Here is a 72,089-nt window from a genome sequence, read left to right as displayed (position 1 = left end):
AGGACTCAACATTTGTCTTAAAATGATTCACTGCTTTCCTTAGAAGAAGTCAAAACAATCAGGCTCTTTGGAACTGCTGTTCATATGGATTCCATTATCACTTCCTGGGCCATGCTGTGGGCTGAGCAAAGGAGCTATACAGCTGTGGTTTTCACCCACTTGTTGGTTGAATGTTTTCAGTGATTTTAGTACTGTGATGAACAAGTTCCCAAATAAATTTAAGTGTTGTTCTAGCTCTCCTAGGAATGTTCTTCTGCACAAAACTATTGCAGTATGTTGTACGGAAGCTTTGTCCTTTCTTATGCCATCTGGGGAATTCCCAAATGCTGACTAAACTGGCAGCTGCTTACGTACAGCAGATGTAAAATCTTTCAATAACAGTCCAAGAGGAAAATGGAATTTACTGGGACCAAGAATATCATGGCTTTTTTTGTTTATTCTTACAAATATTGGACCATCCTACTGGATGGTTCATCCCAGGTCATGGTTTCAGAAAACAAAACAAAATTCCTAGGTTATATTCCGGCCATGTTTCTACTTCAGCTATTTTGATTCGGTGTTTTTCTATTCCTTGGGTCAGATTATCTGACCAGTTTCAGAGAAAACAGCCAATTTGAGCTGGCCCTGTTGGTATGAAGATTAGCCCAAAGAAGTTGTTTGTTTTCTTTCCTTTGGCTGGGCACAACTGTCTATTATTCTATTTATACCTGATCAAAATGAGAAGCAGAAAGAAGTTCTAATTCACTATGTTTGAGTCTTAAGAAATTGTTCTAAATTAGAGCAGTCCTGAGGCAGTCCTAGGTTATGTTTTAAGCAGCAAACTAAAATACCTGCAGTATATAAAGTTCACTTTCAGTGACAGTAAATGTCTTCTGCACCTACTGAATGTAGGTTGAGGAGAGGATCTGGCTCAGTGTACTGTAAATTACTGGAGACAACCATGGAATGAATTCTGCTTGGCAGCCACAGCACTTCAAGCCCTTTACCTTTTCTGTCTTTAATGCCTGACTTTCATATTGAATTCCTGCAAAGTCAGTGGGTTGAATTTCCTCACTTTGATAGATCTGATTTTACATCCAAATGTTTTGGCTTCATTTAGTTACTTTGAAAAATGAAAAACTCAATTGCCTTCCATTTGTGGTCAGTAATTAACTTCCAGATATCCCACTACACTATATTCATCTGCAGAGGAATTGATAGAATCAGCATATGAAAACACTGGCAGTAACCATGCTGACATGTTCCTAACCAGTTTGTTCCTCTGATCGTTCCCTAGCTTTTAATACACTTGATAAACTTTAAATGCCATTTTTACCATCTTTTATCTCACTCTTTTTTTCCTCTCCACACCTCTTTTTTATGTTTTATAGCTGGAACATCTGTTTTCATGTGTCCTGTATTTTTAGATTGTCTTTTGTAGTTTGAGTGTAATGGCAAACAGGTTACTTGGAAAGAGGAAGACTCTCAAATCCTGAATTTTTCATGGCTATACACTGCATTTAGGAAAGAGAGACACTTACAGTTTAGGCTAACTGAAGCTTTATAAATGTTATATGAATCTTTTACAACAGTAGCCTTAAATTTCCAATTTGAAATATTCATTGCAATGGATTACTCTGCTCCATGTAAAATTCTCTAGAGTAACCATTCATGTTTTCAAGTTGTACTTGAATTATTCTACTTTGAAATTAATAATACTTTTATTTCCCCATGGTAACAGTTTCTAGATATTCAATAACTTTAAGATGAAATTATTATAGGAAAATTACATAAACTTATACCCTTAATGACTTAAAATCATTGGGATTATTAGAATGAGAAGGAAGGCCATATTAGTAAACTGGAAAGAATAGCTGATACAGATAAGGGTTTTTTTATATAATTTAATCTTATCCAGAGATTTCTTTAACAGCTGATATATTTAAAAGACTAAGCCATTCATCATCAGATTTTTCTTTTCTTTTTCTTCTAGTGATATACATTATGTATAATATATTAAATTAATATATATAATTTATAAAAAAGGTAATAAGGCCAGTAAAACCAGACTGCTAAAATATTTGTCTGTATAGTTCCTGCCTTGCCTGTCTCATGACCTTCTGAGCCAGAAATGAGCTTGATCTTCCTGCCATGTGCAAAAGTTAGCAATCATTGAACACCAGCTAAAACTTCTGAAAACAGAAAATCCGGCTTCTTAAATGTGAATAATCTGAGGGACTTTAAGAAATTTTTCAACTGTTTCATTTTTCAATGTTTACATTTGTGTCACTTCTTTGCAAATGTTATGATAAATGAATCCAGTTTCAGAAAAATTTACCAGAACAGTGACTTCTAAGAGAGAATCACAAAATATTTTTAAAAAGAAAGTTTATGCTTTGTGACTGTAAATATTCATGCCTTACTAAGATTAATGTACTCATCTAGGAATAGGGCAGAATCACACTAGGTGATCTATGTGCTGAATTATCTCAGATTCAACTCTTTTGTGATGAATATTTGTATAATTCTATAAAATACTAACTTGAGTCTGTTTAAACTAATGAATTAATCATTCCTAATGCAGTTTGAGAAGCCCATACTTGAGTTTGTCAGTTTTATTACTAAGGTTTGCTTTCTGAATGGCAGAACTTTCCTCAGGAGAAAAAATCCTAAAAATAAACCACACAACAGGACAGATTAGTATTGATAAGCAAGAATCTGCAGTAGGAAATATTTCCTTACTCATATTCTCATGAATGCATATTGAAAGCTATCCTAAAATCACAGGGCAATACAAGTCAGGAAGAGACTTCAGGAAGCCTCTTAACCAAACTCCTGCTCAGAGCTGGACCAGCTCAGAGATCAGACCATGTTGTTTCAGGTCTCTGTCCAGTCTGATACTGAAAACTTCCGGGGGTATAGACAGAACAAATTTTCTAGGCACTCTGTTCCACTGCTCAACTGTTTTCATGATCAGTCTTTTTTTTTTGTCTGTGGCTTATCCTGTCTGAAGAGCTTTCTGAAGCTTCTCATCTTGTGCACTTTGCCTCCCAGATTCCCACCATTCTTCCACAGCTGTACATACAGCTGTTAAGAGCCTGACTTCTCAATAATTTCCCCCCAGGTCCAACCTGGGGGCTTACAGGAACTAACTTTTCTCCAATATGGACAAGGCCAGTTCTGTCGGCCTTTCCTCACAAGGTGAAATCCTTCAGCCTGCAAATATCTTGGTGGCCCTCCACTGACCTCATTCCAATTTATCAGAATCTTTCTTGTTGTGAGGATCCCAACACTTAATGCAGTATCTGCATCTAATGATTTGTGGTCTAAGGAATGCTAAGTAAAGAGGAATATTTACTTCCCTCCATCCACTGATTCTGCTGCTGTTTATACACTCTCAGATATTGCTGACCTTCTTTGTTGCCAAGGGAGCACTCCTGTCTCATGTTCACAGACTACCAATACCCCCAAAATTACTCTGCAGCCTGGAAGTCCCCAGACACTGCTCTTCCTTCATCCACAAATCCAGCCATATCTACTCTTAGCTGTACATTTTACTTCAGTTCTATGATATTCCCTAATAATGACCAGAGCAGAAGTAAGCTTATACACTTAAATTGGAAACAAATAGCTTAAAATGTTGTTGGGAATCATGATAAAGAAAAACACAACTCTCTATGTGATGTAAATTGATACTTATGGCAGCTAAGCATGGGTTCAAAACATTTAGCATTCCATTGTTAGCTATAGACATTAATGGGATATTGGTTGCATCTTCATCTCTTTCTCCACGAATCTGTTTTAATTAGATACATGCAGGTTTAACATAACTGCACACTTAGTTCTTAAGCTCTCAGTGAGTTAGACCTTGTGTTATATTAATTTCTGCTGTAATTAAATTCCGGTAAATATCACAAAATGGTGTGACTTCATAGACAATAATGCAGTCATATTAACTTTGAACTTGATGTTTTCCCCCACTTCATTTTACTGTTAGATATAATTCTTTGTCAATATTTTTATGCGTGCTACATAGAAAATACTTACTATGCACAAACATATGTATGTGCACATATATAGGAGGAACACCTGTCAAGAGTCAAGCTATATTCTACAACTCCATCTGGAGTTCTGTATTGTCTCAGATGAAGCTATTTCATATACAAGATTGAATAAAAATACGCCATGGTTTTGCATTGTGACCTTTGGAGGGATGATACCAGAAATGCTTTTTGAAGTGAGCTCTGCTATTTTTCAGGATTGATGCTTTTAGATATGATTTTATTAGATATTATTTTGTTCAAATACTTACTCTCCTGTCCAGACTTTTGCATTCCTCTATAAATGATGCTACCTGGAATTCTGCTAGAGACTACAACCTCCTTCTTTTCTCCCACCTGCTTAAAATTAGAAGCCCTCTATTTTATTTTTCTCCCCTAAAATGTAAAATTCCATCATTTCTAGCTTTGTTGACAGATTTACTGAGCTGAAGGATGACCTTGGTGATTGAAGTAATGCTGCAAGTTTTTCATTTTAACAATTATTTTGTAGTTTAAGAAAGTATAGCACAGCTCGTACAGTACACCCAGTATCCTTCTCCCAGGGTTCTATCAATTCTTTTGTGGTACAAAATGAAATAAAAATGAAGAGGGATGTTGATTGCTCTAGGCTAAAGAATTTTTTTTTTATTCTTCTTTGATGGAGAGAATTCTTTAGGATTTTTTCTTATTTTATATATTCTTCCTTATCTTTGGGAGATTGTTTGATTAACAAATATTTTTTTCCCCACTTTTTGAACTTGATTAGGACTTCTCAAGACAGGAACTTTAAAAACTGATGCTGGTGCATTGCATAAAAGGGTCAGCATGGCCTTGTACACATCATGTGCAGAATCTGCCTACCCAGGACACATTTTATTCTCTCTTCATGAGACCCAAAATATGTTGGCTTAATCGTTCAAAATCTATCCTTTTGAAATTCTGTTGTGATGGTTAAAATTGTCCAGCTGCATTGGTTTTTCAGGATATGAAGAAAGAAATTTCAGATATTTTCTTAAGGATTGGATTTTAGCAGAAATCTAAACCTAATGTTTAAGAGCTGCTGTGACAATTAGAGCTATTTCTTCTGAAGAGTCAGTGATTAATTTGCAGTGTTACTTGGGTCCGTAATAGTTGCCTGTAAGTTTTGATCATAATTTATTATGACCTTGCTGAGATTTGTGGCAGATCTCACAGCTGATTCTCATCGTGTTTTGCTTAAGCTTCACCGCTGCTTTACATAGTCACTCAGAAAATGAAAAATAAGCTGATGAGCCACAAAGGAAGGAGGAGATAGTAGGAAAGTTATAACAAATATGTCTATTTCTGCAGCATTGAAGAGAGTTACCTGCTTCAGAACAAGCAAAGGCTTACAAAAAACATTTTGTTAGCTTGCTGCGAGCCGTCAGAGAGAACTGATTGTTTCTCAGGCCAGCCTACAATTATTGATCCCTCTGGATTTTCTCCAGTACTATTTAGATACACTTCTTCAGTCAAGAAGACTTCCCAATGTAATTTACAGTCCAGTCTGGCTATCTAGACAGATCTTTGATCTCCTGAGTAATGCAGAGAAAAACCTCTCTCCCTTATTCAGGCTAACTTCTTTTTTGCAGAGGCAACTTTTCTTGGGAGTACTGTAAGATTCTGTCTAAAAATTTTTATGTCTTCTCCAGCTGGATTACCAAAACACTCACCATTGATCAAACAGTCCTCCCACCAAGGCCAGCAGAACCATAGTGAGCCTACAAAAGAAGAGGTCCTGAAAAATCACATATCCTATTAGCCATCTGAGTGCTCTTAGCTATAACAGCAGGTACTGTAAGCAGCTATCAATGTTTATGATTTTCACTCTAAAAGCATCCAAAACACATCCTACTGTGTGTTGACACTCCCATAAAGTCAGGCCTGAAGGACTTCTTTCCCATTTTGGCATTGTTTAGCACCATCAGTTGTTTCTACTGAGTCCTTGACTCAAAGCATTTACTTAAGTTATAAAAGCAAAATATTTGTCTGTGTTCAGTAGATATAAATAACTTCTCTTGAGTTGATGTATTGTATTTAGAATTCCACTTGATTAATTTTTTTTGATAACTATTTTATTTTCTGAAATCATTGTCAAAGATCTATTGCTTGTGCATTGGAATGCATGAAGAACTGGAAGGCTGGCACTAAGACTTCATCAACATTTTAATGTGGAGAAACCATTTACCCAAATAACCACATTGGATTAATACTGTGAATGTTTTCCTTCTTGCATTTAAGTAAACAGAAGAAAGTCTACAAAATTATGTGGCCAGGCAAATAAAATTATTTATTTTGTTTGTTCATGCTGATTTCATTAATTTTTAATGTGCATTTTGTAGAAAATACTCCATTAACTCTACCAAACTAGAAACCTACTGTCCAAGAACACAAATAAAAGTGATTAGTTAAGTGGACATGTATTTAAATTAAAAATTGATCATGAACAAATACAGTTTCTTTCTGTTCTTTCAGTTCTGTCACCTAGTGGAAAAATGAACTGCACCATTGATGGTTCACTAACCTAGGCAAAAAAGCAGGCAATGGGAGCTTGTTGTTTAGCAATTTCACCAAAATTGAGCACATAGTCAAATGATTTGCAAGGCCAAGCAAATATCCAGAGAATAACAGAGGGTGAGCTTTACTGAAGAGCAGAGAATGAAATGTTTGTATTTCAGCACAGTATCAAGCAATCATTCTATTATTTGGCCAGATCAAGACTGAGAGCGTTGCACCCTATCTGAATCAGCAACGAATATCCCACAACCTCTTCCTGTGCACATGTTGGATGCTTTGAGGTGAACCCCTTGCCTGAAGACACTAAGAAAAACTACTGGAGTACTCAGTGTGCTTAAAACTTTTTTTAACCTGATAGCTTCTAATTTGCCTGGATTTATTTAAGGCTTTCTAGAAATAACATTGCAAAATCCCAGTGTAGGATGTTTCATTAGACACATAGCAAACATCATTTTCATTACCACTATCATCATCATCAGGTGCCTGAAGCCCATGAGACAGATTTAATTATGGAAAGGAATAGCTACTTATTAACAGAAATTTAAAAAACAAACAAAAAAAACCAAAACCACGAAAACAATTAAACTCTTCCAATACTTCTCCCTTTTTACAAAGGTAAGGCAAAGCCCTTACTGTCTCCAAACCTTTTTCTTTTTGTCATGTTCTTTGTAACTTTACCACTCTTTTCAGAAGATATTTTTATAGTAGACGCTTCTTCCCTCTTTCTTTAGATTTCTAACTTCCCAGTTCAACTGTATGGGATCTTGGTGATACAGAATGTTCTCTGAAATGTAGGACCTTTTTTTAAAAAAATATTTCTTTGTATTTCAATGTAACTGCACAGCAATGTCCCCAGCTGGACAACCACTGATGGAAGATTACTATTCCAGAGCTCAGTCTTAAAAAACAAACTTAAAAACATTTAAAATTGAGTATTCTTAAACAAATTGTGCAGCTCATGACTTTCACAAAGTTGCCATTATTATTTTCAGAGCACCTCTCCTTAAATAATAAAGATGCTATGAGAAGATGATCCTCAGAATAAACAAAGTGCAATTACAGAGTGAAATAACTAAAAGGCAAGGATAAACAGAGGCGGAGGGCACATCAGAGAGAAAGGAAAAAACTTTTCTAATTATATGTGGAAAGGAAAAAAGAGAGAAGTAGACAAAGTTGTCCTGGATCATTGAGCAGACTTGCTGCAGTATTTTTTTATACTGATTTTTTTCTGTGCACAAAAGGTAAAAGACTACTATACTGCAAAATCCTGGGCATGTGCAATGTTGAAATAAAAAAATGAGCAAGATCTCACAGCTTGTCATTGGAGGAATTCAACTGTTATTGCTGTATAGAGAAGAGAAAGGGCTGGCCAAATTCTGGCATGGATTGAAACATTAATATCTTACTCTGATGTTGGCAGTTGTTTTCTTGCATGCTTGTATGTCAACTTCTTCCAAAAATTAATATCTGTACACTTAGAAGAAAACAACCCCCCTAGGCAACTTTGAATTTAAATGAAAATTATATAAATGTAACTGAAAACAGAAGAAACATTTGAAAATTGTTATTAGGGAAATAATGCTTATCTTTCTGTCAGTAAGTCTCATCCATATAGATGTATCTTTAAGTGGTTACATTTTCTCTCAGAGTTTAAGGAACCCAAATACATATTCATACCTTGCATGATGCCTGTCATTAAGTTCACCCATACATCTGGTACTATGTAGAACTAACAAACTATCTACTCTTTCCCTGGTTCCATCATGAATTACTGTCAAATCTACTTTCTTGCACTTTGAAAGGAGTTGAAATATACAAGAAATGCAAAAAATTGCCTGGAAAAAAAAATAATCCTTAGGAAAAAAAGAGCATTACATGGTGGGTTGGCCTTGAGTAGCAGCCAAGCACACAGAGCCACTCACTCACTCACTCACTCACTCACTCACTCACTCACTCACTCCCCCCCCACCTTCCAGCAAAACTGGGGAGAAAACAGGAACAACAAAAGAAAGATTGTGATTAAAGAAAAAAACACTCAGCAGTTAAAATCATAAACAAAGCAGACTTGGCTCGGGGAATTTAACTTAATTTACAATATATAATTACCTTTCACATACTGGGAAACAAAAATTATAAACATTTAAATACCAAGGGCTGCCATGGGCACATCTGCTCTGGTCCAGGCTTGTCCATGGGCTTCAGTTGCCTTGGGCGTGTTCCTGCTCCCGCACAAAGCACCTCCCGCTCCTCTGGCCTTTCTGTAATTTCTGAAATATGATTTCACTGCGTCACTGCAAACTTCTCTGATTAGTTCAGAGGCAACATCAACTCCACTGTTGGACTGAGTTGTCTTTTGCCATGGGTCCATTTAGGTGGCTGGAACTGGCTGTGTCTGGACCAGGGCAGTCCCTGACTTCCTCCCCCAGAGGTCAGTACTTAGGATCCCCATCCAAACACGTCATTTAGCAATATAATTGCAGAGCATCAAGTTCTGTGAAGCCATGCTTTTGGAAACCAATTCATGCTTGTAAAAAGGGCATGGCATCTCTTACGAGACCAATGTTCTTCTCAAGAATAAAGTTGAACCACAGGGTACAGACTGCCAGAACATGAGTCTCAGCTCATTTGGTCTTAAACAAAGCCTCATGTAGGCGACTGCTCTTCAGCAGTGGTCCTGTAGTCCATGAGGACCTGAACACAAGCAGGAGTTGAGTGTTAATGGAACTGGAGACACAACGTACTCTGCAGAGATCAAGAGCTGGCCTGACTGCCAGACAGCCCTGATTAGCCTGGCTGGCACCAGCGGTGAGGTGGCCTTTGTTCCCCTTTTTTCCCCTCTAGTATTAAAACAACCTACAGCTATGCTCAATCTGCAATTGATCTGAAGGTTATGAAGTTCAATGCAAAGCTGTTGGTGGAGATTGAAGCCTGTTACTGACAGGAAAAACTGGTATAGCCAGTGTCATTAGGGTGAGTAGATGCATAGTTATACAAATGTTGTATCAGTTACGCTATCAGATTGCTCTATGCCAATCTATGAGCAGGTATCCACTAATGCTCTGCAGACACAAAGCACATTCCATTAGCCAAAATGAGTTGCAGCACAAAAGTAGATGCCGGACCCATTTTTCCAAGAAGCTGAGAGATCAAAAATTATTAGCAGCTGCAATAATTAACAGTGTTAGCTCTTTAGGACCACAATCAAACATTCACTCAAGCCTTGAGGATCGACTAAGTTGGTGCAGTTAGGGCAGAACAGACTGCAGTGAGTGCTGCCTGGGGAATTGGATCAGCCTTCTGTTTCTTACTCCTGGGCTCCAAAGGATCAGGAGGAGCAATGGTGCTCAGTCTTTTGGTATGGGTTCAGATCAGTATGTGCCGCTGACAGACATGTTTGTTGTTCTGTTCTACAGGTTAGTGGGGAAAAACCTAAGAGGAAACTCCTTAGAAAATCAGCTTCAGAGTAGCTAACTTTAGAGTAATTGGTTTCACAAAAATTATGAGAGGCAAACTTCTTTATTAAAGATTCTTCCTTACAAAGGCTTATTAAAACCAAGAATTTAAAAACTGAATTCCATAAGAATACATACTTTAAGTAGTTGATACTGAAACTATGTCATTAGGAACTTTATTAATTTTCCATGAAGCTTTAGCTCAAGTTATTCTCCACCTAAAACTTTGTCCTCAAAATAAATAAAATTTCTCCTGTATTTTGCAGAATTATATAAAATATTTTTTAAAAGGAAATGGCATGTTGATAAATGCATGTGATTCCAATTCTTTACATACTTAACTGAAGTTTTTCTTCATAAGCACTTTTCCATAGAATGAAAATATTTAGACAAAGATGGAATAAAAATTAACAGCATTGGTCTAAATAATTTATTATAGGGAGGGAAAACCTAGCTTAAGATTTAGAGGATTGAATCTGCCTTTACTGTGCCAATGAAAAGAATAAACACAAAATAAGAATATCAGTACTATGGCTCAGAAAGCAGAACTTGGTCCACAGCTCCACTGCCTGTTAGCTTTTTTTGTCCGTGACACATATTCTTGAGATGAGATGACTCTATTCCAATTTTGGGACATTTTAGAATCACTTCTTACTTTCTACAAGCATGAACTTCGCAGGTGCAAAACAGAAAAGAATGAACTCAAAGACCTATTCTCTGCTACCAGGCATGAGACTTTAGAAGAGACACCAGACTTAGGAATGAGATGCCTGTCTAAATAATTGACAACTACAATGAAGTGAGGGCAAAAGTCATTCCCAACCAGACTATATTTAAAACTGCTAACCTGAGAAGGATTCATAGTCTAGGGAATGTGTCTGAGATTCATCTTAAAAACCCTGCTGTGTGTTTCCAAGTTCAGTCATTGGCTGTGGAACAACTTTAAATGAGAGATGTACTGAGCCAGTTACTGCAGAGAACTGGCTATATGGAAAGTTACATTGTACTAATGAAAACACAGCATCCTATGTCACATTATGGCAAAGCTGATTTAGGGACCATCTCTAGTCACACAAAACTTCTAGTTGGAGTTGCGCATTGAAAGGAATTGGTGTCATTTTGATTTGAGGTTGTGATTTGCTCAGAAATCAATCAAGAGTGAAATTAGCTGACAATGTAATGTTAAATTATAGTCAATACATACTCAGATGGAAGACCACAAGATCCAAAGGATCTGGAGGTTGTGTGCCAAACCACTAAACCACCAAGTTCAGGGGTTAAATTCTTCCCATTGTGAGTATGCCCTGCTCCTGCCAAAGTTGGTGGGAGCAGGATGTCTACACTGCAAGTGAGAGTGTTTGACAGAGATAGATTTCTGCATAGAAATCTTTCTTGCGTTATTTACAAATATTGTTTGGTACTGTGGTTTTTGTTTTATTTTGGGTTTTTTTATTGCTGTTGTTGTTTGTTTGTTTCTGTGGTTTTTTTTTAATAAGCCTGAAAAACTGCGGAATGATGAGAAAATAGATATTGAATGAAATCCTGGTTTCACTAAAGTCATTGGGAAAATTCCTATTGACTTTCCCAGGGTCAGCTTCACTCTACAGTACAGTCCCTTGTATATTCTTTATTGGGGACACCCAAATATAATGTGCTTTGCTTACAAATCAAAACATTTTTTTATAAGCTGCTAGCTCTTTGAGCTCAGCATGGTAGATGAAATACAAGCTGCACTCTTCTCTGCATCTCCTATTATTACCTGTCATAAAAAATCCACAATTAGGGTTTAGCTGGCAATTTTGCTGCTGATACACAGGCAGATAAAAATCCAGATTGTTCTTCCAAATCTGTTTTAGCTCTGTATTACTGATACAATATCTTGCGGTGGTGAAACAGTAAGCAAATATTTACCTTCATCTACACTGCCAGGTAAGATGCCCAATGAAAGAGGTGGGATGGATTCCCACACAGTAGAAAATTAATATACTCCACAATGTTGCTGTCATTGAATTTTTAAAATCTTCCATTAGGGTTTACCTCAGCAGCTATTCCAGTGTACCAGATCTTGGCAGACATTTTTGAATTACTCAAGGGACAGCAGGATCAAATCTTTGAGAGCTGACACTAGTTCCTGCAGACACACACAGGAAGAAACCAATAAATGAAAGTATTTTTTTAAACAAATGTGACTTTAAAGAACATAAATGAAAGAGCAGTAGACAATATCACAACATTGGTATTTCTAAAATACCACAGTAATCTGTTGAAAAACTTTTACCAGATATGGAGATAGAAATGGAAGATGAGAGAGAATGAGTAGGGAACAAGATGTCATGTTCTGACTATTTTCTCTTTTGCAGATTGACCAGTGGAGCAGGAAATGTCTTGTACCTGACTTGGGATTTTAAGTAAGGCAATTTCTTTTTATGTGGAAAACTAGTTTTGAAATTGTATGAAGAATAGACAAACTAGTTGGCCAAAACCTTAATCTCTCTAGCTGTGGAATAAAACCAGTATGATAACTTGTAGAGGGTGTAAGAAACCCCTTCTTTTTTGAAAGATGGTTTTTTTCTGGGAAGAAATGCTTCTAAATTGATTTCTGTCCTGTTGGAACAAAGTCAAGTTAAAATATTTTCTTTTGTCACAGCAACATCAAGTTAATAGTTATCCTTATATAGAGAGTAATTTCACATTGATCAACAAAAAATTGGAAAACAAAATGACTAGTAGAAAATAAAGCAAATATGTAAATTATTTTAATTTTAAAAGTTGCCAAAATAAAGTACTTCCTATGCTGTTTATATTTTCTCAAAGGAATGGTTCTCTTAAAATTATTTGACCCTATTTATAGACATTGTTTGTTCTCCTCTTGTTTCTTTTTGCATTACTGTTCAAATAATTTCAAATTGTGATTTATGCTTGTATGGCAACACAAAGGGTTGAAGCCAGTGACATCTATTAAAATAGCTTGTGTCATAGATCATGCTATATTTTCTTCATCTGGAGGCATTTTCCTGTGATCTCTTTGAATTAGTTTAATTTGAAAAATGTTGTTCTGGAGTTAAAGTACAATGAATAATAGTCATTTGTTTTGGAAACTGAAAAACAAGAAATAACCAGTGCTTTTTTAAATGTACTAATTGTTTTGTTTATTTAAATTAAGAAAACTGTATGCCTATGGACATGTTACAAATTCTCAGGACTATGCAACATTTTCTCTGCCCAGCAGCAAAGATTAATAAAATATAATCTGTAATTAGTTTGTTTTCACACACTTTTGTAAATGGAGAGCAAAGAAATTTAAACCAAAAGGCACTAATTTATTTCCAAATAAGGAAAACCTAATTTATTGTTTCTCCAGTTAGCTGAAGACCTTTATCATCTTGAAACGAGAGGAAAGTCAGGGACATGGTCTGTTCTCAAGAGCCCAGGTGGGTATTGTGAAGCATCTCACAAGGAAACCTTAAAGCTTAAAGAGTTGGGGACCTTCCTTTTAATGAGGATACTCTCCTGCTGACAGGCTCTGGGCTGAAGCATCACCATGTCTGTCCAGAACCACACAATACTGTGCCTTAGGCTGGCATGACAGCCAAACCCTACTGATTCAGACCTGGAGTGACAACACTGACTGCTTTCTTCCCTGACAACACACAGCACTAGAGTGAGGCACAGTGCTGATACACAACAAGAACCAACCTCTGAGAAAGGGCATGTTCTAAATCAAATCAGACAAAAAGAAAAGCACAAGGATTTTTTCTGTCTTACAAATGGGAAATGTGATTTTCAGAGAATGGCAGATTCTTATTTAATAGACTCAAAACTTAATGGGAAGCAAATATTCTGACTCTAATATATACTTAAATCTCCTTATGCTGCTCTGGAAACAGGTGTCATACATGAACATGTGGTGTAGAAATTACTTACCTTGTCACAGAAACACTTCCTCTCATTTTTACATCTGCTGATGGCCCACTAGTTTCAGCTGCATATTCCTGATTTATATAAGGGAATAGGAAGTATATCTGGATGAGGCTTTTGTCTTATATAACTTTAAATATGACTATGAATTTTGCTTGGTATATCACTAACCTTGCAGATTTTAATCTGGTGAATGATTTCTGGTTTGGGGGGTTTCTTTCCAAGTTGTGATGCTCTGGGGTTTTGTTATTTGCGTTTTTTTAAAAATGAATATTAAATAGATTGGGCCACATAGAAATAATTTACCTGTGTTTGCATGCTAAGGAAGATTTCAGTAAAGTGTTTGTTTACCTTGTTAACAAGTAACATCATGTGGTTTATATATTTACATTATTTGAGTGCTTTGAGGGCAATCATATTCTTCACCGTGAAAATTTTCCTTCTAAATCAGTAACCAGAAAGGAACATTAAATAATTTGAAGCAATCATAAAACAAGTATAATATAAAAAGAACGTTGCCTGTAAAAAAAATGATTTTTTTTCCTATATCCTCCAAATTCCCTATCTTGATTTGTAATCTGTATCTACAGTGTGTGGGACTATAAATAAATTATGAATGACAGGAAAATCTTCCAGGGGTGACAATTTTCCCCAAGGCCTTATAGCTCTGAGAAATAGCTGACAAATAAGAAGTTGTACCTGGTGTGGCAGGAATTGGTAAATTTAGAAACCTTAATTACTCTGGTGTTAAATATGGGTGAGGATGTTTTTATTAATGTATATTTCTGCAGGGTAGATTTTTGGGTAATAATTCACTGGTTCAGCTCCACCAGATTTAAAATAGAATAATACACTCCATGATTAATTTGAAGCCTATTTAAGCCTGTAAATGACAGAAATTTATCTTTTTAATGTATGTTGAGTTGCATTTGACCACAATAGCTAGGAACCAAATAAAACATGCTTATTTCAACAATATTTTATCTTTTAATTCCAATTCCCAAGCATAATGTAGCAAGCAGAAATCTATGCTGTTATTTCTAGAGTGCTATTGGAGGGAGATGAGGTAGCATGGCAAGAGGAAACACATGTGTTCTGTTTATTATATTGAAGGGGCCTCTCTTTCTTTCTTCAAATATTTTTTTCATAAAAGCATCTATTTCTGAACTGTCACCATTTTTATGTAGGCATCTTACAGATGTGATAAAATTTACATTATTTTTTAACTTTAATATCAAAAATAACTTCTAGATATTTTTATTAGTTGTACATACATTTAACATTTTGTTTTCAGAAAAGATTAAGAGGAATTTCATTTAGATTGAGACAATTTTTAAGAAAAATATACAGTTCAAACATGTAAAAAAATATTGATATGCTTGGGAGAAAAGTCTCATATTGAATGTACTAAAAGCGAAACATCTTCAAATAGTTGGTAGATGATAAAAATAGTTTCCACTTATTTTTTTATGGTAGTTAAAACAGTCAAAATAATCTAAAGCATGATCAGTGATGTCTATGAATATTTAAACTGAGAAAGTTCAGAACAAAGCTGAGGGAAATCATGCTTTCACAAGAGGCAGTCCATTCAGTCCCAATGGAACAAGAAATACAAAAATCAAATGGGAATGGTCTTCTAGAGATGGCTGAGATGACCTAAGCTCTTCTGAAGGTCTGGTGGACCTTCTTTCAGTAGCACAGTCCAGGTCTGAAAGGAAATGTCAATCCCATGACAATAACCTGCTTCCTTCCTGCAGAGATATGAGACAATTGGTGAAGGTTTAGTAAATACTCATTTCTTAGGTTAACATTGTCTTATTTTAAAGTGTTTTGATTTTCTCCACACACAAATAAACCAACCCTTGAAAATTATTATGCAGTAATCAGCAATTTTTAAAGTAGATTAGTGTAATTATCATATATAATAGACAATACCAAAAAATGTATTAGGAACACATATTGGAGAATGAGCTTTGAATCAGAAACCAAAACAGCTCTTTGCTCACTTTTACAAGCTAGAAAGTGCCAAGCATAAGTGAAAATACTACTGTAATACGACCGTTAGAAATTATTACAAAATCAGTCTTTACTATTAGCTAGAACTCACTGTTCTGCTGGTAGGGAAGGTATGAGATCTTTTTGATTGCTCAACTACAGTAATTGTTGCCAGATGGATGCAATTTTAAGATCATTATTGGTAATCCTTCCTGTGCCCTCAGTACTTTATCTTGAAACAATTGCAATTAATATGTTCCTCAGCAGTTTTTTGCTGAGATAAATTCTTTTCTTGCTTACCCAGGATAAAACACTACTAAATTAATCATTGAACAATTTAGCTAAGGAACACAGCTTTGTTGATGTGCTGTTGTTTTTAACATTTAATTAGAAGGAATCTGAGAGCTGATTAGCTGATACTGTACTCAGTATGATAGTACAGATCATTAAGAGTCAGATGCAAACCAAAGCACAGTATCTTGTCTCACCATGTGCAGAGTACTTACCTGACTAAGCAGAGCTCTCCTGGCATGAAGTATGTCAGTACTTAGGTGAAAGGAGATTTTGTCTATGAGACCTGGTATTGTCAGGTATGTGTGTGATTTGACCAAAACATGAGGGAACCAAATGCACCAAGGGGAACCAACAGCCCAGAAACATGTCTCTAAGGCTGTTTGCTTCAGATATGCTTGCTTTTCAGAGCTGTAAGGCCAGAATTCTAATTTATAGTATTATATTTGTAGCATATATTCTTATAGAGCCCAAATGTGACTTTACCAAGCGAAAGAGCAAGCCAGGGTAACTATGGCTTCTTCCTGCTGTTAGCATTGGTCATTTCTGCACAAGCCCCTAATTCCCTTATACTGATGTGACTGGACTTCCCCAGCCAGACTGGGTGTGCGGCTGCTAAACTATCAGCAACCTACAGATATTACTGGTGAAAAATAACCTGAGCTTTATGGATGAAGGCAAGAGGACTTTAGTCTAGCAATATACCATGTGTTTTTTCAGCTGTAAAAATTGCTTGTAAACGTTGACCAGCGAATAGCCATAACACACTGATACCCAATTCAACTTACATTTCAATCAGTTGTAAGTTTTTTATTAACTAGACAAAGAATTGGGTCAGACTACAGATCTTCCATCATGTGTTACAGTAACTAACAATTTGCTGGGTATAGTCCAAGAAAAACCATAATTCCAGGCATGTTGACAAATCACTCTTTCAACTCTGTGCCCTCTGAGCTTACTATTTTGGACTCTTTCTTCACTTTCTACATGAAGTGTGGTTTTAATAAAAATTATTATTACAGTTTGGCAGAGAAAAGGGGATGATGGAGGCATGTATAGTTCAAGGAAATTCTTTTTTGTTAACCATTAATTCCTACTTATGCCTAACTTTGAAAGAATGTGAATAACTAAACTTTAGTCCCTAAATACTTTGTTTTTGATTTTAGACTGCTAATGATTTTTTTTTTCTCTACTCTATCTACCTTGGACACAAAAATTTTAACAATTGTTTTTCAAAGAACAATGCCACAAAAGAAAACCTTGTTTCAAATCTTCTCAAGTAACAACTCAGATGCCCCATAGTCAAGGACTTTTTTCAACACAATGTATCTCATCACTAGAAAAAAATTACTCAGTGGGAGATAAATTGTGATCTAATTAAAGGAGTTGGTGAAGGAAAGAAATAACCACACTCCTTATTCAAAAGAAAAACTATCTTCTGAGGCTTCAGATTAGGATTCTTAACAGGGTTCCCGCCAGCTGTTATCTCTTTCATGACTCATCCAAAAAGTATGAGCAGGCAACAGCTGGAGCTTGGACTCTACCTTTTTCTACGGTGTATTGGATGCCAAAAATGGGAGCAGATACTGGTCTTGAGTGGACTGGTCCTGAGGTTCTTGAGTGCTACTTTCTGATTTGGCATTATTTCTAGTCACTGTAGCAGCACAAATTCCTTTCATTCATGAGTTGTGTCGTCTGTCAGGGCACATAACATGTGCAGGTCTGTTCTAGCCCTCATTCAGGCTGTGCTCCCATTTAGGCAAATGTGAGCTTTGGGAATCTACATGATGGAAGCTGTAATGCCTCTGATTCAGCAAAGCATATCCAGTGCACATTTAGCCGTACATGTGCTAGATTCACCCTCATTCAGAAAAGTGTTATTTAATAAGACAAATTCTGAACTCATTTGACTGCTGTACTGTACGAAGGCTGATATTCCTAAGACACCTTCTAAGCTTACTACTTGAAAGTACTGCAGGATTCTAAAATTCAGTGGCAAATCTACAGCATACTGAGGTGTTAGACATCATTTCACAGCCTTTTAGGTTTAAGAATGCTTTATTACAGTCTTCATTGTCAGAAAATATTTTGACTCCATTTAGCTCAGAAGAGTTTAAATAAATCTTGATTTAATGGGCTTCTCTGGAATACAAAACTTACCGCAAAAAAGGAAGGCCAGAGACTGAAAGCTGGCAGAATGTCAGACAGGTTATGTAAGTCATGGAATTCAAAGCACATATTAATTTACTGTCCTGATGGGACTGTTTTACACATTCTGTTTATATAGCAAGACAATAATGATATTATCTCACTTTTGCTTTGTTTTGAACATCCAAGGTTAATCACAAAATTGCAGAATAGTCTGAGTTGGAAGGGACCCACAAGTCCAACTCTTAAGTGAATGGCCCACACAGGAATCTAACCTGCAGCCTTGGTGTTATTAGCACCATGCTCTAACCAACCGAGACAATAAAATAAAAAGAAGGTAATCAAGTCAGGATTTTACCTAGTTGTTGCATTGAATAAATTATTTGGATTAAAGATTTATGTTTCTTTTCTATTTCGGATCAGTATTCCCAAACTGCAGAGTAAATTGGAGGAGACTCTTGCCAGCAGTGTCAACAAGAATGTCACTTGAAAACACTCAGCTTGTTGCAGAGGACAAGATGAAAATGAGATGTGTTCAGAAGATGTCAGTGAGATACTCATGACATAGCTAGAAACAGTATCTGGAACTTTTGTATGCTCACACCTAGTATGGTAGTGCATTACTGAAAAATGCCATTTCTTCATGGTTGTAGGCAGGTTTCAGAATGGTCTGAACAAAATGCTCACTGTCTAGATTTAATAATCATTGAGTACAGTACAAGAAGACAGTCCATGGCAATGGTTTTTCTCTTTGCTGAGCTGCTATATGATGATCCTCTCCAGCTGATCATGCTGATCCTCTCTAACACCTCTCCATGGATCCATAACTTCAGGAGTGGAGCTATGAGATGTACTATAGAGCTGTGGAATAACTTTCTGTAACTATACAAAGAGTGAGAATGAAACTATGTACCAAGTACTTTTAGATTATGTAATAAGATTCTTTTGTGTGTGTTACAAAGCAATGCCTTAATGCTTGATCAAAGAAAAACAGTTGTGACCTAAGAAGCTTAACAGTCACTTCAGTGACACAGACCCTAGCTTTACTGGGCCTGAACTACTCATTCAGCAGAAAGTTTGCCCGTGTATTGAACTTCGAACAGACAAAATCCCTTATCTACAAGTTTTACATGGGGTTTTCTTCCCATTTTAGAACACTAACACATACTAATTTAGAGTATGAACAAACTAAGGAGTAAAATTTACTAAGAGTTGATTCTGCACAAAAAAAAAAAAAAATCAAAAAAAAAAAAAAAACCCAAAAAAACCCAAAAAAACAAAGAATGCTCTAAAGGCTGTTTTGCACACATTTCTATAGATAGGATGCAATTGATACAGCTGGTTTTAGAATGAAATCAATTGGCAAGTCTTTGTAGAACCCAAGGCAGTGTCACACCAAACACTTAAAAGATGCTTGTCAGAGTACTGGTTTTCCTTGGTTTTGCTTCAGTCAAACTGAATTGAAGGGATCCAGGTGACAAAGAAGTGTAAAGAAATAGAATCTGCAAAGTAAGTTCAAAGCATAAGGTACTTGTGAAGAGAAGAGGATTTGCAAGCTGCCCTTGAAGCTGAATTTTTCGATTTCCCATAGAACATCATGGCAAAAGTCATTCAGTCTATGTCAAATATTCCAAGACGGCACAACTGATAAGGCTTGGTACTGACTAGAAAATAAATCCATGAGGTAAAAAAGTAATCCAGCTTCCAAGATCACTCAAAGCTATGTTTATTTGTCCAAAACTGCTACCTTATACCTGCATATAAGTAACACCACTATTTAGTGGTATTTCCCCTCTTGGACTGCACCAGCTTGTTTCTCATTCTCTAAGCAGCCACAGGATGGTGTACAGTTTCAATTTTATTCTCAATTTCCTAGGCTGAATTGGATTCAATGGCCTGAGTTCTGATTTAATGCTATAGGACCAGTTCTTATTCATAATAAAAATCTTTACAGTATTGTTTTAGAGACTCATGGAATTAGGAAATCAATAAACTGAACCACTTGAACAGAGTGTACTCAGCTATGAATACATGCTCAGGAGTGTTACATAAAGCTGGTAATTTCCAATGGAGAGGCTATAACCTTGTTAGGGTCTCTTGGTCATCAGAGACATGTAAAAGAGATTAAGTATAAATGAATCTTTTTGCTCTGATTTCCACTTCTTCATTGCCAGTACTATGTCATCCAATTACCCTTCATCCTGCTGTATGACTAGAATTTTTTTTGTCATGAACCATTTTTAAAGTCTCCAATGACAAAAAAAAAAAAAAAAAAAAAAAAAGAGAGGAAAAAACTTTTCCTTCAAAGTCAAGAAGAATAAGATTGATGTATTTTGTTCATGAATCCAACAGTTTAAATTAAAAGATCCAAAGCCCTCATGACTCCAATTAATTTTACTTTGGAGATGGGATTTTAGTATTTGACTTTCTACAGTTATAATGAAAACTTGCCTGCATATTGAATGATTTTTCCCCCCTTTTTTTTTCCTTTCATCATAGTATTTTTGTTATTGGAATCACAAATACAGGAAACATTTCAAAACCAGCCAGTTGAGATGGCAAGCAGTTAAATAACTTAATGCTGCAAAGATATAAGCATGTGCTGAAATGTAGGTGTGAATAGTCCCATGTGTAAAGTTAATTGCCTAGATTAGCACATCATGATGATGCAGCACCATAGTACAAATAAACACAAGTTACATGGACAAAGACTGGATCTTTTAATTTTAAAAAGGTAGTGATTAGAACTTTATGTTTCCTTCCTGTATTTATTTGAAAGGGTGCTCCTCCTGAGCAGTCATTAACTCTGGCTGTGGTCTTGCTCAGCTCTTCACCTCTCCGTAGCCTGCTGATTAGAAAGAAGGCACCCAGGGCACTTCCTCTCCTGCTGTTGGACCCTAGTTTTATATCTCTGTTTTATTAACTGTTGCATGAAGTGATCTCCATCTAGGGCACACTTTTCACAAGGTCTCTTTCCCTCCATCTTTCTGACAGCTTATTATGACTGAAGTGGAAATGTTACATAAAACAAGCTGTTTATGGAAATCTTATTTCTGTCACATGAGCTCTATTCTGATGTGACAGGCTCTCTATCTGGCTGCAAGCGTTAAATATATTAATTATGTCTGTCATTATGCAATTTCTCTCTTTTCACCACTGGATTTTAAAGACCTAGTAAAATATACTCTGAGCAGTAAAATCATAGCACCTTAGCACACTTCAGCGTTTATAACAATCTGACATAATAAGGATACTGTCATTGCAGAAACACCTTCCTACACCCATGTGGGTACTTGAAAATCTGTGCTTTCTCCATACTCCTACATAAATATAGTAGCTTAGGAACTTTTATGCTGTGCCTTGATTTTTAATGATAAGAGATGTCAGGTACCATTTAAAACATAAGAGATGAAAAGGGGCAATTCAGCTTTAACTATAACAGAGCTTTCCTTTAGATGTAGTCAATTGTTCTGCTTCTGTGAAGTGGGAAATGTGTAAGAAAATAGGAAACCAATTAAGTATTAAACTAGAAAGCGTTAAGATCCTGTCTCAGGACCTCTTACTCTTGCTCTTTGATACCTAAAAAGCATAAACACCATAAGATGACAGACTTTGATGCCAGTCTATCTCCACTCACCGCAATTAAGTATTGAAGATTTCTACAAATGAGACCTAAACTCTGACCTGCAATGGTGGATCCAATCTTCCTAAGTGTATGCAATACCTGTTCTCAAAACACAATATAGGTTGTGAAGTCCAAAGAAAAATATTCAGTCAGGACTTTGCTAATCTTATGCTCTTGCTACCAAAATGCACCATGAAATACTGGACAAGTCTAGACTGCCATTCTGGATTCTGACATCTGAGTGTAGGATTAATATACAGATTAAGAATTGCAGATTTTTTGATAAAAGGAAAGATTCCACATAAGTTTCTTTTAGAATAAAAAACATAGCATGTATATAGAGGTAATAATTAAATCCTGCAGGATGCCAATATTTTTTGAATCCTGGTATAGACTTGGGAGATATAATTGTCTATATCGTTCTTTTGCCCTCTTGTTAAGGTAAATATCCAAGTGTTGGTGATCCATATCTAGGAAAGCCAAGGTGCTAGACTGAGTGTCTCTGTGTTACCACGTTGTGCAGCACATCTGGATTGTAAAACTGTAGGCAGGGTGGCAAAACATCCTCCGTATCTAAGCGCAGTAATAAAGATTTGCACCAAGCAATCCAGCAAGGCTCAAGTTAGCAGCCCTGAATCTCTTGTTGTATTTTGCATTATTGCTCATTTGCCTTGGGACTGACACAGTTCTGGGCATTGTGAGTGACAGGAATGGCTACAGAAATCGCCTATTTTGGCAGTAGGGTTTTGCAGAAGACCAGAGTTTTGCAGTGGTGAGACACAGCATACTCCAGCCCTTTAACTGATACAAGAGGAAGACAAGCTTCCTCCTGAATTTTGACAGCAGCACCTGGGAGGAGGGAGGCCTGCGGACCCCCCACTCCTAGAAGGGCCACCTCTCAAGCGTCCGCCTGCGGCTGGCATCGGCTCCCGCGTCCCGCCGCCAGCCCGGCCGCCGCGGGACGGCGGAGGTGTGCGAGCGACGTGCCGGGGGAGGACCGGGGAAGGTGCCGAGCCTTGTGGCCCTGGGGCGGGGCTGCCGTGCGCCTTGCCTGTGCATTGGGTCTGGATTCATACATAAGTATAGCCGGGCTGGGCTCGCCACACTCCTCTACCCCCCGCCCTCCAGCCCTGGAAGAGAAGGGGGAGAGAAACAAGAAGGGGGGCGAAAAATCCCGGTGAGGTCATTCCAATGAGAGCGCAGGAGGAGAGCGGACAAGGTCGACTTTCCCGGAGGAGGCGCAGCCCTTAGGAGCGCGGAGCCGCGCACCCACCGCCGGCCCGGAACCTTGGAGAGCTCCGCCGCGCCGGGGCCGCGCTCGGGGCCGCGCTCGGGGCCGCGCTCGGGGCCGGCGCGGCGCTGCCTGCGCGGGGCCCGGCGGCGCCGGGGCCGCCCCGCCGACCCTCGGTAGCGCCCGCCGGCCGCGGATGAGCCGCTCCGCCCCGGCTGCCTGCGAAGGAAGAAAAGTTTGGGGGCGACTTAGGGCCGCGGGAGCGCCCGAGGAGGAGGAGGAGGATGCGCGGTTTCCCCGGCTGATCGGGAAGGAAGGATGACCGAGGGAGGATGTGCACCAGCAGCCAGATCATCGGGAGCCTCCTGGTGCTCTCCGTGCTGGAGATAGGGTTAGGGGTGTCCAGCGTGGCCGTGGGGGCGGTCAGTTTCAGCCTGGTCCTCACAGAGCATAAACCTCAGCTGGGAGACTCTTCTCCGGTATGGAGCGGGGTGTGTGTACGTTAGCCATTTCACTCTCTCTTTAACTCTTTATGGTGATGATCAGACCGTGCGAAGGCATCCCCTTTTCCCTTCCCTTCCCTTCCCTTCCCTTCCCTTCCCTTCCCTTCCCTTCCCTTCCCTTCCCTTCCCTTCCCTTCCCTTCCTTTCCCTCCCGCGAGTGAATGCTGCGCCGACCTCGCCGGGTCCATTTCCGATGTGCTTGGAGTACGGGCTGCAGAGTCGTGGGGCGAGGGGGAGGCATGGCGGGGACAGATGTACGTGTCATGGGCGGGGGGGGGAGACCTCTTCTTTCTCGCTCCTTTCCATTTTTCAGTCTCGCTGTGAGCATTTGAACTTTCTCTGAACCCCTTCTCACACCTGGGAAAGCTCGATGCTTCGCGTGAAACACGGGTCATAGCTTACGGTCTTTAAATTGATTGTGAGTTCTGCTTTTTTAAAAGAACAGGTCTGTCCATGATGAGGAGACTGTCAAAAGGTGCTTTGAATTAATGTCAAGGGTATGCCAGTTGAGTCCTGAGTTTTTGGAGGAAAAATAGAAAGAGGCATTGGGAAAGAAAAGGAGAAAGGTGTTCTTATGTACTGGGTGCCCTGAGCTTCTTGTAAAATGAACAACAACAACAACCAAAAAAAAAAAAAAAAAAAAAAAACCAACCAAACAAAAAAAACAACACAGTAATGGGTTAATAGAAGCAGCATGTTCATATCACAGAGCATTTTTTATTTCTCAAAAATGTTTCTTATTTTTTTATTTTTCCAGTTTGAGATATGCATGTTTCCAGGAAGAATTTTCCTCCAAATGGTTATTTATATTTATGAAACAAAGAATAGGAATTGCTGAATATTCAGTCTAAACATGAGTGGGCATTTTTGAAGTCCAAAGCTGGTTGTGGCCAGCTTGTATTGTACAGCAGTATTTCTAAAAAGATTGTTTGCTTAGCTTCAGATAACATGATAAATGTAAAACATTCTTGATTATTCACCAGCATAACCTCCTCTAATTTATAGATTAATTCAGACAAAGTGCTTCATGTAATATTCTCACTGTCAATAATTATTAATTATTGACAACAGTGATATATATTTTTGGCAGTTTATAAGCACTCATAATTCTGCACTGCAGAACAGGTAGGTGAGAAATGAAAATGAAGACTAGATCAGACAGGTAATGATATTACCAGGCCAACAGGTAATGATATTATCAAAATCACTTCAAAAAGGGAGGTTTCTGATCATTGTTAATGAAGAAAAAATTAGTTAAAACCACGTGTCTGTCTGAAGATTTAATGGCAAAGGTCAATTTCCTGGGTTTTACTGAGGTCAAAGAGCTTTGATCAATCAGTGAGATCAGTATTTTATGCAGAGGTATTTTATGCATTTTGTGACAATGCTATAACAGCTGATATCATTTCATGACGATGCACATTTCCTGCATAACTGCCTCATTCATTTTTATGCTATTAACCCAGAGTTTGTACTAGGCATAGATTAAGATTCTGTTATATTAGATGTTGGCTTCCAAGGACTTTATAATCGTAGAAAGAGACAGATACAGCGCAAAAGGGTGTAAACGAATATGAAGAAAAAACAAACCAAAACTGAGTGGTATAACAGGTGGTTGCATTAACACACCAGCAGTCTGGCTGATTTAGAACTGTTCATACATAGAGTTTTAGAGAGCAATAAGACAGAGGATAGTGAAGAGGTTTTGCAGATATTTATAGGAAATTATTCTCACATGTGAATGCAGAGGCATGGAAGGTAACCCAAAGGGAATTGTTTGCAAAGGATGCCCACAACCAGAGCCAGAAGAGGCTGGGAACTCTGCAGCAAAATCTGCAGGTTGAATAGGCAGAGAGGGGCCTCAAAGAAAATGCAAAGTGGAAGAAGGAACCTTACACTTCATGTAGCAGAGGAAATTAGAAAGTCAAAGTGATGTGCAGAGTGGGGTGACATGTTTCTAAAGGCTGACTTACTTTTCATTGAACTGAAGATCTGTGGTCTAAATTGTCACCATTATACTACTCTCTTTGTACTGCTCCAAGACTTCAAATGATTAGGTTGCATTCTTCTGACTAGGGGACTAGCAGGTCAGGCAGGCAGGCCAAGAAAGGGGCCAGAGATTTACTGTTCTTCAAGGATACTTAGGGTCATAGGTAACTACTTTCAAATTTAAACAACTGGACAAAGGTTTGTTTGGACAATCCTCAGGACTATCCTGCTGCAGAAGTGGCATAAGCCTCCTTTCTGCTCACTGTAGCTTACACTGAGCTCATGTTGCCGTATTAAAGGTTATGTCTTGCATAAAATATATTATTTTTTTCCAAATCACACCTTTGAATCAGGGTCTTCCTTTGAGAAGTGAACAGAAGGAAAAGAAGGGAACATTAAAGAAAAACTAATTCTTTGGCATGTTAGATACAAAACACTTAAGTTGAACAGTGTCATTCCTCCTGTTGCAATTTACTTGGAAATGCACAGAAAACCTTTGACCCTGTTCTATCCTTTTATGTGGGTGGAACTCAGCAGAGACCCAAGTTCATGTAGAAGTAGATGAAGATAGCATCACCATGGAAACCTTAACCTGAATTCCTAAAATTTGGGCATCTTAAAAATCATGCACATTCTATCTTCTATATTTGCCTCCTTATGATGCTTTGCACTTGACAAACATCAGCTTTTCTGTTAAAAGAGTTGTTATTGTTCACTGCCTCCATTCATACAGATGATTTACTAACATACTAATTTTAACCATGGGAATTCCATCCATAGCATTATGGGTACAAGTGAAGCTAAGCATGGGCTGAAGTACCTTGATCATTGCATGCCCTGCATTATGTATAATGCAAGCCAGGGAAATTAGAGTACACCAGAATGAAGAAATTGAAAACCTAGGCAATATCTGTATCAAAAAATACATTAAAATGGGGAAAAAAATGAACTTTCAAATCTGTTGTTCTCATTGGAGTTGAATTGTATTAAGATAGTACAAGTTGTTTAAAAAGTAGCCATAAGAAAACAACTGAAGGTGTGACTGTCTTCTCAAATTATCTGGAGCATGTGGAGACAACTATCCAGTTTACATCATCACCAATCTGTTCTTTTTAAAATAGGCCATGGCTGTTAAATTGCAAAAAAAAGGCTAAAACCAAAACCAAACCCACAATAAAAATAGTCCCAAACACCCTAAAGTGCACACATTGTTGATTTCTAAATTTTCTTTCTGTTTGTTGTTTGTATTGGGATAAACTATTCTACAGGCTGTAATCAGTGCCTCCCAGATTTTTTGTTTCCCAGAAACTGAGGGATATTTCTGAAATCCACCATTCCATTTCAGTTATATGACGTACTATAGAATAATTCAACCAATGAGAACACTGAACTACTAACAATAACATAGTAAGAATGACAGCATCCATAGCAAAGGCTTTTGCACAAACAACAGTCAGAAGATAATCAAGCAAAAGGTATTCACAGATTTTTTTTTAATGGTCACATACTTCCCCATCTATATTTAGAACACAGTGGTTTCATCACTCTCACTATGAGTAGTGAATAGATATTCACACACACACATACATTTGTGTAATTTATCCTCATTTATTCTGCAGTGGTGAATAAATGCTTGCTGTAAATGAGTCTCCCTCACAGAGAGAGAGAGAATGAGAGACAAAAGCCACATCTTTAGACAAATATGCCATCTATCTTCATATGTGAGAGAGATACTCGATGATTCACTTATGGCTATGCCCCTCAAGAGTAATAATTTCTCCCCTTATAAAGGCAAATATCTGAATGTATTTGAGAGATATGCACTTTCTGTATGTTGGTCTATTTGCTGTCTGTAGATAGAGGCAGAATTACTGTTTCCATGATTTGTGATTTTATCACAGTGGAAGTCTGTCTGCCCATTAAAAATCTGCATTTGGCTACAGAAATTTGTTCCAAGTTGGCACTTGAAATATTTGATTTAAATGACTTTATTTTTTTTTATCCAAGATTTGAAGGAAAAGAATAATTGTCAGTCTGTATGGACTTTCCCAGAGCAAGAAAAACTTTTTAGACTGTTAAATCAATGTTGGTGGCCTGAAATTTTAAACCACTAGATTTTACATCTAGATTTTACTGTTGCCAAGTTTCCTTTGGAAAGAATAGTCAAATTATATATTTTTTTTCAAAAGCAGCACTAAAAAAATCACATTATTGTTTAGCATGCAGACAAAATGCAGATCCTACTTTATTTTAACATATGCATTGCATTTTCATCAAACTGACCATATTTCTGTCTGGCTCCCGCTCGTGATGAAATTAATCACAGGACTTTCAGTGAGCTCAGTAGAAGCTGGAAAGAGTTCTGTACTTAGAGATAGGGAAGGACATACCAAGGTTGGAAGCTTCTTGCGTTGCATGGAGCCCGGACAATTCACTGGATTCAGCTGAGGTCTTTCAGTAGTTTTTTTTTTGTCATTTGGAGACTCCAGAGGCACAAACAAACCTGGAAGAAGTTCCATCTAGCTCTTGGGTTGTATTTAGAGGATCTGTTGAATATAGACTGACTTAAGCATATGCTTAAATGTTTTACTACTATAAGACTGTAGTTCACCACCAGAGAATAATCTTTCATTTATTACTTTTTTGAGATGTAAGCAGTCACACTCTAAACCAAATGCTTGATACAAAACAAACAAAAAGCATTATTTTTATTTGTTTTTCTGATAGGCTCCAAATGAACAAAAAGTAAACATTATTATTTTATGCTGAGATTTTAAGTGTTTTTAGAGCTGGATGGAGGTTTTTTGAACCACTGATGTCAGATTCAGAAACACACTTCTTAATTTCCTTGATTGTTTCTAAAAACCATTCCCCATTTTTAAAGCATCTCTGTAGGTCTATAACCAGATGAGTGGAAACACTAATCACAGGGCCTGGGATAGAATTTAAACTGCTTGCATATGGCTTGAATCAGTGGGAAGTGTAGCGGCACCTGATCTGATAAGACCCAATAGCACACTGCCAGACAAGGTATTGACTCAGATTAGACATTATTTAACACTGTGCCTCACTTATAACAGAGCCTCCTCTCTCATCATGACAGATTTGGTGTGACACAAAGTTGGGTTTTGGCAATGCTGTTGCTTCTGGTTCTGTGTCTGGATGCCTTGGAGCCACCTAGACCTTCCTGTCCCTACAATCACTTGCATGGAACAACATCATTTGAAGTTTCCATCCTCTTTTTGCAAAAGATTATTGTGTTTCTCTGTGGAAGTAATAGGCAAACCTGGTACCTAGGCTTGATCTTCTTGCCTGTTGTAATTTTTATTTATTTTGATGTCTTTGTTTTCATGAGTGGATTCTGTGCCCTTTATGCCTGTGCTAAGAACATTTAATCCTTGTTCTGAAATACTGCTTTGAATAAGAGTTACAATTAGAGATATCTCTTCTGCTTAGTTCATCCATTAGCGATTTCAGCTTTTTCATCATTTGGATGGAGTTGAAACAACATTATTAAATAGAATCTTTCTTTCTTTACATTACTAATTTCAAATTCCTGCTTATTGTTCTGGAAGTCACATGCTTATGCAGCTTTAGTGTAAAACACAGAATTGTCTCATTTACTACCTGACAAGAGTATATAAAAGTGAAGACTTAATTCTGTCTTGATGGTTTAGTCTTCCAAGTAGAGTGTCATTTGAGTAGGTATGATACACCAGCATTTTCACTGTGTTTCATTCCATTTTGGAATGATTTCCCTTCCCCAGTTTCATCAGATACATATGGATGACCCACAGAGGACTTCCCATGCAGTATATTCAGTTTAGCTGTCTTTTTTTGTCATGAACCATGACTAGGGATCAAGCTGTCCTTATATTCAACAGGTTTTCTCTACTACTTTGTTCAGCCTGTGTCCAGGAAATTTTTCTATGAGCAGTTTTCATTTTTTCAAGGGAATTACACTCACCATTGCTTTTGTCTTTTCAAATATAAGACAGAAATGTTTCTTAGCTTCAAGATATAAAATAAAAATAGTTCCTTTTCTTCTGCATGGTGGAAAGAAACAAATATTTGGCTTCCTGTGGATTAACTAAAACTGAATTTTTTTCAGACTACCAGGGACAAAGTACCCATTTTCCAGAAGGAAATGAAAGAAGCCAAGTCTTTTGTTCCAGAAAATATGAAATAGGGATGGATCCAAACCACAGAACTTGAATATAAATTAAGATTTTAGCCTTCTTACCAAAATTTATGGGGTTTTGGATCTGAGGTTTTGTTTCCAGGCAATATTCAATATAAAGTAAATTAAAGCAGTCTCAAAAGAAACATTCTCCTTTTCTGGGAGGTCTTTGGGGTTCTTTTCCAAAGTTCAACAGACAAAAAGAGACATTTTCCAATATGCATATGGAACATTAGCAGGTACAGGTGCAGTGTGAATGACAAAAACACCACAAACAGACATAACTGCATCACGTTGCAATCACACTGGTGCCATCAGAGCGACTCTGACTTTGGTGGGTCCATGGTAAATCATCACTGAAAGTGGGATTGAGGCACTCAGTCTCTAAGTAGCTTTTGTGCTTTGTAGTATCTTTCTTTGGATTTTTTACCATTCACCCAAGAGGGGTTATGCCCCTGTATAACCCCTTGATGATATATTCTCATAAACTCAGAGAATCATAAAATCATACAATAAGGATTGGAAGAGACCTTAAAGATCATCTAGTCCCAACTGATCCTGCCATGGGCAGGAACACCTCCTACCAAACCAGGTTGCTTAAGGCCTTGTATAACCCGGCCTGCAACATTGCCAGGGTTTGGTCACCCACAGCCTCTCTGGGCAACCTGTTCCAGTCCCTCATCACCCTCACAGTAATTAATCTCTTCCTAACATCTAGCCTAAATTTCCTCTCTTCCAGTTACCTCTTTACTCCTTGTCCTGTAACTACAGTTCCTGATGAAGAATCCCTCTCCAGCTTCCCAGATATTGGAAGATTGCTATGAGGTCTCCATGCAAGCTCAATGGTACTTGTGGGTCCCTTCCAACTTGGAATATTCTGTCAATCTGTGAATCTCTGAGCCTTCTCTTCTTCCAGGTTGAACAGCCCAAACTTTCCCCACCTAACTTCTTAAGGGAGGTGCTCCTGCCCTCTTACCAACTTCCTGTCCCTTCTCTGGACTTGCACCAACAGTTTCAATGCAAGATTTCTCTGCTAGTCTTGATGCAAAACATCATGTATGTATAGGAGGTATGAATAAGTCTGCAACCAAAAGCAACCCTATAATCAATAGGTTCTGGGTGTAATTGGTGATCTGTGTAGGTTTTTAAGTGAGCCTTTCAGTCTTTTAGCATTTATGACTTTTTAAATTATGAATAATAATTAAAATGTAAGTCAAGCAATGAGACATCTGTTTAAAAAAGTTCCAGCTGAAGTTCCCTCTCTGGCTTCCAGGGCATTTTATAGGGCTTATTATCTTAGCTTATCCTCAATAAAATGTTTTAGCCTTATTCTCTGCATGAGTTCTGAACACTTGAACAACTGAGCATTCTTTACCAGAAGCTTATCTTCAGTGATATATTTCTTTTCCACTCCTGATTTACTGTATTTTCAGTATACGTCCATTTGCCTAACTTACCTCTAGGTAAGTGAGGTTACATGGTTAGAGAATAAGTAATTAGAAAATATACCTACATTTAAAGAGTCCATGAGATGGGCTGGTAAAAATTTATTAAGGATAGTCAATGATCAAGTAGAAAGGAGCAAGTCCTCACCATGACAGTATTAGTTAGTCAAGGGTAAACTGTAGAGTAGCTCCATAGTTATACTGTTTACTCCAAGTTTTACTGTTATAACATATTGACATGAAGTCTTTCAGAATAGCCAAGAACAGAGAGAGTGTGAAGATAACAGAGCCCCTGATGGCTGCATTCCAGTTGGCAGTATTATAAAATAGAAGATTCTAAGTAAAATACACTTTCAATCTGATTTTTACTTCATCCTTCTTCTGGTACAAAGAGCCAGTGTAGTTTCTTCCATCCACTTTTCACTGCTGCTGATCACAACACTGAGACATCAAAAATTTTATAGGAAATTCCTATAGCATCACAACAACAACAACAACCAACCCCTCACCGCCCCCCAAAAAAAAAAAAAAAAAAAAAGACCAAACCAAATAAAAGCCCCCCCAAAAAAGTGTTTAGTCTCTATGCTACCAAAAAGCAGAGGATAGTGTCAATCACATCATACCTCAGTGAAATCCTAACCATTCTAGATGTCTCCACATTGAAAAACTTGGCTAAAGAAACTATATGAGCAGTGTTCCTGAGCCATGAGTATCACTAATACTCTCTTGATAGAGCAGGCTTCCACTTTTTCCAGTGAATCAGCCTTAGAAGAGAGTTGTAAACTTGGCTCAGAAGTTTCAAAGCTTTGCATGAGGTAAAAGTAAAATTGCCTGACCCTGTGGCACAAAGTCATCCGTTGGTTTTAATTGCAAAATGCATGCTGACATAAATAAATATCCATACTGGGTTTTGGGCAATCCTTTTCTCTATGAATGCAAAACACTGTCATCTTAAAAAAAAAAAACAAAAAACCAAAAAACAACCTAAATAACATTAATCCTTTGCTACTGCCCGAATGCTTTTCTTCCAAGGTTTTTTAACATATTCAGGCACTTGAGTGCATTCGGTTTCACAACTTGTTTATCTCATAGCCATACGGATTATAAAACTTCAGCATGACCTCAAGATTAAACAGAAGAATGTGGAGAAAACATGAATATCCAATTCCTCTAAGTAAGAATACAAAGAACTCTTTTAGCTCTTTAACTATGGAACATGTTATTCCTTGTCTATATGTACAAATACTGTAGATGTGGAGAGAGAAAATACATACAGAGTATGCATGACATGATACAATATTATCATAAAATCATATAATTTCTCAACTTGTAAAAGACTCATAAAGATCACCAAGTCCAACTCCATGCTCCTTGCAGGACTACCTAACACCAAATCACATGACTAATAGCAGCATCCAGAGTGCTCCTTGTCCTCTGACAGACTTGGTGCCATGATTCCTTTCCTGACGAGCCCGTTCCAGTGACTGACCACCCTCGCAGTGAAGAACCTTCTTCTGATGAAACTTCACTCCATTGCCTTGTACCCTATCACTGATCATCAAAGAGAGATCAGCACCTCTCCCTCTGCTGCCTGCCTTGAGAAAGGTGTAGACTGTGTAGAGGTCATCCCTCAGCCTTCTCTTCTTCAATCTGATCAAACCAAGAGGCCTTTCACCATCTTGGTCATCCTCCTCTGGACACACTCGAACAGTTTGATGCTTTTCTGATACTGAGGAATCCATCTCAGCACCCAATGCTCAAGAAGGAGCTGCACCAGAGCAGAATAGAGCAGGACAATCATTTCCCTCCACCAGCTGGTGATGCTGTTCTTGATGTACTCCAGGGCATGGTTGGCCTTTTTTGCTGCCAGGGCACTGCTGACTCACATTCAATTTGTCATCAAGCCAGACACCCAGATCTCTTTCCCTGTGGCTGCTTTCCAATCTCTTGACCCCCAGTATTTATGTATAGCCAGGATTACATTGTCCTAGGTGCAGAATCCGGCACTTACTCTTGTTAAATTTCACATGGTTGGTAATTACCCAGCTCTCAGGTCTATTCACATCTCTCTGTAAGGCCTCTCTACACTTGTACATGTACACTTGTACACTTGTCCATTGTATCTCCTAGTCTAGTATCATTAGCAAACTTAATCTACATTTAACTACAGCGTCCAGATCTTTACTCCAGGTAGTCAGATGCTTTTAATGGAATAATCACCCCTTGTTTTGAGAAACTGATACCTTAGGGCTTGTAGATTAGCTTCATTGACTCAAACTGGAGCAGAATTAAAGCATTCCTGAAAAAATGGGTGACCTTCCCTTTCATACTCTCAGCTTTGAAGGTAAATTATCAAACCCACAGTTTTTTAAACTAGTTAACAAGTTAAAACTACCTATGATGATCTCTTCCAACAATAATTAATTTTTCTATATACAAAAATATCCTTTCAATCCTATTCAATCACTACAGAGAGGAAATATATTATTAATCCACTTTATCAATCTGACTAAATAGAACTTAATTACAAAGATGTTTTCAACAAATTTCATTTGAGATTTCTGCATTTTTAGAAATACAAAACATGATGTGTGAAAATCTGAAGCATGCCTTCAGTTGAAGGCTATCTGCAAATGGCAGGACTGGGAGTAAAACCTCAAAACTTCACAGAAAGCCTGAGTGACCACTTACAAAGCAGATGTGATGAGCTGAAATCTTCTTTGCCTGTGGGAAAGTGTTTTATTTTATTGTTATTCCAGTCAGTGGGTTCTAGCAGCAATCACCAATTGTGCCTTCTGGTATGTCCTGAGCCATTCAGCACCATGGTCCATGTGACCCAGGCCTCTCCATAATCTGATTGGTATTGAATTCACATCCCATGCTTAGTATAAAGGTAAATAACATACACAATTTATCCACATTCATTATGGGGAACTGTTTTCATGGGTCTAAGTCAGAGTAAAAAGTCTCAAGGCTTATACTTAGCGATACACATGAGCTACTTTAGTTAGAGGGGGATAAACTATGAGTTAAAGCAACTCCTCAACCGAAATAGTGAATTTGCAAAGTTTTAGAGTGTAAATAAGAAGTATTTGCAATATATTACACAGACCCTGCATGCTTTATAGAACCTCTTAGGTTTTTGGTTTGTTGGGGTTTTTATTAATTTCTTATGTAACAGCCAGGTCTCTTCTGTGATTTAATTCTAAATCAGGGTCAAGCAGAGCCTTTTACTAGAAATACCATCTCAATGCAGAAATAGTATGGAAAAATTCAGTTTTAAAACTACAAAATTACTTCCCAATGAGGGAGTAGTGTTATCTTTATTGAAAATAAGTAGCATAGATTTCTTTATAAAGGACTTTATGAAGCATCAAGGAAATTTTTTGACAGTATTGCTAACATTTGGAAAAGGCCTTATTTCTTTCATACAACTACTGTAGTTCCTACCCTCACTGTCCCCCTGGGGACTATTCATTGTTTTCCTCATTAAATTTTTCTTTAAAAGGAAAAAGACATCAGAGGACATCACTGGCCTTTGACAGAGGTCACTATTAGGCATTATCATATATTTTTATCAACTTTTTTTTTTCTGGTTTTGGTAATTAATTCTTGCCTAATGCTTGATGCTACAATTACAAAATCAGTTTGTGTGAGGAAATGACATTAAAAAAAGTACAGATACCTTCATGCTCTCTCTTGCATATTGAGCTATCAAGAGTCTGAAACAGATCTTTCTGCATGCCCAGAGTAGTTACACCAACAGATGCACTGATATTTACACCTGCACCCACAGACATGACTGAATTATATTCTTGCCCAGAGTTCCACTGTCTTGAAGATAACGATCCATATGTGATCCTTCAGATGGTTCAGATGGTAGCATGAGGGCATTAAGTCCCAATGCTATGCTTAGAAGTAGATGATTTGGATCACTGACTAGTACCTTGCTAAATTCTTCTGAGAGAGAAAGAAAACAGTAAAAAGGCATTTTTATGCTTACAACAGTGGGGATTTTTTTCCAACTTGTTTACCTAAGCAGCTTAAAATTCAGATTTTCTTTCTTTTCTTTCTTGAGTTATTATGGTCACTTGAACTTCTCATTCCAGTTTCTTATCCAATAAGAGTGTTTATGGTTGAGTTACAACCTCCTGAAACATAAGGTTTGTGACAAAAATGCTGACAACTGTAACTATTGCCTAAACTGTGGCCACCACCACTGCAACACAGTGGAATTTGAACGAGGTAACTTAAATGATGAAATAATTTTTTGGTTTCTTGTTCTTTGCAGTTCCTGCTTTGCGGTGTATGCGGAATATTGTGCGCCAAAAAAAAATCTGGACTTGTTGTAAGTTTTTCCACTGAATCCATAACACTTAAGTATTTGAAAGGCTTACTTATCTAATTTTAACTCTTTACTGGGGGTTTTCTGTATCCAAGGGTTTTTGATAAACAATTAGAAAAATTACAAGTTGATAATCTAAAAAAAGCAATCAGCACTTTGGAATAGTCACAAAAAACAAGGCAGTTCTGAAATGGCCTATGTAGGTCATGCTATTTAAGCCATACATCCCTACTTATCTGTATATGGATAAACTTTGATCAGAAATCACTTGACATAGATTTATGTCAAGTGAATAAATGCTTCTCAATAATGTCACTGGACTGTATGTTCTCTCCTTCAAAAACCAGCATTGGGTTGCCATCTCAATAAGGCTGCTGACCAAGTTTGTTTCTAGATATCATAGCTGTTAAGTGTTTAGCAAGTTTGTTTAGCAATCTGAAACACATGAATGTAAGTTTTAAAGTGATGGAAGATATCTCTTCACGTACAGTCATTTTCTGACTGCAGCAAAATGGTATTATTACTCAACAAGACACAGCAGAACTCTGTGTTAAAGACATAATCTTATTGTAAGTGATAATGCCAGTCCTAATATTCTGTCAGCTTGATTATTCTGCCACATACAGATGGAAGTCACATAAAATAAGCAGAAGTGTGACGGGAATCAAAAGTTCTCTCTAATTATTTTTTAATATCAATGGGTTATCCTAAAGTCTGTTAAAATGACAGTCCCATTTCTTTAAACATGTGTACCATAACCAGTTTCTTAAACCCATCTGTTCCAGAGGTCTCATGGAGTAGTCACTTGCTAGTGGATTGCAATATATATCCTCAATGCCACATTCCTGAGGAAATTTTCATCCTATTGTAGTACTTTCCTACAGAAGTAGTCTGTAAGGCTCCATAAATTTCTGCTGCCACAGTAGATAAGTACATATAAAAAGCTATATCAAGAAACATTAAAGGCCCATCTAGATCATAATCTGACAAGTCAGCAGTATAAAGGGAAGTGAATAAGACAATCATTTAACACTGTCTCCATAAGGTCTTCTCCTCCATTTGAGGTTAACACACATCCTGAACCAGAGTAACATCTTTGTGACTAAAAGCAATAAGAGGTGTTTAAAAATGTCTCATTGATTGCAGCCTGTTTCACAGATTTCTAAAATTCCCAGGAACATTTTAGTTGAGTTAAAATCAACCAAACCAACCAACCAACCAACCATATAGTCATCAAACTGACCTTCTGTAAAGCAGCTCCACAAATTTCTTTGTTGTTTCTTTTGCTTCTTTGACCAGCACATTCACCTTGAACACTTTCAAAGACCCCACAAAAGCCGCAGAAAGCCTCCAATCTACCATCTGACTGAATAAATTATAACTGAGCAGGAGGCACAGTCAGAATGCACACAAAGCAAGAGAGATTTACTACAAATACATGAGGCATTCACTCCTGAGGCAAGGTGATAAACTGCACAATAGAAAATTACGACACCTTCTGTCATGTTACTGTTTTGCATGAACAGCTGGAAATCAGTTTTGTGTCCTAGCAGTCCTTCCATTGAATCAGTTTTAACTTTACCTACTCATTTTACACAACTTTTTTTTACATGCAACATCAACCTTAACTCTTGTATACCAGAAGGTAATGTATTCCCTTGGAGCAATGTGAGAGCTAAGAGAGTAAAAAACAAGGGTCTGTGCAGCGTTTTGCAGTCAATTATGCTATCAAAGAATTAAACTATGGTTATCTCATATTTTATATGTTAATCTATCTCTGAAAAATATTACTGTGACATAACCTCTTTTGTCTCTCCTGACAGATGATACTTTTTTCTGCCTGTTGCATCTGTGGACTAATAGGAGGAATCTTAAATTTTCAATTTCTTCGTGCTCTGACAAAGAAGTCATCTGCTCTCTATTCTTTGCATCTTGCCTCCATGTCTCTTGCATGCATTGGAATTGGTGGTTGCACCCTTTCTTCATGGCTCACTTGTCGGCTAGCCAGCTATGAACAAAGGCGAATGTTCTCAGAAAGGGAACATTCATTGCATCACTCCCATGAAATGGCAGAAAAAGTGAGTTGTGTGTCCTCCCTTATTTGTTCTGCTTCTCCCAGAATGTTACTGTATGCGTTAACATTTACAATTGGCAAGGGATGTATTCAGTTTTCAGTTTTATATGAGAAAGAACTTCTGGAAAATGAAATGCTGCCATTCTGTGTAAGCTTTATTATGTTGCATTATATGGAGCTATTTTTAGGTACTGTATATTTGCAGTACATCCATTTCAATGAAGTACATCCATTTTCAACATAATTCCATCGTATAGCTATTCAGGGGCTTAGCTGCTAAATATAGCACTTCCTAAATAATTGGAAGCCTTATTAATATGAATTATCATGTCTTGTACTGTAAAAAAAGAACAGAAAGCTTTCTGTAACCACATCATTGCATGCTTCCAGGATTTAATCAATTTCTTCCTCTCCCAAGTACTCAGCTTATAAATTTGGTTATTTAAACAGAAAAGCCACAGTTCACAAATGTAGGTGACTTAACCTAAGCATTAAGGACATATTTAGACACCTAAATAAAACTGGTCTCATTTGCAACACTGAGCATTTACTTCCTTTTTGTATTAACAGGAAGTATAGGAATATAATTAGGTGCTGAAACTGAAGCTCCCAAAGCTGAGCACATAGGATCAAAACAAGTAATGGAATGGAATGGAATGGAATGGAATTCTTGAAATCATCTCCTTGTCTTAACAGATCTGAATAATATTTGAAGAGTTAAGTGTCTGCTGTAAACCTGTGCTTTGCATTTGGACTTAGTATCTATCCAATGCCTTTCATTTTAGAAATGTGCAGAAAAAAAAACTAAAGTCAAGTGGACTGCCCAACTAAACATCCAAGTTTGCAAGTCTGCATTACTATTAAGTTCAAGAGTCTGTTGTCTACTGAAACCTCTGAAGAGCAGAGAAAGGATTAGTTTGCTCAGACTGTAGAATTGTTTTCAGATTCCCTGAAAAAATGTGATATAGCAGTTAAAAACGACTTGTCACTATTCTTTAGTTTCTTAACTGAGATGAGACTCCAAGTAGAATTATAAACTGAAATAATCTTAGATGATGTTTGAAATGTGTCTTAAAAACACATTGTTTGAAACATTTTTAAAATGTTTCAAGCATTTTAAAAAGATGATGTTTTAAACACATTTTAAAAAGTTAACTAGTAGAGGTTACAACAGTAACATAAAACAGGGTGATAAAATCAACAGACAAGATACATTTCTCCATCTCATTTTAAAATGAAGAAGAATTCTGATGAGCTATTAGGCAAATATGATGGTCTTGCTGATGGAAAGCTAGATATTGACTTTCAGAGAGCCTCTTGCCTCAACAAGGACAAAGATGGGAGAAGAGAGGGAAAGGAAGAAGAAACATCTTGGAAAGAAAAAAAACCTTTCAAAATACAGTAATTCACTGCCTACCTTCCTAACATGTTGACCAACTGAGCTTTTTGACACTTAGCAGCAAGGACTGCCAGGTGTCCACTTATGTGAAGGGCCACAATGTATGTGCAGAGCAACCCTACTGAACACACTCAGCAGATCTGGGATGCGCCCCACTGATGGCAAACTTCCTGCATGTCTGCTGTAGAGCCAAGTATGCATGTACACATGGCCTTACTTGGGACTTCTTAGACCCACAGACTGCCTGTTGCTGGCAGGGTTAAGTACACTAGGTCATGGCACAAAAACTTACATTGAATTAGACCCTAATTTAGAAAATAGCTTAGAAGTGTTTTATATATATGACTATATTGTATATTTATACTGATATACAGTAATGTAGACATGTACTGCATGTGCATTTGTTTGTGCTATATTTATTGTATAATTGTTATATTTATATTAGAGATTGAGGGGTATTGAAATAACCGACCTGCCCAGCTGCCCGGTGATTCCCCCGACACCAGAGTTACCTCCAAGGTACGCTGAACACTAGGGAGCGACCATGTTGTTATGTCACTTCAGGAAGGGCCACCTCTACGAGGAAGTCATAGCTTCAGCTAATCAAAGTTGGCTGATGCTGTGATGTTACTCTGAGGCAGGAATGGTGCTTCCAGGTAGTGACATAACTCTACGTGGTGAACGCTGCAATCTGGAAGTAAGTTGAGTATTTAAAATATTCACCCTAGTTACAGGCATCCAAATACTCTTATTTGGATGTAGCCACCATTGATTCACTCTGCTTCTAATCTGTGTGCTCCTTCATTCCCCAAATTCAGCACCTTTTCTTTTTTAATTAATTTTTTTAAAAACAGAAATATTGGGGAAAATAAATGGGTTTTGATATTTTCCAAAACTATGGTGATATTCTAATAGCTGATGTCTGCAGACGATTCAAGTGATGAAGCTTACAAAAGGAAACTCATGAGTAGCCTTCTGACAGACCATTACATATCAAAATATGGCTAACTGATAGTTAGTAATTGGTATTCTTGGTCTTTTTTGGCTTTGGTATTCTTGATCTCTTTCCCAGCTGACAGATAACTTCAGTGTAGATCCAACAAAAGGCTTTAGGAACCCACAAATTAGCAAATTATAGTGCCAGACAACCCCCAAACTGGGATCCACAGTCCAGTGTTAGGCATGCATGTTCCTCTTCAATATATGAGGAGAATAAGGCGCAATACCAAAACATCCAACACCATCATCTGCAATTGGAGACCTGGGTAGTAGAAAATACTCAAAATTAGTTTCCCACCTGATTTTCTCTTTTTATGCTTGATTCAGGAGTATTAATTGGCAAAACTTCTTGGTTTGGTGACATTGTAAAGAAGACTAGAGCATCCCTTCTTTCAAAAACTGTGAAGGGAACAATTAAGTCCTGTGATTTGCTTTAAAATGTAGCTGGTAACACCTGAGAAAGGAGGCATCAGTGCTTTTTAACTTTATGTTACTATGAGTTCTGGTCTCTGCTTGACAAATATTGTGGATTAAAAGAAGAGAGAGATGGAGTAAGACTAGTAATAAAGACGAGGTAGTATAATTTTCTTCTCTTTACCATGAATCTCAGCTACTATGCTATAGAGTTGGGTTCTTTCTTTCTGTCTTTTTTTCTCTCTCTCTGTCTAGCCCAATGAATGTTGCTTCACTTTTTTACAGAAGCTTCCACAGGAAGGGGGACAAACAAATCCCTTTTATTCCATGTTTTCTCCAAGTGTACCTAGGAGGAAGAAGAGGTGAATTTAATCTTTCCATGCAGAGAAAAGCCTCTGGTCATCATGCAGCTATTTTAGAACTAGAACACTGGCTCCTGCACCTCATCTACTTGAATTTTAGAAGTATTCCAAGCTGCATTTTTATATGTACTCATTCCTCTTGCCATAGCTGAATGTTCTCTGTCATTGGACATAAGCAGCAAATCACTTATTTCTGCATCCAGATTCAATCTGGTATGAAATAGGCCTGGGATTGCTCAGAATAAGGTAGTTCCAACCATAAACTCAATGTGGCTTTGCAGCCTTGGAGATCAGGGAACTGCTTAATTAATGTAGCCATCTCTGTGCTTAGACAGCTGCTAAGGGGGTATTGTTTGCATTTCAATTTGAGAATTAGAAAATCTATCTCTGAGCAAATCTTGGTTTAGGTGCTTTAGGATTCTGACTCATGAGCCGGTCAGCTTACTCTGGGATGACTCACCTGCCACTGGAGAAGCAATCCCTGAACGGCTAAAAATTGTAGACTAGCATAATAAGGGAAAACTAAAATCAGGGAAAACCAGCAGTTAAAACCCTTAGATCCTGTTTGTATCTAGATCTACTTCCCAAATATCTACTTCAGCAAGCATTGAACGGCATCTGTTTATAGCATGTCAGCACAGATAGAGGTTTGAATGGAAACAGAGAGTTAACTACCATTTCATAATTTTGTAGATCAGCACACAAGCTTGAGTTGATGCAATTTCAAAGGACATCACAAACTAGTACAGATGCTGTCAATGCTCTATATGTGGTCTGAGTGTAATGTCCAACTCAATCACTATCAATGAATCTATCAGCTTTCAAACGTACCTAATTTATGAAGGAAAAAGTCTGATTTTTTTTTATAATAAGGTTAAGCTAAATAAAAATGTAAAGTGTTTCTGAATGTTCAAAATTCTGCGTTTGTTCAAATTTCATCACAACCTTAGATAACTGAATTTTGAACAATACTTACAATACTTCTAATTTTAATTAATGTTTTTTATTTTTGTTCTAGGAAATGACAGACAACCTAAGCAATGGTGGCCCACATCTGATTTATAATGGAAGTGTATATTAAGAAATTTTTAAAAGTTCCATGGAAGGAAGTGGTTTTAGAATTTTCTTCAGGAAAAAAAAAATAGACTCCAAGAAATTAAGAAAATGAAATTATCTTAGCTTTTATGGCTCAAATGTCACAACTGCAGACCAGCACAGTTGCAATTCCCTTTCAGAACCATGTTCAAAATTTGTCTCCTAAACATTTTACAGATATACAATATTTATTCACTTCCTGGTTACTCTCTTTCAGTTTTTTGTCTGAATAATCTTTCTGAATTGTGATAGTATTTGAAATAGACTTCACAACTCTTATTCTCATGAAGACTCAAAAATCAGAAAAAAAAAAACAAAAAAACAAACGGAACTGCATTTAGCCCACTCAAAGAAGAAGGCAGAGGAAGAATGGCTCAGGGGAATCTTTTTCTCCTCTCCACTTAGCAGCATCTGGTTTAATATGATGGCTTCTGATCATGGCATGGTACAGCAACACATCTGCACAGTCCCTCTCCTCATGTTTTGAATGCATCCTGCCTCAGTTTTCCCAGTAGATCATATCAAAAGAGAGTGCAAACTCCTCTTCCAAAAAGCTCCCATTTCACATCCAGAGTATAAATGAACAGCGTGCTGAAAACAACACCGATGTCTTTGTTTTGAAAGACAGAATGCTCTAAGAATGCCATAAATCAAAACCTCAAAAAATGCCTTGTTGTAAAGAAATTGTAAATATTTCCAATTTGTGAATGAAGTATATTTCGTAATTTGTTCATAAAAGATGACAAATAAAATGAAATCTAAACCAGAGGTGTTAGAGATATCTTTTGGGTTTTTTTCTTGTTAGAAAGATCTTGCAAAGCTGAACTGTCATGCTTTCAGTTTAGCACAATATATTGAAAAGTTTCTAAAAGAGTGAAGCAAGATCAGAAAGGAAAATAATGAAGGCTGAACAGAGTCATGGTCAAGGTCAGAAGTTACTGGCAATTCTCCACACCAACAATAACATTTGGGGATATGCTAAAGCAGCAGGTATGCATGTTTAACTGACCCCAAACTTTATTGCAGAACCTAGTGGTTTGTACAACCATGAAAAATGGAAGATATCATCTGTAACAGAATATTTACAGCATAATATTAATATTAAACCACTCCTATGTTACATAGTGAGTCTGTGACTTTGCAGTATTGCCCAGCACAGCAGTATGAATTTCAGATGTGAGCATCACTGATGACTGGCAACATTTGGTGATTCATAGCCATGTTCCCAGATGGGTATTAATAGAACCCTATTAATGTTCAAACCATGCCATAAAAATCTCTATAAATTACATCAAATTGTTTTGTGACTCTATATGGCATAAAATAATCTTTAAATTGACTGTCTTAGAATTGTTGAAGTCCATAAGGAATTTCCCCATCTAATTACAATATGGGGAACATCTTCACTGCAATTTAAGTCTCTCACTTAAACTCCAAGCTAATTAGTTGGATGGCTAAGCTTATGAGTCAAAAAATGGTCCACCTTACAAGGCTTCTCTTCACTTACTGTCCTAAAGAGCTTTTGAATTTTCTCAGAGGCCCTGATATACTAGTATTCATTACATACCTTAGAAATTGCTAACAAGATTGTTCAGGTTCATGAAGAATACAGATATTGTCATAGCAAAATAACTGTGTTAAGGTATCTCTGCTCAAGGAGGTGCTCCCCTCTCCAGGTACTACCAGTCTCCTTCACTACATAACAGATTGTTTGTGGTCTTTATAGGTGCCATTGTCCCTTCAGTTTGATACTTTTTTTCCTTTGCAGCAGGAAGCATGAGATAAATCTGTCCCCATTATAGGCCCTTTATGGGAGCATTTTTGCTGCAACTCTGGACACAACATGCCTGCCAAGGCAGGACCATGGTATAAATGGGTGCAGAGATTCACATATGTTGAAAAATGCACATTGAACATACAACCTGGGGAGGCGGTTCTGTAACTTTCCTTCCCTCATCGTCTCAGAAAAAAAAAAAAACAAGGGCCATATAAAATCAAGAGTAAATTAAAATATTATTCAAAAATCCACCTTGGAACTACCTGGCTGAGGTTTATCACAACTATAATATCACAGTTCACCAGAGTCTCTTGTAACATCTCAGGACAAGGAATGGTGGCTTCAGATCCCGGAGCAGTTTGGAGTTGCAATTCAGAATCTGCTCAGGAATGACAGACCATAGGAATGACTATTGACCATAACACGACCCAGTTATTTATCACATACACCTAATTTCCTGGCACATTAGTGAAAGTATGGGATAGTGCAGGGAAATAGGTGATTCTTCTATATCCAACACACTAGTGCAGTACAACAGCCACTTTCTCCTACTTTGAAAAGGAAAGGAAGATACATTCTCTAAGCTCATAATGTTTGAAGCCCTGCTGTAAATTATGAAATACCGCCACATCATGTCTGCTCACAGAGGTGTTGGAAGAAGAAGAGATCTGGGCCCCAGATTCAATTGTTAGGGTTTTTTTCCTTCTTTTGGTGCCAAGCTTGTAGAATGTAGAAAAACCTGCTGGTCCCTACATAAATAAAAGCCTTGAAAATGCAAATCTGGAATTAAAAAGACTTGAGAACAAATGTGACAAAGAGCGCTCCTACTTGAGACATAAAAAGAGGATCAGAATTCAGAGTAAATTACCACAATATGTGTATGTGGTAGGAGAATTCTGGGAAAAGTTTCACTTTGTTTAATGGTTTTGTTCCATAATTGCATACAGAATTCAACTGTAATGGAAACATTCTCTGTATGTTTTTGTTACTGGTACAGATGAAAGGACATTCATTCCACTTATCCAACTGCATGAAAACCAAAATTTTCACTTTTCAGAATGTGACCAGCCAGTGCAACTACACCAAGAGCTTGAAGGCTGGGCACCCACGTCCTTTTCAGTCTAAAAAGGATGAAACATGTATTGCTGTTGACACAGTTGTCTGATTCATGCTGCTGTAAAATCAGATGCTGGCTTAGATTTTCTCTGAGATATTCAGCTGTTATTTACTAGGTCAAGCAACACTCTTCCTGAAGGAACTTACTGAACTTTGTGCAGAGGACTTAGTTGGTAAGTCCTTGATGCATGCTATAATGCTTTAGGCTGTATTTTATGCTGTACTTTGCATTTCATTGAACCACAGCTGATGAGAAACACACATGTTTTGAATTTACAACAATCAGCAGTGCTTATTGCAAACTGTGCAGAACAGTGGGTATAATATGTTTTAAATCTCTGTCTTGCACAATCTTCAATATATATTTGTTGTATTAGGACATATGAATTTCCCTTCAGATGGTCTGGAGAGGTATGAAAAACAGTGAAAGAAACCACATTCAATAGGAAATTGATATACATTAAGCCATAATCACAAATAGTCATGCTTATATCAAAAAATTTCCCTGACAGTGTGATTTTAAAGATGCAGTGAAATGAGAGTCTCATGGTTTAAGCCATTTTTAATCCTTTCAGATCCCATTCCCAGGAAGGTTAAGGAGTTAAAAGGAACCTTTTATAATTAAATGCTTAGAAATATCTAAAAGCAGACTGGTATTAGACTACCATATCATTGTAGATACTATTGCATAATTTTCTTGCCTAAAATGATTCTATCTAGCTTTCCTTTTCTTTATCGAAGTGATGTCTTTAGCTTCACCATAAACCTCCAACACAAACAACCAATATGTACAACCAAAGCTGTTGTACATGCATCTGGAGACAGACTTTGAGGAATATTTTTAGAACTTGTACAAGGGCTAACCAGACAGACTTGGAGTTGCCAGGGGGCAGAAAAAAAAAAAAGAAAAAAAAGAGAAAAGCAGAATATTTTTGGTAAAACATAATTTGATTGGAGTAAAGATGCTAAACCCATTGCAGTTTAGTATCATCAGCCTAAGGAGCTCTAACTGACCCTGGGAATCTTGCTCAGAAAAGCCTTTTTACTGCTAATTATAAAATTATGAGAATGCCACTTGGTGTTTTGAAGGAAAGAAAAGGGCCTGAGATTAATCAGTAGCTGGGATTTCAGCAGAAGGTGTGTGCCTGGAGAGACTTGCTTGGCTATGAAATTGTTGTTCTGCTACAGAAAGAAGCAACTTTGACTTGGAGCAAAAACTCCAGAGGACTGCACCAGGATGTCTCTTGCCACCTCTCATCAAAACAGTCCAAAACCCACTGAAGACACAGCATAGACACACCTACTTCTGCCAGAGAACCAACAATAAGCTGTGCAGGGCACCCTCACTATTGCTATGTGGTCCCCTCAAATGAGCTCCCGGCATACATAGAAGTGAAAATGCAATGCTTTTTCCCCTTATATTGCTTTTGATTTGCTGCAAGGTATCCTTTATGTTCTTTAACCACAAGTCATAGCAGGCTGCTATAGCGATTTCCACATCATTCCACTTTTGCTTCATAACCAGTAGAACATTTGTTTTTTGTTTTGTTTTGTTTTCCCAGAGGTCTCTCTGAAATGCATTTAAATTCCTGCCATAAACTCCAAAATGTGTCTTTCTAAAAATATGGCAGTTATGGCATTTTGAACAGGTTGACCACATACATTATTTAAAAATAACTTAATCTGCATATTGAAAATAGCTGTTTACGTGAACTGGCATAATGTGCAATGGCAACATGCACATTATGCATGGGAGGGATGAAGGGGCACCACAAACACAACTGAAAAGCTGCATATAATTCTGCTGATATAAACCAGGTATAGGAGTCTCTTAGGAAATCATACATACATTTAAAAATATCTAAAAATCGTTAGGATTTCCTACCTTCTTTCCTGAGTCCCATGGGTAGTAGCTAGTGTGAGACAAATCAAATTACGTTACCAGGACCACAAACTTGTTCAGCTCCTCTCCCACACCATTATGTGAACCCTATTTTCTCTCCCTCCCACTTCATGCTGGTTCAAGCTAAAAGACTGTGTCTTATATCTACCCTTATCTCTTCTCTTCTGTTAAAATGCTGCTGTATCCTTTGAAGTGTTTAACATTGAATCAGTTCTTACCTTTCTTGCCCAGAGAAAGGAAACAATGATCATTGCCTTCATTTTACAATGAGATTGGAAACAAGGCAAATCTAAATCTAAACCATGAAGTCCAAATATGCAGACTGACAAATTCCTCTGGTTTGCTACATTACTGATATCATTGCTGTCTTCCACCCTAAATCCAGGAATAAACTTCAGGAATGTTGACAGCTAGTATTTTTGAGGAATATTTATTAACTGTGTAGCACCCTGGAAAAGTGTGCGCCAGAGCTGCTTTTTTAACTATTACACGTGAAGAACAGTAGGTTAATATTAATACTCACACTATGGTGGGAGCAGCAGAGATCTTGAAATGATCCAAAGGTTCTGGATCTAAAAGGCACGGGATTCTGCATGATCATATTTATGCAATGGATTGTTTTGCTTCTATTTTATGCTTGCAAAAATAATGTATAAAATTATAAAGGAAACTGTTGAGTTTGTAAATTTAGATATACCTGGATTTTATTATTAACTTTTCCTTCTGTGTAGCACAAGACAGGATACTTAATCTGACAATCCTTTTATAAAACATATAACATCTTTCAAAGAAACATACACTTTTCCATTAAGACATGTAATCTATCACCTCCCTTATTCCAGTGAGTACAAACTTTCCCACTTTAATTTGTTTCTCTGCAGATTTCCCAGGCACTGGCTCTCACTAGGCTATTGTATGCTAAATTAAAGAGCCCAGGACAAACTAGAATCAAGTAATTTCTTAACCTTCTCTTGGGTTAGCTTCTTAAAATCTGTCACTGCGGGACAGATTTCAAGACCATATACATATACATGTACATATACATACATAACTTCTCCTCTAAATCCTTTGAAATTTTCCCATATAAACTTAATCTTTCTGTCCTGAGCAATAGAGTTATGTCAGTATTCAGTATCTTTAACTTCTTATCCCATTCATCCCTGCCTTGTTACATTGGACCAACAGCCAGCAGGCTGAGTCCTCATCTCTCCTTGATTGCTTTGAACTAATCTTGTTCCTACAAGGATATTAAAATTGAATAAAATTCCATACTGTCTTAGCTTTCTCTCCCCAGTTTCTTGTCAGATAAACAGCCTATTTTACCCATAGGAGTAATGAAGAAAATAAGGAATTACTTTCTATTTCAGAATCTGTTTCCTTCCCTGATTTCCATCAATGGATAGATAGATCTCTTGCGTGAATTTGTTGCAGGCTGGCAAGTTTAACACTGATGCATATATACTTAGGATCTTAAAATGTTTACACTGTGCCATAAGGAATTCTGAAGAACCCAGATGCAGAACGAGTCATGGTGCAGTTGAATTACTGAGGCACCCCTGACCTGAGCTTCTCAGCCATATGCTGGGAGGTGGGGCTGACAAACATGAACACAGAGGCACGCACACACACGAATGCAGCGCTCCTGCACGCTGCGGTCATGTAAAGGAACACTCTGTGTGGCACAGGCACACCTCCACTGCTTCAAAGCCATGCCTAGCTCAGCACAGACAGACCTCTGCTCTTGCTAGCTTTCAAAGCCAGCTGTCAAACAAAGCTGAAGGACTACGCAGGGATTGCACTACCATCTGTCAAAGGGAAGATGCTTTCCTTATGCTAAATTGTTTGCTCAAGAGGGAATGACCTTTCTTCCCCATCTTAGGATACATGTTAGCTTTTTCAGAGTCTGTGCTATGTACTTGAATCACAATAGTCTCTTGGCAAGTAATGAACCCAGAATGAGCATCCAACAAAACGGCTTCAAGGATACATAAATATTAATTTGTCACAATTTGTCTTTCAAGAAAATGTTGCAACAGTCTTAACTCTGTGGTAATTCTATGGCTGCAATTATGAGATTGTGTACATACAAAGGATCCAGTTGCATCTCTGTTGCAAGACTGGAAAATTTGGGAAAAAAATCTCTGAGAAAAAGGGCTTAAGGGTTTAATGATGTAGTGACACATCATGCCTTCAATGGCAGAGAAAAAAACCCAAAACACAACACCCGAAATAAAAAACCCCAAAACAAATCCAAAATCATACCAAAACAAAAAAATACCACTAATGTAGTCTTGTTCAATATATTTTTAAGTTCTTCACTTTCATTGTAACAATTTTTTTGTGTGTTCAATTTATTTTTTTATGTCACACACTTGTGACTCCCCAGTGCTCTACAGTATTATATTCAATATTTGATTTGAAAATCGCACAAACAGAAAAAAAATTGAAGACCGCTTGAAAGTAAATGCTCATGCTTTATGAACAAAAGGCAGTATGTTCATGTACCTGGGGGTTCAGCTTCTCAAATGCTAAATTAATGTCTCTTTTGAGGACTATATTTAAAGGTATGCTTAAGAAACTTCTTCCACTGAGAGTAACTGGACTAAGATTTATGTTTAAAGTTAAACCCGAACAACTGTCTCAAATAAGGATTCTTTTGTAATGGCAGGCTAACACTCAGACAAGTCCAATGATTAGCACCTATTTTTGCAGTGGTGTCAGTATGAGAATCAGGGCCTTAACCTGCATTGCCCTGAACACTGCAAAAAATAATAAGTGGATGTGCAGGCACAGAATGATCAATAAGAATAAATGAATTTTGTAAGTACAGATCTACTGAAGGATAAGAAAAGGAAAGGGACAAATATAGGGATTTTTGCCGTTTTCTTCCCACCTTTCCATTAGCACCCAATAGTGAAAAATGCCCATTTCCATCATCAGTCAGTGCAATCACTGCTGCCTTGCCTGCACACTCCTACAAGATAGACTGCACCATCCTTCCCCTTCACGACACCTACATTTATAGTCTCCAAAACCTGTAAGCCTTTAAGATGAGTCCTTTTAATGGTTTCCTCAAATACACTGCTCTTAACCCCAAAAAAGGTTCCTGTTTGAACACTGCAGGTTTTTTTGGAAGCATTTACTTTTGATTTCAAGTAAATGCACATTCTGGGGACTTCCATGATATATATTGGTTATATCAAGGAATAGAAACATTACAGATGCCCCCCAGTTTACTGGCAAAGAGAGGACATTCTATGAAAACAACACATTTTTTTGGGAACTAAGAATTTAATTTAAAATCTCCTTCTTTGATGGCACTCATATCTTTGGCATTTACATTTCCAATGTTTATACTAATGTCTTAAGAACACTTAAGTAGAACATTTATTTGCAAATAAAATTTCATAACTTGGCAGACTCGGGTTCTCTTTATAAATCTAAGAACTATAAATCCTTTTCCACATAAACATATGTATTATTTCCTACTGAAAGTGTGTGACAACCACAAAGTTTATTCTCAGTCTGTAAACCTGCATGAGACAGCTCATCCAACATAATGAGTTTGCACAAGGCAAATTCAAAATATACACGTCCAGTAAAGGTAAATAAATAAATAAAAAGTATGAAATAGCAGTGACTTGCCAGGAAAATGATACTGAATGTTAGAATAACCCATAGGTTCATTGGAATGCAATTGTGGTGGAAAAATAGAGGAAACTTTTTTCTTCATTCTGCTAAGTTGAAAACTAGCAAAAAGTGAAGAAGACAAAGTCACTCCAAATTGTCCTTTTTGCTGGGATGCACACAGCTCAGCAGTGAGGGGGCTGCCAGGGAGATCTGTTCACTTTCTGCTGTCCACAAGTATCTGTAGAGATGGTCCAAAGATTTGCAACACTAATGTGGCATCTTGCCTTCTGCTCTGAGACACAGAATGAAAACAGAACAAAAACAAGATCAAAAAAAAAAACCCAAAACAACCCAGTGTATTTTTCCAAATGAAATCTCAAGTGCCACAGTGACTGCCCCACTGATTGCACTAGGGGTCACCGCAGAAGCGACACTACTTACCGAGAAAGAGCTCAGTAGTGGTTTAGCTGGATTACTTAACTTTTTGGACAGCTCATCAGCAAGAAATTAGGAACAGGCCTCATCATGGATTTAAGTGTGCTGGACCCTATGGCCTGCACAGTTCGTAGCTGCCTCCAGCTGGCCAGCCTGGCTGCCACCACCATGCTGCCCTGGAGGGACACCACACCTGACTCACCAGGCCAAGGAGAAGCTGGGAGCACTCAAAGGTCCTCAAACCACTTCTCTGGAGTTCCACTTGAGCCTGGCTGTGCTAGTGAACTCCAGTTTGACAACAGGTCTGCATTTCAGTCCTCCAATGGAGATGGTGAACATAAACTCAAACTGAGAGTAAGCACAATTTAGGACTGTGTAATGTTAAATCCTACTGGTGAGACCAGCATTAAAAGGCATTAGATTCCGATATTTATCAGCTTTGGGGAGCTGCAAACAAGGCCTTGCAAGCCTGATATCTTATGTGCCTTGCTCTCAGAGTGGAATCCAAAGTTTATTTAAATATTTGGCTAGTTGTGGAGAAAGGGGTGAGCTTTGGCTCTCCAGTAGAAACATTTCTCCTAATCCAGAGCTCAGCATTTTTACTATAAATCAGTAAGATGTTAAAGAACTGAGCACTTAAAAACTCAGGCTGCCTCAAGAGGACTTCAACATCCTACTATCTGAACCACACCTGGACAGCAAAAGCCTATTTTGCTCATCCTGAAAGCATCCAAGTGCCCATTCTGATTTCTCAGCAGCATCCACTGTCTCACTTAAGGTGACACTGGGAGGCCCTCTTCTGTAAGAATGAAGCAAGAATGATTTACTGCACAGAGGAGCATGAAAAGAAGCACTGCTCTGGGAACTACTGACTAGGACAGCCAGCTGCAGGCCTTGAATTTTGCTGTCGGCTTGTTGCAGTTCCTCTCAGTTTTGGGTGTTGGGGCTTCCTTCCTCCATCACTGCCTAAGCAGAGAAATTTCTCATGCTCTTAAGTGATTTGAGTGAGTGAAAAGAGAATCTGAGAGCAGGATTTTGTGCACATCAAATTAATTTTTTTCCTACCAGTGTAGGGAACATTGAAATTGTTTCTCACAGAAGAGTCCCTGACACTAATGTTTTGGTTTGGTTTGGTTGTTGGGTGATTGGTTGTTTTGGGGTTTTGTTTTGTTATTGGTTGGTTTTGGTTTGGTGGTAGGAGGTAGTTTTTTTTTGGAGGGGGGGCAGGGGAGGTGGTGTTTTTTGGTTGATTGGTTTCAGTTTTTTTACTATTACCATGACTTCTGAAATCTTGGGATTTTTATGTGGAGTTGGGTGGATGTGATGGTAAGCAGATGAACCAGGTAAATGAGAATGTGATGAATTAAACCAAACCATGAACTCAGCAGGAAGTTGAACAAGAACAGAAAATTTTCTGTTCAAATTAGGACAACTTGACAATTGCCTAAATTTATGCTACCTTGTCTTTATCCTTGACGATCAGTGACCATTCAGGCATCAAGTGATACCTAGCACTGATGCATTCAGGGGTGAGGGACACAAACAGTTTTCAAGATAAGGCACAGCACATTGGAGATTATGTAATCTACTGAAGGTGCATTTGCTTGAGCATCTAGAGCTTCTGTGCTCAAATGCAAAAATTGACAGTCAAGCTTTTCAGTACCCACTCAAAATAATGACTACTACCCTTTATTTTCCCAAAGGTAAATAGTGCTGCTATTGATAGCCAGAGGCTCAGCTCCTCTAAGAGTATCAATTATATTACAGACTTTCTGAAGTAGTATACCCTGCCTGAGAAAGGCAGCAGAAAAAAGATAAATCTACATTTGCTTTACATTGATGTAATTTTTTTAATGGTCATCTTTAAGCAGAAATTTAGAAATAGTTTCTTCATCATTTAAGTATATTTTCATGTACAAAACACTGATTAAAATCATTAAAAGCTTATCTTTGAGCTATCGTATTCTTGGAAAAGGAATCTCAGTGGTTCCTGAAAATAAACAGGATAAACCGGAAAATGCTGTTATGATTACTCAGCCTCTTTGGCTTGCAATGTGAAAATAGAATCCCTATCAGTTTTGAGATTTTTTTTTCATTCTCGTACGATGGAAATACAAGAAGAACAATTGTTTTGATATTATCCAAGCAAGTCCATATTTGATACAAAACAAAACCATACACTTAGGAGACTAAAACTAATTACATTTTTAACTTCAAAAAGAATTTTTTAATTCTCATTTCTATTACATTTGGAGCAAAGGCTTCAACTTTTTCAGTCTATCAATACAAAAGCATGTTTAACTGCAGAAGAAAGTACAGACAAGATTAATGTGTTACCCTGTATACAGTTGATAATAATCCACCTGCTAAAGTCTGTAGATAAAATAAAAAAAATATCCATGTAACTGAATTATTTATCCTTGTTTTTAATACTTCTCAAGTGTCAACCCTCCTGAAATTCACTTGTAAAAATCAGATTGCAGTACAGGGACTTGAATACAGCCTAGGAGATATAATCAGCTATCTTTCTTTCAAACAGATGGTTACTTTGGACCTCTCTTGAAAGGCAAACTCCTCAGATCTGGGACCTGTTTCCAGGCCAGAAGGATTAACAGTTTTCCATTAAAAAAAAAAAAATAGGAATAGCACTGTGCAAGAAAGGATTAAAGTATAAATGCATCAATATTCTTCATTTCATTTATAAATGTCTTCACAATTCTTTTTGTAACAGGGCTCAGGATATGAGGAGCACTGAAAAGACAGAGCAGACTACTATTAGTAGAACCAGAAGATTATTTTGTCTTTTGCAGTATCTGGAAGAAGTATAGGAGTCATAAAACAGGATGACAAAAAGACATTTTCTACTCTTAAAATGAATAGCAGCTGACTTTTCTGGAGGCAATCTCCTGTAGACCCTTAATTCCTATCTTTCCTTACAATTTTAGAAACACCAGAGTAAAAGGTAGCTAGAAGTTTCTCAGAATATAAACTGCAAAATAGCACAGACAGATTGTCAAGAGACACCTCATTTACCCCATTTACAACTTGTGCATCCATCTCATTTGTTAGCATCATTCATCAGAACCATTCACAGTGCTGCAGAAAAGCCTTACTGTTCTTACAGTGGCACAGGTTGCTTTCCTCCCTTGTTTCTGTGGCAACATCACCTCTTGTTTCTATGAGAAAGGTCACATTATTATATTATTTAATCCACTATCTGAACACATTTCACTCACTGGCTGGAAACAACACAGGAGAGTTTCAGCATTAGACCAACAAACAGCCAGACCTCCACAGGCCATGATGTCTGCTATTGAAACTACGCCTTCAAGCACCAGTGGAGCTGGAGAAGGGCACCACAGTCAGCACCAGGCATCCTACATCAGGTTCCTTATTTCTACAGATATACGGCCAGCGAGCTACTTGAACACAGATCTTTCAGTAATATATTTATTTCAGTACATATAATATATATATTTATATTATATATATTTGTATTATATTTTATATATATATATATATATATATATATATATATATATATATAATATTTCAATACTATATTTATAGACAAGATATTTTATCTCCACAAGAGTGATTGCCAGCCATATCAGCCATTTCCCAGCAGGCAATAACCTACTTAAAGAATCAACGGCCAAAAGCAAATCCAGTCAATCCCCAAATGTTCAAAGATGTCCATCCCAAGAATAGAATCACAGAATTGCTTGGATGGAAGGGACCTGAAACATTGTCTAGTGCCAACTCCTCCTGCTGCGGGGAGGGATTCCTTCCATTGGCTCAAAGTCCCATCCAATCTGCCCTTGAACATTTCCAGGGAAGGGACATTCACAGCTTTTGTGGGCACCATGTTTCAGTGCCTCATCACCCTAACAAGGAAGAACTTCTTCCTCATATCTAATCTAAGCTCACCCCTTTTCAGTTTGAAGCCATTCCTCCTTTGCCCCACCACTCCATGCCCTTGTAAAAGGTCCCTCTTCAGCTCTCTTGTAGGTCCCCTTTAGGTACTGGAAGGTGCTGTAAGGTCTCCCTGGAGTCTTCTCTTCTACAGCCTGAACAACCCCAATTCTCTCAGTCTGTCTTCAGAGACAGGTGCTCCAGCCCTCTGATCATCTTCGTGACCCTCCTCTGGACTCACTCCAACCGCTCCCTGTCCTTACATCATGAATGTCACTACAAATCAAGACAAATTATTAGCTGAAAGAAATTAACATAATTGCTGTCTTATCGCATTTCTTTCCCTTAATGTTTTTCTAAGTCATTTCCTAGCTATTAGGGATTGACCTACTAATTGCTGACAAAACAAAGCAGAGTCTGCATAGTGTAACACAGATTAAATTTTCAGCCAGGAATGCAGTTCCTCTCGTTCTCTTGGATGACAGCACTTGCCCATACCAAGGCTTTTGTGTGCCATCTGGTGGACTTTCAGCATTTGGTACATTTTGTTTAAGTACGAATAAAGAGAGTCCTGATACACTGTCAGGAGAACCTATCTTCTTAGGCCATTGACAGTTTCATCTTATCATCCTGCATTTGCTCAAATTACTGTGTGCCTGACAGTAACAACTTAATTCCTCTCACATTTGCAGTCAAATGAGCCTTTATTACTGTAACTGTTGTTAACTTTAGCCAACCCTTTGCACTGATAGATTTTATACGCAATTGAATGGTCACTCTCTCAAAAATAACTTCCACAAAACAGAATTCCTAACAGAATTCCATATATAGAACCACAAGCTGACAATCCTCAATGGCATTTAGATGTTTAGTTCTCAATGACCAAAAATGCTAGGATTAGTCTCTATTTGTCATGAGGTCAAAGATATTGAAGCAAACCTATTACCATACAACTTCAAAAACAAAACAGAGAGTTTGAGTACTCATTCTTCCTTCTAATTATAACAGCAAGAACTGTCATTAAAAATACTGTAGGGTTAAAAATGAAAAAGGAGAAGCCAGCTAAAACATTTGAGAAAAAATCCAGAGCACAATTTTTGTACTGTATCTAACCTATGCAGTTGAGGCATTTCTTCATTTATCCTTTTTATAGAGTGCAAGCTGTGGGACAAGGATGTGATGGAATAAATTTCAAAATGCACAAACTCCTTCAGGCACACAGTCCTAAGGGGGAGCGTATTTCCTACTCCAGCACACTTCCATCAGCATTCTTCCACTCTGCAAGACTTCCAGCATTTTAAGGCTGGATGAGGGCCACTGTCTCAATGAATGAGTTGCACCTGCCACAACAGAGCATCAATAAGCAATTGAATGAACTTTCTATCCAACATACATTGTCAATTCAGAAACCTGGATACAAGATGGCAGTGACTGTATGGATAGTAAAGACCAGCTAAGAGGTGCTGAAGCTGTGGTTGCCAAGGAATCTCCTTTTTGGAATCTGGCCATCCTTTCACAGAGAAAACAAGACAAACCCAGATAAAACAGGAAGAAAAAGAACAGCAGTGACTGCAAAGGCAGCTTTTGGGTTTGGTCCCCATTGTTATGTCCAACCTGATCTCTAGAGAAAAACAGGCTCAGCACAGTCTTATCAGCCACTGTGGGACTTGGCAAACATACCAACAGCTGTGCTGGTTTAGACATTGATTTTAGCTGCCTTTCTGGACACAGGCTCACTGGAGTGCTGCTGAAAGGTCAGCCGAGACAGACTCCTTAAGCTGAAAGCTAACATCAAGAAGTGAAAAGTTATACAACCAGGGAAGAGAAAGAAGCCAAGAAATGAATGTGGGGATAACAGCATTTAAGTCTTATGGTCCATATGGTTTTAAGAACTTCTCTGTGGCTGGAGGAGGTGGCATTTGGATTGAGATTCCTTCTTTCATCAGAGTATCTTCCACAGAGAAGTAGTGAGTTGAAGTGATACCATGGGCCTGAAGGCTCTACAAGCCTGCAACACAACATTGCTTCTGCTACAGATAGACCATGCTGCATCAGCAAGCAGTGGGACCTGACAGGTGCAGACTTGCAGAGAAAAACAGCTGGTGCTGAGGCCAGGTATTTACAGTTAAAGGATTTCAAACAGGCTATTTTGAATTATCTCTGCCTTACCACACAGACCTAGTGACTATTAGGATTTGAAGTTCATTCTCCTGATTGTTTTAGCCTGAAAGGAAATCTGGAAGTCCTAAGAGCACTGCACAATGAAAACCAGGCACGGTAGCACGGATAAATGGAGATTCAATTAGAAAGTACAGACTCAATCTCGTAGGGAATTTTCTGGTGACAGAAGTCCATGGGGATAACCTTGGATAGCTGCAGGTCCTCAGAGACAGAGCCCTTCTGGCACCATCTTGGCCAGCCTGACTATGGGGTGAAAGAGAAAGGTCCACATTTTTGTTCATGCTGTTTTTCCATCTTATTATTAGTTTTTATTTTAAGAGCAAAGGTAGGTTTTTATCATCCTGGATAAAATTGAGTAGTATATTATATGTTCTCACTGCAAACTAAATCCACTCATAAATAAGAGTTATAAAAATATATATTTCTTTTAGGAATAGAAGTGCATGCATTTATTGTTTAAGGTCTTTAACCAAGATTGAAAGCACATTGCAAGGTTTAAATATAATCCAAATAGTTGAAATAAAAAACATAATATTTTTTCCAGAAAGCTGAGACCATATAACATGAAATTAATTTCAACAGACATTAAATACCTTGGAGGACTAAAGCCACATAAGAATACAGATTAAAGTAGTTCAAGACATTTTCTCTTTCAATTTTGGAGTTTGGTATGACATCTGAAAGCCATTTTTATGTCAGGTCTTTCACACTAATCCAACTTTACTTGCAGTAAAGTACTGCAAATTATACCATTTGTTTTACTTGTGAAAGCTAACAATGTCCTGTCTTCACAGTATGTTCAGTCAAAGAAAACTTTCTGGTGATGTAGTATTTGAGTAGTTTCAAAGGCTTTTGCATCACTAAACGTTTTATAGAGAGTTCAAGGATTTCTGGTATCTGACGTAAGGCTTGTTTTCACAAAACAAGTGTTTCTGAGCCCTCCACAGTATAAAAGGAATTTTAACACCTTTAATGAAACCGATACATTCTTTTATTTTTTCTTTTTTTTTTTTTTTATTTTTTTTTTTGTAACTCCCCATGTGGCTTCAATCAGTTTGAAAGTGTACATTTACTGTACCAAGTTAAGTTAATCTAAATTAGATTTAAATCAGTGAGAGAACACCTTTTCAATGTTTTGTATGAGTTCAGTTGAATCAGTTTAAAGTAAAATCCTACCGTGCCGATTTGTGTGGATATAAAGTCTGAATTACTTTTCTGGACAAAGTCTTCACTAACCAGCCACAAATTCCATCATTCACAACTGGACAAGGTTTCTATAAGGTTTCTGGACAAGGTTCTAGTACTGCAGTTCACTTTGTAATTGCAGTGTAGAGTGCACCACCAACCCTTTTGAGGACTTGTACTTTATTTTGTTCTCCTCAGTCTGTGGTTATTAAACGCATTTAAACATTTCTCACCATATGCACAAACTGGATCTGAGGTCTAGCAACAGACGACAAATTCCGTATTCTTAAAATTGCTGTATACGAAGAACGCCACTAAGGCAATTCGTCGCTGCGTCTTTTGCCTGGATCACCAAATGCCCGATTTAAATTCACAAGGCCACCGTAAGGCGTCTCCTGCCCCGAGGAGCACGTCCCGGGTCTGCGTTCCCGGGGCGCAGGGCTGCGCGCCTCCGAGCGTCCACCTAAGAACCGGACCCGATGTTCTTTCCAACTCAGAACAGTCCGTGATTCCGAGACGTAAAGCGGGTTGGAAAGAGTTAAAAATGACGCCGTTCTTCGGCACGAAACGCCCCTTCGAAGGCGAACACAGTCCCCCGGAACTCCGTCACTGCCGCGGCCGGGCGCGCCCGGCGGAGGGAAGGCGCCTGACGGCATCACAGCGCGCCGCGGGCCCGTCCGTGCATGGCCGTGCCGCGGGAGCCGCCCGCCGCCCCGGCGCTGCCGCCCGCCGCCGCCGCCGCCGCCCCGTCGTTCGGCGCGGCCCGCGCGCTGGTGGCGCGGCGCTACTCGTGCCTGGTGGCGGCGCCGCACCGGCGGCACGTGGCGCTGCCCCCGCGCTTCCTGGGCCGCAAGCGCTCCGGCATCCGCGCGCAGCTGGACGCGGAGCTCCTGCGCTACTCGGAGAGGTGCGGCCGCGGGGTTGGCGCGGGGCGGGGGGGGCTGGCTCGGCCTGGCAGCTAACGGTGCCCCCTCCTCGTTGTCCTTCCAGCCTGCAGGGTGTGCCGGTGGCTTACGACAACATCAAAGTGGTGGGGGAGCTCGGCGACATCTACGACGACCAAGGATTCATCCACCTGGACGTCGAGGCGGACTTCATCATCTTCAGCCCCAAGAAGGGGAAGAAGCTGGTGGTATGCGAACGCCTTGGCGTCTCACGGGACGGGCTTTTTTTATTAAGTGGTCAAAACTCCAACATCAAGTGGTCTGGGACTTACGTGGAGACATAGTTTATGTTACCTTATTCATTTATGAGTCGTTCATAGCAGTTTATTAGTGGTTTGTTCTACAACTTTTTATTGTAATTTGTCTGTTTTGCACGTCTCTAGGTTTGTTGAATTTACATAAAATTATATATTGCTAAACCATTGTGTCATAAGGATTGCATGTTTAATAGTGTATCATAACTGTGTATATCACACCGGTGCTCCATTCTGAAGAGCAGCTAATTCTCAAACAGGTGCATTTGTTATAGTGACAGGAATGCTTGGGATGCTCTCGAGTTTGGTTCCTCCAAGCATAGGAGCAGTACATCGAGTTAGCCTGCCTTTCAGTAAAAGAGGTGTATAGCTCACAGAACAGATTTAAGCTTGTCAAAACCCTTGCTCAGCACTTGCGGGTAAAGCATGTTGAGAGCTGGCTCGCATTCATTGTTGTGCCATACCTTTTGCAGCACAGATGGTGTCTTTATAGTTGTGTTTCAGGATGAAAGTGCCATCTTCCTAGGAAGAGAATAGAAAAATTTTCAATGGCTGTCGTTAATTCTATGGGTAAAACAAAGGTGGATATGGTTTCATATGCAGATGTGTCAGAAACCCACTGAATGGAGCATTAAGAAGCTTTTTATGTGTCTTCCCTATCTTCAGCTGCTGAGTACTGCTGTGCCAGCTTGAAGAGCATTTTAGGCAAGTAAATCAGACTTAAAATGGTTTCAAAGCGAAGTTGATCACTGTAGAGTAAGGAAAGAGTTACCTACTTTATTCAGGTATTCACTGTAGTTAAATCCCATGTTTTGACTTCTTCTCCTGCAGTTCAGTTCTATTTTCAGAGGAATTGTTTGAAGAGTTTACAGGACTAACTTTGATTTTAATGAAGAAGCGTTAACTTATTGTTAGATAAACTTGACTTCATAATTTGTACTGAAACTCTTACTGAAAATTCTCCATATGGGAAGGTAAATATTTAACAGGTTTGCATTGAAAGGGCTGATTTTTGCTATAGACTTGCATGACATTCTTTTTCTTTTTTAGGGCGTAATTAATAAAGTGGCCCCTAGTCACATTGGCTGCCTGATACATGGATGCTTCAATGCATCCATCCCAAAGCCTGAACAAATGTCCATTGTACAGTGGCAAGAGCTGGGGTTAAAAATAGGGGATGAACTGAAATTTCAAGTGTTGCACTTGGATTCTGATACAGCTGGGGTGTTCTTCATTCGAGGAGGACTCACTAAAAGCAGGTACAGTGCCTTAATAGAGATTTTCTTAAACTGATTTAATACATTTCTTGCAATCTAAGTGATTTTAATTACATCTTAATCTTTCAGCTTTCTTATTTTTTTTTCACAAATCCCTATATGACTGTATATGTAACTATATGCATATATATAACTATAGCTATAACTAAACTATATATATATATATATATGTGTGTATATATATATATATATATATATATATATATATATATGTAGTCTTAAACTAAACTTTCTGCTCTTTAGGACTCCCATGGAAGTTTTCTCTGGAAAAAATAAAACTAGGTGTTTCTTGAGCTTTAAAAATCTGAGTATGTTGACTTATTAATTGTCAATTGCATATATAATACTTGCTCCTTGCTCACAGTAGCACATCCAGGTGTCCAAGAGTAGCTTTGTGCATCGGCTTTTCAAGTGCAAACAGTCCAGGGGTCCTGAACACAGTGGTTACATTGACAGTTGCACAGTTGCACACAAACACATGCATATGCATTGTATAATGACAAATATATGACTTAAATACTTGCTGAAATATGAGAATTTCAAAGAGGAGAAAATGTGCCTACTTCCTCCTTAGGCCTCTGTAAATTTATGGGGCACCTTGAAAGAAATCTTGTCTTCAGAAGAGTTCATTCACGTTTTTCTTTTAAAACAGTCATTTACTGAGCAATGTTTTTCTTTCAATATGGTTTTGGTTTTGATTAATGTATAATATAACTCCTACTGGCAAATTCATCGCATTTTTTGTTTGTTTCTTCTTTTAATCTGGAAGGATGCTCTGGGTTGTTTCAGTGAATTTACAATGAAAGTTAGCAATTTTGTCTTCAGTGCCTCTGGGGGCATAAAAACCTCCATGGTTTTTAACTGCATTCTTTCCATATTTGTCTTAGACTTTTTTTCCAGTGCTCTTGGTTGCAAGCTACCTGTTGAGATGGGGCAGGAATTTAGTGTTTTTTGGTGGAGGTTTTTTTCTTGGTTTTTTTTTTTTTTTACACTTTTCAGGCATCACCTTTGTTTTAATTAGAGTAGGGTAATTGCTTGGTAAAATCAGCAATGTGCCTCATATATGACTGAATAGGCCACCAGCTCTGTGTTTTTCTGAATGACTTAAAAAAAAAAAAAGCTTTACTACACAATGTGTAGTTATGAATTAGGGGATGAAGAAGCACAAGAAAAGAGGACTTACCAAGTGGTCTGTATGGCAGTTTAGAGAAGAAATTTAGTCTAAGATTTGAAAGAGAATATTTATTGTATGGTAAGAAGGAAGCTAGTAAGGTAATAGAAATTACCCTGAGAGTATTAATCTTTGATTCTCTGTAACACAGACTATCATGTTCTCCATTTGTTGTTGTTGTTCTTAGCAAATGTTTATCTTTTATCTGCTTGGTGTAAATAAACGTTTTAGCAAATTTTGACATTTCACTATGTGAGGTGCTCTAACATGTCTCTAATCCAGTCTATGTTATATATTTCTTTACAGCATGCGGCCCAAAAAATCTGATGCAGTCACTGAAAGTACAAATGGGGATGAAATTCAAAAGCTTGACCACCAGGAAAATGGCCTGAATAACTGTGGGGAAGATAATGTCACAGAAGAGCCTTTAAAAGAGACAGGTAGCCTTGGGAGGGAAAATGAAGAAGAGCCAAGTGTTGATGCTGTGAATGGATTATGTGATGATAAAAAGAAGAAGAAAAAGAAAAAGGACAAGGACAAGCAAGGAGAACAGGAACTTGTATTGCCTGCCAGTGACTCCAGTGGTTACCAGAGTGGCCATAAAAAGTCAAAGAAAAAGAAAAGAAAGCATTGTGATGAAGTTGAAGAAAGTGAATTATCTCAGCTGTCAGAAAAACCCAAAGCAAAAAAGAAAAGGACTAAGGTCTGAAGGTTTCCTGCATTAGATTTCAGACGGTTTTGATAAGTTTCAATAAAACCCTGTTTGGAAAATGTGTATCTCTTTTTTCTTTACTACACAGTCTGCTCTGCTAGGTCAGATGATGTTTGTGTGCATATGTGCACCAGCAGTTTGCAAGGCAGGATCTTTTAAAGTAGTAATAGAAGAAATGGGATAGAAGCAATATCTGCCTGGCTTTTTAACTGGAAAACAAGGCACAAAAGCACTGTGGAATGTAATTACAGGAACTCATATATCATCTGTGTCTGCTTTCCAGTTTCATGCATTAGCCAGTTGGTAGTTATGATGTTTGCTACTCTAACTCCTTTTTTGCAAGTTGGTGTCTTGATTTTACAAGAGTAGATTAGGATTATTTTCCAGTTTCTGGGAAATTCATGCAAATTTCCAGGAGGCTTAAAAGAGATTTTTAAAAGAGATTTTTTTTGAGTTTCAGTTTTCAGCTTTTGGTTGCAGCTCTTTTCAGTTGTGAGGAGCTCTGGGGAGAGCTGTAGTGTGACATGGTCTAGTGTTTCACCAGGGTAGGAGGTGGTGATTGCTTTGGTATTGCTTTACCTGTTACAAGAACATAACCAGCTCTCTGAAGGCCTTCTTAGTAAACAATATGAATGTGGAAACTTGCTGTTCATCTCTGTTCCTAGGTGATAAAGTATTTTGCTCTAATGATTAATGCTGATGGTATTAGCTCACTTCAATAGAAGTGTTTACAACTTCTAATAACATTTAAAATTCAGAACAGGTTCAGTGCATGTGACAATACTTGTTTTAGGTCTCACTTTATGCTATAAAGAACCAAGTTAAGACTTTTGGAAGACTTACAAGAAAGTGAACTTAAGTAGCTAATGCCAGCAGTAGCAGCAGAAACCAGGATATCCTCTTGTGTTTGCTCTTCAGTGTACTTCATCTTGAAGCCAGTTTCTGAACAGTCCTGAGGTGAATATGAATTGTCCCTGAGGTGTTTCTACATGTGATGATGCTGACACTTGATTTATGTGCAATTTCATAGACACTGGCTCTTCTATCCATTTCTCCTGTACTGTGACAAAACCTGAGAAATCAGATGATGCTGCAAGGTCAGTTGAGTGCAGTATTCTGGTGTGTTCATGGTTGCAGAGAATGACACAGAAGTCTCATCTTGCTCTACTTAAAGTACACAGGCAGGCTGAAGGTTGAGATGTAATTTAGTCAGAAATTATGTGCTAGTTCCCCCTATATATATATATATGTATACATATTTAGGAAGTGACCTGAGGGACAAGTTGGATGGATGGGTAAGAAGGACATATCAGAGTGGAGGATGGCAAGCACAGATACTTTTTGATGATGCCAATGTAAAAAGAATGATGGAGGCAGTTTCTGTTGCAGATGAACCAAAGACTGAGTCACATGATTTGATCTCTTACTCCTTAATACCCATTGTACCTCAATTTCCCTTCTAGGGAAGGGAAACACATATGGAGAGTCAAGCCTCACCAGTTGGTAGAAGCAGTTTGTAGCACCAAAAGTTTGTCTTGCTCTGTTCTGCCTTTTCATCAGCATGCAAAGAAAGAAGACATTCAGGGGGAAGTGAAGTACTGAAATTGCAATTAATGAATCAAGTAACAGACAATATAAATGCTTTCAGCACTTTGCTCTTTTTCCACTTTTGCTGCTGTACTGTTTTCTTACTGGGAATTGCTTACTGTAGTTTAACAAACTATGCAAACTGTTTTGTTGATGATTAGTCTTTTCTGAAAGCCTACAATAATCTCAGTTTTAGGCCTTACTTAGAGGGAGGTTTATTTTTGGCACATAAATTTGGTTGGCACCCACTTGTATCATTGTTTTTGTTTTCTTTCTTGGATTACAACAAAAGAGAGCAATTAAAAATAAATGCAGGAGCTGGCAATTAATGATTGCTGAACAAGTTGTTTCTCCAGTGTTACAAATACCATAACATGTTAAATTCTTGATAAGTTTTGTGTCTTTGGAAGGGGAAAAGTGAAGAAAAGACTTAAAAAATAAGGAAGAAAAACTTGGTTTACCCAGTTGGAGGCAATATTGGCAGCCTCACAGCTGCACTGTTGATGTTGCTGTAAGTACTGTTTTGACATTTGTTAAATATGGCAAGAAAACTTGGATTTTCAAAAATGAATTTTCACTCTGATCATGATTTAAATCACTTGTCTTTGTTTTTTCCCCATAAAAAGGCAAGATTTTCTGATGCTTGTAATTAACAAAGGAGCTGAACTTGACACTAAAGTTTCTCTGAAGTTTGATCTCCATAAACCTTTAACTTTCTGTGTTCCCTTGGACTACAAATGGAGAGTTATATCGAATTTTAAGTTGATACAAGATTTTTGTGTATATAGAACAATCATTTATAAAGCTTCCTGAGAGACCAGGTGACTTCGTTTTTTTTGTACAGACCTTCTGTTATTTTTTTCAGGGTGCATTCTAGTACAAGTCATGTCACATAGCAAAGAGAAGATTAGAAAGTAAAATTGTATTTTATCTTACAACTGTATTGATAGTATCTGTGTAACTGATCGGTACTGTGACACAACACAAGGTAACTGTGACCTAGAGAAAAAAAAATTGCTGGATTTTTTTTTTTTTTCTGTTTTAACAATAAGCTTGCTACAAAACCAATATTTACTTATGACTGTGGTTGATATTCTTTTGTCCGTGTTATGGAACATGTAGTTCCAACTTAATCAGCTATAAGTTTTTAAAGTAGAAACTGCTACTTTGTAGTATAAATATTTTGATTCTGCAAATGTTTCTCAGTGTATTGTATGCCTTTGGCAGAAGAACAAGCAGTCTTACAAGAAGATATTTTTAGCTGTCTCTAAAACAATTGTTTTGTATTCTCTGAAGCTTGCAATAATCTGCAGTGCTAACTTTTGCTCTTTGTCTTTTCCTTGCATCTCTTAGAAACAAATTCTTTGCTTTTGACTTGGCACTTTGCTACTGATTTAAATACTCAGCCCAAACAGCCCAGCAGATGAGCTCTAGGGAAAGGATTTTTTTAAAAGGGCTTAAGCAAGCTAGCTGCCTTTTGGACAAACATGAGCCGTGATCAAATCTACTTCTGAGTAAACAGTTTGCCTTTGGAAGCATCCCAACCTTAGCCAGCCCTCAGACAGTACAGACCTTTGCTGTGAAGAGGTTATGTGATCTGATGCTCTCAGGATTATTACTGTTGGATATGGAAGGACTGAAATAGTTTCATTCTAATAATGCCTATATTTTTCTTACCAAAATGTTGATTCTATTCTGCTATTTATCTTTTAGAAATTTTGTATATTTAATAAAATCTGAGAGACTTCAGTATCCAGTAGGCTTTGTTTATAAGGAGAAGTTATCTCCTGGATTCATGTGAACAAAAATAAAACTGAAAATCAAGCTTTGCACTTCTCCAGTACTGTCAGTAAATAAGTTTTTTACAGACACCACTCAAGATTTTTTTCCTCTTCATGACTTTTCACATAATTAAGTTAAAGTTGGGTTGAATTCAGTTGTAAATATTGTCCCAAGCCACTCCACTGAGCTGACGATAAGCAAGTAAAAGCAATTGCAGCCTGGCCATGACTTCAAGTACCCCTGAAGCCAACTGTCCTATGCAAAGAAGGAATAAGCTTTAAATTTCCCATTTTAAGAATCCCTGCTCCATAAGACTGGTTCTTTAAATTTCCCATTTTAAAAACCCCTGCTCCATAAGACTGAATACAAGATGATCTCCTCCCATTTCTCAAATGCTGTGATACATCTAGAGAGTATCATTGCTGCTAGAATGTTTCTGTTACAACCAGAGACAGCTGAATTTGGAAAAGAACATATTTGAGAAATCTATCCATAAAAATAGATGAAATGAACTTTCTGTACAGAAGGTGAGTTAAACTGCAGCAGTTTTTAGTACGTAGCAAAGAAACTTACAAACAGAGGAAATAATTTTGCGACAAGATTCATTATCGATAGCTTCCTCTTTTATGGATTATTTTAGAGTTTTTTGTATCATTAGAAGGTTAAGCTGTGACCTCTGGTCTCTAAACCTGTATGATACTTAGTAAAAATACAGTTAAAAAAGCAGGAATAACTATTGCCCTTCAAAGCTCTCTTGCTCATTATTCCCCATGTTCCTCTTTCCTTTCAATTTTCTTTCACTGGGGCCTTTGGTGTATGAAAACTTCTCTAAGAATATTCTTAATACACTGAAAATATGATGTCCCATTCATGGATTTCATTGTGCTGCAAAAAATGAGTGAGGAGAAATGTGTATTTAAGAGGCTCTGGTAAGAGCCAATGTGTCAGTACTGTGTTGCTTAGAGGCTCACATTAGGTATGTGAAGTTTGGACACTGAAGAAGCAGATCTTTATCAAATGCTTTGACTTGAGTTGCAGGTGAGGTCGCATTCAGAAATAAATTTCAGTTCTACCTTCAAAGCCATAATCAGTGGGCATGAGCTCATTGAGATACCTCCATGCCCAGCTCCTGATGGAGACTTGGGAGAGCAGCAGTCAGTGGAATTGCAGGCTCTGCAAGTATGGGCCCAGATTTCACTGAAAGCATTTTGTCAAAATTAGTATGAATAAATCCCAGTCAGTCAGGGAGCTGGCTGAAGTCAGAGTCATCTTGTTTTCAATGAGTAGGCTACAGCTCCCAGTGGTAAGTCACAGCCTGTGCTTTTATTTCCTTATAATCAATGTGTTAGCACACGGATAACTTAAAAATTCTGTATGGATCAGTCAAATCACCACTTAAAAGCTGGACTAAAAGAGAAGGCAAATTTATCCTGTATCAGTAAACATGAATATTAATATCAGAAAAAATGAGATTGGTTTTGAAGCCCTATAAAATTTTTGGATCAGCTCCTTTTTTGTTATAGATAACAAACCAGTGACATCTGACCCTCTTTCAGGATAATACCATTTTATTATATATATGTTTGAAGGTTCATTTTTTCTCCAGAGATTTGGTCATCTCTACATGGGCTCAAAGATGACCAGTTTTTATTAAGCACTTTTCTAGAAGCACAGCCATTTGTCTCTCAGCTGAAAACAAGCCACAGACTCCCCCCAGAAAAACAAATCCAAAACAAAAAGTGCACCGATGGTGTAGGCATTCCTAGTTTCATTATGGAGCCTCTCAGTGTTAGCTTGTGGGTTTGTGAAGATGGGCTTGCCTTCACCTCTGGTGTATCTACACTCTCCCCAGAGAATCAGTTCAGGACCTCTGCCTTTCAAAGAAATTTCATATATTGTGACTAAAAATAAGTCTGCACTGATGATGTATGGGGTGTGCTGATAACTACTTTTGATATGATTTTCTTGACCATAAGTGATTGGCTTTATGTCTAAATTAATTATTACAAAAGCCCATATTTTTCTAGTTTTCTCTGAAAGGATAATTCCTGTTTCATAGATATAATTTGAAAATTCATCTTTTCATTATGACTAGACATTATTTAAACTTAAACTCGTGGTTTTCTGGGCCAAAGGAATTATATTGTGTACACTTCTACTGTTTCTGAGGTAGAGAAAAATGTGCATGTGTTACAGATTTAAGTGCATTTGCACATCCTTTTTTCTAGCCATGTAGTATTTCTGAAGTATTTACCAAAATATGCAGATGCTCACAGATTAGGTTTGGAGTCATCTGTGTTGTGGTTATTTCTATCTCACTTCAATGTCTGGTTTTGCAAAACCATTGTCATAAATGATGCCCAAATAGAACCCAGCATCATCATATTCATTATTTTATATTTATCCTGTAAATCTGTGGTTGTGCCGTATTATGATGAGGAACTTGAGGACAAGCTGTTGCAAATAACTTTATATCTTCCTATTAATTGAGTATAACAAATGTTGTTTCCCAGGCAAAAATTATTACTGTAATTACTTATGGTTAGACTTGTTTTGTTTTTTCACTGGAGCACACTTTGGAAAATGGTCTAAAAATTCAATTAATATATGGAAAATTGACTAGAAGAGAAGGATTTTAAACAAAAAAAGAGAAAAAGCTGGGAATTTTTTTATAAGGAGTGCAAAGGAAAATAATTCAGTTTAAGGAGGTTTTTGGAATCTCAACATTTTTCCTGAGAATGAAAGGAAATTTGAAGTTTTTTTTTCTTTAAAGGCCTTTCTCATCTCTCCACTAAATATTTTCAGTCCAATAAAAATTCTTCTCTAATTTTTTGAGTGTTACATAAAATATTTTAAATATGTAAATAGTCATTTCAAATAGAGGACTATTTCATTCTAGATACCTGAATTGCATTGTTAGGGAGTGAGCCAAAAGGGTTTTTTTCCTCCCAAATTCATGGTCTGGTGAAATTGACTGAATTTGGTAGGTGTCTTTCTGTTTGGGGGTTTTTTTGTTTTTTTCCAAATGTGTCAGAATATGATTCCACAAAACTGCTCTGCTCCACTATGATTTTGCACTTTATATTGCAAATCAGTGTAAGACTTGGAAAAGTCTGACTTGAGGAAGAGTTCTGCCTGTTCTCATGAAATGCCACATGGTGGAGTATTACTTTTTCTTTTGGGCTTTTTCTCCACATCTGTAATTTAAAGAGCTCAAAACTTCTGTGAACTGGTATTTGATGACAAGTATTTCAGCTAACTAGAAGAGAAATAAAATTGATACCCGCTCTGTATATCAGCAGCAAAACCTCGGTATCTACCCTAGCTGCTGTGACCATGTTACTATAGTTTATAGTCTAATTTTCATATATTTCAAAGTGCTGTTAAAACTGTTCCTCTAGTTTTTCACTGTTCACATTTCATATCCATTCTGTAGTTTCTGTAGGAAAAGGGATTTACTTGGCCATGCTGTGAATAAAAGCTCATGCAGATGCTGTGATGTGTAGGAGCATTTGTTCATTCTTCTTTAGTAAATTTTTAGTTAATGGCCAGTTGGCAGATTCCTGTCTACTTAAGTGAAATACTGAATTTCTATAAGTTTCATGGATACTAGTTGTGGGGCAGAGGAGAGAAATTATATTATTTCCCCTGTTTGAGAAAAAGTGACCCAAGTTCAGCTGTGGTGAATACAAACCACTCTGGACTCCATGGTACTGGGAAAAGCTCCAGGCAGACCTTTGCACCTTATTATACATGAGAGAAAGGGGAGGGAGGCATCCTTAGCTCTGAGGAAACAACTTGGATTTGTCTTTACTGCACTTGAGGGTTAGGGGTTTTTTTAATAACTTGGAATTATTTTGTGTTTATTCACATGCATTTTTTTTTCTGGGTTTGCTGTAGACTAGTTTGTTCCCCTTGGGAATAAGGGAAAAAGAGGCTGAAAAGTCCATGTTAGTGTTGAGTTCATCAAAGCATTTTAGTTTTCACATAAGCCCACTGTTAACCGTCGAAACCTCACTATCAGTCATGTTAAATATAAATGGCTGATGTTAGACCGGGAATTAAGATTTTTAAAGAGCAAAATTGGAGGTGGGGGAGTTTCTCTGCATACCACACCAGCCCTAGTAGGCTGCTGTGCTGTGACAATACCACTGGTAGACACACTGGAAATATATTAATGTAAAAGGAGTGACATCAGATTACACTTTTAGCCCTCTGCACCATGTCAGTCACAAAGTAAAATACAGGAACTGTCTTGGTGGCTGAGACCATAATGCACTTGACTGCACTGAAATACAGTCATGTGCTCAATTACACTTAGCCTTGTTCTTAATAAGGTACCCTTAAGTGCTTGTCTGTAGAGCTTCACTGGGAAGGTTAAAGGTGTCTTAATCCTCCTTAGCGTGGTGAGTGATGTTCCCACCCCAACATAAATCCATATGTTTTGCATGTAAGTAATGTAACCATTAGAATCTTGCAGAAAAGTTGGATGACAAATCCTTTATCCCTAGTAATGAATGACATTTTTAAAGAAAACTGAGCCCTGCTCATGAAATGGTTGTGGGGATTTGCCTTTGAGGGTGGTGTCAGGCTTGTGTGCATGGAGACTCAAAAACATCAGTAAGATTTTGCCAAGTGTGTATGAAAATTGATGATAGAATAAGATAAAATATGCAACAGTGTTTGCATTATGTCTGAGCTCTGGAGTGGATGTGGATGTCACTCAGGTTGCTTCAGACTTAGTCATGAAATTATCCACTGATGTATTTTAGGAATTGCAGGATTTTTTTTTTTTTTAATTTAACTAAAGAGTAAAATTAAGGGAGAGAGAGAGAGTAGAATTAATTCTCTGAAAAAGAAAAATACTGATTCATTACTTTGGAGGCGGCACTAAAGTTTAGGGCACACTTCCATTATATCCCATTAGCTAAATTCACTATAAACTGAGCTAATGGGATATAATGGAAATGTGCCCTAAACTATGGAATATGTTCATTCACACTGCTTTCTACAGGGATCTGATATAAAAATTAGTGTAGCTGCCTATCCAGAAAACCAGCCTACATGGGACCAATGTTTGTGCAACTCTGCTTACTAAAGCTCTAGGAAACAGAAGCTTCTCTTCAATAGATGTCACCTATGGTGAAAGAGTTCCACTCTGTTAGTCTCACTAAGAAGTGCCTTTCACCACTGAGCTATTACATTTAGTCTTAAAACTCCAATAATACATTTTGAAAGACAGTTTTCAAAATATCTTCTCATAAAAATACTAGTGCTGATAAATTGACAGTGTTTCTGTTTTCAGGTACAAAATTTAACCGAAGACTTTTTCTATTTAGATTTTCTAATTAGAATAATTTCTCACACAAATGAGAAGGAGAGTAGTATTCTCACTAGTTCAATATAAAATTACCAGACTCCTTGTGAGATCAGTACTACAATATTATGTAAGTGACAAATCGAGTAAATTCTTCGTTTTGCGTGTCTGTGCAGTTTATGTCGGATGATTCACAGCACTGTGCAGCAAAGCCAAGATGGGGAATAGCAGGACTTCTGCTGAGGGCCTGAAGCTAGGAGAGTTAGGAGGGTATGGTTAGGGGCTTACAGGAGAGTAAAACTATGATCTCAGTCTGCTCTTCATAATGCAATGTATCACTGTGAGCAGTATCAGAAGAAAAAGAAATGGTGTTATCTTAGTATTTTATGCTAATTTAGGCTGAATGTTCTGCAGTATTATTTTGGCACTGTGCTGGTGGTGTGTCTGCTGTCTCCAGGGGCCCTTGTCAAAAGCAGAGGAAAGTCTCCTGGTGTGCCAATACTGTAAAATAAATAACGTTTTCAGAAGATTAATACAGAGCTGGAGCACAGAGTGTTACTAGTGTCATAAAACAGACAGTAAAAGGGTTGCTTTCTAAAAGGCAAGAGTAAGGAAATGACTGATCCCAGGGAAGGATAAGTTTGTTGGTCTGGATATATCATTTGAGAAAGAAATGATGAGCAAGTGTCCAAAAGTTGGGAAGTTATGAAGGGACATGTGTCCAAAATGCAGATCTGTAGCTGAACTTCTTCCAAGTACATTTAACCTTGTTTGGTCTGGAAATCTCATGAATCTGAACCGTCTTTTGAATTTACATTTATCAGTATTGGTGTTGCTTAGTCTGGATGTGATATTGTATAAATGCTATTGGGAGAGATTTTTTT

General features: G+C 37.8%; 2 protein-coding genes across 6 annotated transcripts; both read left to right on the top strand.

Moving 5' to 3' along the window:
- The first annotated feature begins 23,341 nt into the window (after positions 1-23,341).
- Positions 23,342-42,787, top strand: TMEM196 (transmembrane protein 196). 5 transcript variants are annotated; one of them, XM_053981389.1, is made up of 5 exons: positions 23,342-23,693; positions 35,623-35,679; positions 37,500-37,754; positions 39,595-39,668; positions 41,943-42,787. In XM_053981389.1, exons 1-5 carry the CDS (start codon positions 23,547-23,549, stop codon positions 41,947-41,949), a joined length of 540 nt encoding a protein of 179 aa, XP_053837364.1. In that variant the 5' UTR covers positions 23,342-23,546; the 3' UTR covers positions 41,950-42,787. The 5 variants fall into 5 exon arrangements, with proteins under 5 accessions (XP_053837364.1, XP_053837358.1, XP_053837351.1 ...); XM_053981383.1 differs by having other exon boundaries at positions 23,342-23,705; XM_053981376.1 differs by having other exon boundaries at positions 23,342-23,711.
- Positions 42,788-58,844: 16,057 nt separating this feature from the next.
- POLR1F (RNA polymerase I subunit F) lies at positions 58,845-62,578 on the top strand. The gene is made up of 4 exons (XM_053997508.1): positions 58,845-59,068; positions 59,152-59,293; positions 60,410-60,618; positions 62,114-62,578. Exons 1-4 carry the CDS (start codon positions 58,845-58,847, stop codon positions 62,514-62,516), a joined length of 978 nt encoding a protein of 325 aa, XP_053853483.1. The 3' UTR covers positions 62,517-62,578.
- Positions 62,579-72,089: the final 9,511 nt, after the last annotated feature.

Source organism: Vidua macroura, chromosome 1, assembly GCF_024509145.1.
Source record: "Vidua macroura isolate BioBank_ID:100142 chromosome 1, ASM2450914v1, whole genome shotgun sequence".
In the NCBI taxonomy this organism is placed as follows: Eukaryota; Metazoa; Chordata; class Aves; order Passeriformes; family Viduidae; genus Vidua; species Vidua macroura.
This window is presented reverse-complemented; position numbering and strand designations above follow the sequence as displayed.

What these genes read in the sequence shown, in the direction of transcription:
- POLR1F (XM_053997508.1), top strand. Translation starts at nt 58,845, where the DNA reads ATGGCCGTGCCGCGGGAGCCGCCCGCCGCCCCGGCGCTGCCGCCCGCC. An exon ending in CTCCTGCGCTACTCGGAGAG is followed by an intron (nt 59,069 to 59,151) that starts GTGCGGCCGCGG and finishes TTGTCCTTCCAG; the next exon opens with CCTGCAGGGTGTGCCGGTGG. An exon ending in AGAAGGGGAAGAAGCTGGTG is followed by an intron (nt 59,294 to 60,409) that starts GTATGCGAACGC and finishes TTTCTTTTTTAG; the next exon opens with GGCGTAATTAATAAAGTGGC.
- TMEM196 (XM_053981376.1), top strand. Translation starts at nt 23,547, where the DNA reads ATGTGCACCAGCAGCCAGATCATCGGGAGCCTCCTGGTGCTCTCCGTG. An exon ending in CGGTATGGAGCGGGGTGTGT is followed by an intron (nt 23,712 to 35,622) that starts GTACGTTAGCCA and finishes TGTTCTTTGCAG; the next exon opens with TTCCTGCTTTGCGGTGTATG. An exon ending in AAAAAAAATCTGGACTTGTT is followed by an intron (nt 35,680 to 37,499) that starts GTAAGTTTTTCC and finishes CTCTCCTGACAG; the next exon opens with ATGATACTTTTTTCTGCCTG.